Source organism: Rana temporaria, chromosome 8 (assembly GCF_905171775.1).
Source record: "Rana temporaria chromosome 8, aRanTem1.1, whole genome shotgun sequence".
Classification (NCBI taxonomy): Eukaryota; Metazoa; Chordata; class Amphibia; order Anura; family Ranidae; genus Rana; species Rana temporaria.
In genome coordinates, this window is record NC_053496.1 from 48,923,453 (window position 1) to 48,995,541 (window position 72,089).

The following is a 72,089-nucleotide window of genomic DNA, read 5'->3' on the forward strand; positions in this document are numbered from 1 at the left end:
CGACCTCATCAAATCAGTCTCCCATCCGATCCCTGACACAACCCCTGTCCCTAGGTCTAATCTCTTCCTCTGCCTCATATAGTCTGAGTTCTCCTCAGGAAAGCAAAATGGAGTCTCTCCTTTCCTGCCAACAGAGCATGCTGGGATTTGTAGTGTTTAAAACACAAGTTTTCCCTTCCATCCCAGTCCTTTTATTTACAAGGAAAAAACATGGGTTTATGGGTATACGATTTACCCATAATTCCATGTTTTTCTCACACAGTTAACAGGGAGAATGAGAATCTGCTGCTGCTGAAAAGGTACAAGCTAAATCATATATTATTATGCTATATGTTATAAGATAATAATTTATTATTTATCCATTTACTGTGAAATAACTGGTTGGAAGTTATAACTTCAAACATTAGTAATTTGTCCATTAACCACTTCAGCCCTGGAGGATTTGGGTTTTGGCACTGCGTCGTGCTACGTTGCACCGAAAAAAAATTTGCGTCCTTTTTTTCCCACAAATAGAGCTTTCCTTTGGTGGTATTTGATCACCTTTGCGTTTTTTATTTTTTTTGCGCTATAAACAAAAAAAGAGCGACAATTTTGAAAAAAAATATATATATATATTCTTTACTTTTTGCTATAATAAATATCCCCCAAAAAAATATATATTAAAAAAATGTCCTCAGTTTAGGCCGATATGTATTCTTCTACAATCATTCTTGGTAAAAAAAAAAAAAATCCCAATAAGCGTATATTGATTGGTTTGCGCAAAAGTTATAGGCCTGGATTCACGTAGAGCGGCGCATCTGTAGACCGGCGTAGCGCATCTCATATGCGCGACGCCGACGTAAATCAGTGAGGCTAGAACAGTATTCACAAAGCGCTCGCTCCCAAACTTGCGCCGGCGTAACGGAAATTGGCCGGCGCAAGCCCGCCTAATTCAAAGTAGGAAGGTAGTGGGCGTGATACATTTAAATTAACCGTGACCCCATGTAAATGAAGGGCCGAACGAACGGCGCATGCTCAGAATCACGTTGCATATACTCCCTAAGATACGACAGCTCAATGCCTACGACGTGAACGTAACCTTCGCCCAGCCCCATTCACGTACGACTTACGTAAACGACGTAAAATACGACGGCTGTTCCATGGTCCATACCCTAACATGACTTACCCCTGCTTTATGTGGAATAACTTTACGCCGGACGTATGCCTCACGTAAATGGCGTAGACTACTGCGACGGGCGTAAGTACGTTCGTGAATCGGCGTATCTGGCTCTGATACTAGCCAGTGCCTTACCAACCACTGACCTCATTGCAATGTCCCTGGTTTACACTGATCCTTACCTTAATCAGGGATCAAGAATAATTCTCTTAGAAACCATTGATTAATATTATTATCCACCTTTTATAAGATAGTCTCTTAGGGCCAGATCCACAAAAGGGATACGCAGGCGTATCTACTGATACGCCGTCGTATCCCTGTTTCTATCTATGCGACTGATTTATAGAATCAGTTACGCATAGATATCCCTAAGATCCGACATGTGTAATAGTTTTACACTGTCGGATCTTAGGATGCAGTACCGCGGCCGCCGCTGGGGGGAGTTTGCGTCGTAAACCAGCGTCGGGTATGCAAATTAGGAGTTACGGCGATCCACGAAGATTTTTCCCGTCGTTACGTCGCCGCAAGTGTTAGTTTGCTGTCGCAAAGATAGGGCACCTTTTACAAAGTGGAAAATTACTCCACCATGTAAAAGTATACCCGTCTTTCCCGCGTCGCTTTTGAATTTTTTTTTAATTTTTTCTTTTCCCCGGCGCAAGTCTTTTTTTCACGTCGCGATTCACAAAACGTCGGCGCGTCGTAATTTCGCACAAAGCACGTCGGGAAATTTGCGTCGGGAGCATGCGCAGTACGTCCGGCGCGGGAGCGCGCCTAATTTAAATGGTACCCGCCCCATTTGAATTGGCCCACCTTGCGCCGGACGGATTTACGATACACCGCCGCAAATTTCCAGGTAAGTGCTTTGTGGATCGGGCACTTAGACAGAAAATTTTCTGGCGGTGTAACGTAAATCGGTTACGCTGCGCCCGGGCTACGTGAATCTGGCCCTTAGTCCCTTAGTATAAGGAGAACAATGGACATAACTGATGACTTATACTCCATTTCAGTGTATCTATATACTGGTTTCCACTAAAGATGCCATTCCAAGAAGCACTATTTGGCAGTTTCTGCTGTAGAATGCCAACACATCAAGTGGGGCTATGGTACGGTACTTCCAAACCCTGCACCTTTGGCAATGGTCTATCTTCATCCTTGTGTTTTAAGCAACCTCCACAAGCCTGGCTAGTTAACACTGATCCTAACCATTATCTAGAATCCAGGATTCAAATATTTCTCTTGAAAACCACTAAAGAATAACAATTTCCACTTTATAAGACAGCCTCTTCATTAAGAACAACCATGGACATGGCTAATAACTGGTACTCCACTTCAGTGTATCTAGTTACTGTTTTCCACTAGATATGCCATTCAAAGAAGCACTCCTTGGCAGTTTCTACTGTAGGATGCCAACACATGGGGGGGGCTGTGATTCAGTACTTCCAATTACTGCACCTTTGGAAGGAGCCTATCTTTGTCCCTCTTGTGGTTCTGAGTAATCAGGGATCAAGGATATTTCTCTTGGAAACCACTGAAGAATAACAATTTGCACTTTTATAAGACAATCCCTTAGTTAAGGATATTATAAATAGTTTTCATATTATTATTATTATTATTATTATTATTATTAATATTATATAACTTTTGGGTTTAGTGACTTTAGTTAAAGAGGTTGTAAAGGTTATTTTTTTATTTTCTAAATTGGTTCCTTTAAGCTAGTGCATTGTTGGTTCACTTACCTTTTCCTTCGATTTCCCTTCTAAATGTTTTTTTTCTTTGTCTGAATTTCTCACTTCCTGTTCCTCCTCAGTAAGCTGTTCTGGCTGACTAACCCCCAGCCAGAACGGCTCGGATGATGGGGGCAAGCTTACTGAGGAGGAACAGGAAGTGGGAAATTCAGACAAAGAAAAAAAACATTTAGAAGGGAAATGGAAGGAAAGGTAAGTGAACCAACAATGCACTAGCTTAAAGGAACCTATTTAGAAAATAAAAAAGCAAACCTTTACAACCCCTTTAAGTTGGAAACATATACAATAGAGTAGAGAAGGATTACCCTGTAGACCAGCCTTTCTGAACCTTTTTAAAATGGAAGAACCCTTGAAATAACTTCTTGGCTTCAGGCAACCCTTGCTAAAAAATATTATATTTACAGCTCACAATATATTAGTCTGATTGTCAGTGTGAAAAATGCTCCTTACCTTACCCCCCCCCCCCCCCCTAAAGATAGCTGAAACGACTATTAGTGTCAGTCGTTACTCAACTGTGTAACAGGCGCTCCTCGTGCCGCCATTTTCCGTAGTGTGTTCTTAGCTGGAATGCATTACGGCGACTGCGCAATAACGTCACGCCCGGCGCCGCATGCGTTCCACCATGGGACGCGGAAGTGCGCCGCGAATCGGCGGTTTTCTTGAATTTAATGCTTATGCACTGCACCTGTCACCTGCCTATAAAGGCATTCACAGCCCATTGAAACTTTGTTCTATTATTGTCAGCCGTAGCTCGGCCACGCTACAAACAATGGTGCCATCGCTCCCCATGCTGCAACAACTGACCAGCCTGCAACTTCTGCATTAATGCTGCTACATTAACTGCAACAGACTGCCATTGCCGGGGACAACCTTTGAGACCTTCCTTGCTGACACCCTACACTATGGAATCCCTTGCTGCTACACTGAAGCCCTGCAAACGGATAAGTAGCAATTGTGTCACTTGCAGTTCTATAGAAAGATCTGCTTCATACTCTCCACCTAAAACAGTTGCTGTTATTTATTATGGCTTGTGGCTATTAACATACTACTTGGGATAGACTGTTGTGCCTATGACTGTTTGCTAAGGAATATCTTAATGGGACATCTACTCTCAAACTACCTGAGCTATATTTGCCTCTCATATGCAACTATTAATTTTCACTACAACTCCTATTTACTACGTGCTTGACATAAGTGTTATTTGCTTATGGGCCTTACCCTAACTTGCTGAACATGTTCGCTCTAACTTTTCTATGCTAAGGGTTGATGGTATTCCATACCATACCCTTAGTGGCCTAATGCATCTCTATATGTTAAAGTGATATGATGTAGAGAACCCCCAAACTCCTGTTTGCGTGGAGTGACGCCTGGGGTCCCGTACTGATAATCACTTGCATATAGAAGTGGAATCTTTAAGTGTTTGCTATAGTTTTAAACACTAAACTCTGGTCACATGCTGTAATGAGTCCATCCTTAGTAGCTCAATGCCTTTCTTTATGTGAGAGAGAGATGATGTAGAGAACCCCCAAACTCCTGTTTGCGTGGAGTGACGCCTGGGGTCCAATACTGAATTCTCACATTGAGAAGTGCATTGAAATCCTTGCTAACCGCAGTTGTGGTTCACTCCGTTCACTAGAGCTGTTACAAACTGAGAGGCAGAAATCGCTTACTGCCCAAGCAACCCCTCAGAACCAACCTGAGGGACCCTAGTTGAGAAACCCTGCTGAAGACTATGGGCCAGATTCTCAGTCAGCGGCGTATCTTTGCCCGGGCGTAACGTATCCGATTTACGTTACGCCTCCGCAAATTAGACGGGCAAGTGCTGTATTCTCAAAGCACTTGCTCCATAAGTTGCGGCGGCATAGCGTAAATCGGCCGGCGTAAGCCCGCCTAATTCAAATTTGGATCAGGGGGGCGTGTTTTATGTAAAACTACTGTGACCCGACGTGATTGACGTCTTTGCGGAACGGCGCATGCACCGTCCGTGGAATTTCCCAGTGTGCATTGCTCCAAAGTACGCCGCAAGGATGTCATTGGTTTCGACGTGAACGTAAATGACGTCCAGCCCCATTCACGGACGACTTACGCAAACGATGTAACTTTTTCAAATTTCGACGCGGGAACAACGGCCATACTTAACATTGGTACGCCGCACTTATGCCTCATATAGCAGGGGCAACTATACGCCGGGAAAAGCCTAACGTAAACGTTGTAACTTTACTGCGTCGGCCGCGCGTACGTTCGGGAATTCGCGTATCTAGCTAATTTGCATACTCAACGCGGAATTCGACGGAAGCGCCACCTAGCGGTCAACAAAAAATTGCAGTTAAGATCCGACGGCGTAAGAGACTTACGCCTGTCGGATCTAATGGATATCTATGTGTAACTGATTCTAAGAATCAGGCGCATAGATACGACGGGTCGGATTAGGACTTACGACGGAGTACATGGCGCGGCGCCGTCGTAAGTCCTTTCAGAATCTGGCCCTAAGCCTGTGAAGGTTCTCATTTATCCAATTCATGGTATATTATCTAGTAGTAGTTAGGCACAAATCCATCTGAATCCAGTAGAGTAGTTAAAAAATCTTACAAGTTAACTAGGAGTGCTGAAACAGTAGGAATGTAAGAGATGGTCGGTATTGCACGTCATCGGGTACCATGTTGGGGAGGGGTGGCTGGGTGAAGCTTCTGAAGTAAAAGCAGAGAACGTCTGGCAACCTTGCATGCAAAAATCCTCTCTGTGGATTGGTGGATTTCTATAAAACAGGTGGGGCATTAGATGTAAAAAAAACTCACATAACAGAATTCCCAGTATTAAGAAAAAAAAAAAGACAAACTACTGGCAACAATTTGATGTAAAGTAATTTTAGGTTTTGTGAAGTTGAAAAACAATTATTTTGCTAACATTTATCAAAAAGATCTTTTTGCATCCATTTAAATTGGGTCAGCTTAGCCCAGATGTCAGAGAGCAGCATGAACTGCCAAGGAATTTACAAGTTTGAAAGTATATTAATTCAAGAGCATCACTGTGTGTGGGTGAATCTGAGATGCAATAATACATCTGCATTAATGACCACATTCTATTACGCAGCCTCCACCGTCCTCATCCTCTGGTTCTATAATGCGCTAGATGACCACTGATATCCTGCAGGTGTCACGGCTCAATGTACACTAAGATATTGTTTCCCTATATATTGTGACATATCATAGTGAGCATGAGCAGACACTGTGTGAGGGCCAAACAGCTGCCCAGCTGCTCAAATATTTTACGTCTTTGGGTGCGGCCTTTAATCCAGAAAGACTGGATAAAAGACAAAAATGAGGGGGAGAAAAGGGGAGTAGAGAAGGGGACAGAGGAGAGAACCATACAGAGGGACCAGCAGAGACATAGGACCAGACCCAGAGACTCGGGCAGGAGAGAAGTAAGTGCCATTATTACCTGGAGGATACCCCATGGGAAGGGAGCTCGGGGGAGAGGAGGAAGGATGGAGGGGGAGACAGGGACTGGGTGGGGGGAGAACGAGAGAGAAAAAGAGAGTGACCATATGGGAAAGTAGAAGGTGAGAGATAGGGAGAGGAAAGTGACAGAGAGAGAGAGAGAGAGAGAGAGAGAGAGAGAGAGAGAGAGAGAAATTGGACTATAGTAGGAGAGAGAGACTATTTGACGTTAGCAGGAGAGAGTTAGGAGATAGGTAAGGGACACTTAGATTGGGTGGAAAGAAGCCGGAAAGAAAGACTGAGAAAACGAGAAATACACAGGACTCACCTCTTCTTATCCCTTACCCCTGATAATGTCCCCAAATGCATTCCCTATACTTTATATTATCCCTTACCCCCCCTTACCCCTGATAATGTCTCCAAACGTATCCCCCATCCTCTTTATATTATCACTTACCCCTGATAATGTCCCTGGGCTCAACCCTATGCTCCTTAATATTATCCCTTAACCCTGATAATGTCCCCAAATGCATTCCCTATACTTTATATTATCCCTTACCCCTCCCTTACCACTGATGATGTCTCCAAACTTATGCCACATCCTCTTTATATTATCCCTTACCCAGAGCTTTTGTTCTCAGAAAATAGGTGCAGGAACTCAACCACGACCCGTTCAGATTTCACAAACAGTAGAAGGGTCTTAAAGGGGCATTAAATACCAGGATTGCATTACATACAGTGTGTAGAGTTCAGGGGGTTACACACAGAGTGCAGAGCTGTCACTTGTAAACACAGAAACCAGACTTCTGTGTTTACAAGTGATTGTGGTGAGCAGGCACCAAAGAGTCTGAGCCAGAGGTGGTGGAACTCAGTTCCCCCAAGTTCCCCCTGAAAAAAAGCCCTGCCCTTACCCCTGATAATGTCTCTGGGCTCAACCCAACCCTCCTTAATATTACCCCTTAATCCTGATAATGTCCCCAAATGCATTCCCTATAATATATATTATCCCTTACCTCTGATAATGTCCCTGGGCTCAACCCTATCCTCCTTTATATTATCCCTTACCCCTGATAATGTTCCCAGAATCACCCCCATCCTGATTTATATTATACTATACCTATGATAATGTCCCCGGACCTACCCCCCATCCTCCTTTATATTATACTTTACCCCTGATAATGTCCCTGGCCTTACCCCCCCTCCACATCCTTCTTTATATTATACTTTACCCCTGATAATGTCCCTGGCCTCACCCCCCCCCCCCCTCCCCATCCTCCTTTATATTATCCCTTACCCCTGATAATGTTCCCAGAATCACCCCCATCCTCATTTATATTATACTATACCTATGATAATGTCCCTGGACCTACCCCCCATCCTCCTTTATATTATACTTTACCCCTGATAATGTCCCTGGCCTCACCCCCCCTCCCCATCCTCCTTTATATTATCCCTTACCCCTGATAATGTCCCTGGCCTCACCCCCCCTCCCCATCCTCCTTTATATTATACTTTACCCCTGATAATGTTCCCTGAATCACCCCCATTCTCCTTTATATTATACTTTACCTCTGATAATGTTTCCCAACTTATCCCCCATTCCCCTTTATATTATCCCTTACCCCAGAATCACCTCCATCCTCCTTTCTATTATACATTACCCCTGATAATGTCCCTGGGCTCAACCCCATTCTCCTTTAAATTATCCCTTACCCCTGATAATGTTCCCAGAATCACCCCCCCCCCCCCCAAAAAAAATACTCCTTTATATTATCCCTTACCCCTGAATGCCCCTGAACTTATCACATCCTTTAAATGATCCATTATACCTGATAATGTACCCAAGCCCACTCCTCAATCTTCTTTTATATTATCCATAAAAATGTCCCTGGACTCATCTCCCGTCCTTATTTATATTATCCCTTAGCCCTGATAATTCCCCTGGACTCACCCCCCCCCCATTCTTTAAATGACCCCTTACCCAGGGCTTTTTTTTCTCAGAGAATAGGTACAGGAACTCCCCTCTCCCAAGTCACCCCTTGTCTCCATCCTCTACCCACCTCCAAGCACGTCTCTTGTTTCCTCTCTTTACCCACCTCCCAGTACTACTTCTTTTAGAGAAAAAAGAACCAAGTATAATTTTGTGGTGCTAAGTAATCTGTACATTTATAATAAGAAAGGTTGTAAAGTGGCCCCATGCATGCAGCAACAATACCCCCCCCCCAAGCAAAAATAGCCCCCCCCCCCGCAATAGAAGACCCCCAACAATAAGAGTTACCCCCAACTAGAAAAGACTGCTTGCAACAAAATACCGCCTCACAACAACAGATCAACCTCAGGAACAATAGACCCCCCCCCCTCAACAATAGATCCCACAGCAACAATGGATTTCCCAGAAGCCAGCATTTATAGACCCTCCAGAAGTTGGCAACAATAGACCCCTTCCACAACAGTAGATCCTATACATCAACAATTGATTCACTTGCAACATAATGCCTTCCCCCAGAAACCATAGAGCCTTCCTCCCACAGCAACAATAGATCTCCCAGCAGCTGACATTATTGGACCCTTCAGTACACCACACTACCCCTTGCCACTCCATACATTCAGTGCTGGAGGAGCCTGAACTGCGTTCCCCTGTGTTCCTGCTGGGAAAAAAACCCTGCAATTACCCCTAATAATGTCCCTGGACTCACCCCTTATCCTCCTTCATATTATTCCTAGATAGGAAAAAAAATGGAATAGCTGTTGCTCCATCCAAAATGCATGCAAGTTCGTACTTTGCGAATAGAGCAAAACCAAATGTTCTCATGCTTTATACACTTCAATTTTAAAGTGTGAATGTGGAAAATACCACAATATGGCCACTAGCAGGCGCAAAAGAGCATACTTATTTCCAATGATCGTTAGCGCCATGTAGAACAAATTTGCATGCAGTGTTGATGGAGGGACGGCTATGCAAATGTTTTATAAACACCACTTAGGTTAAGTGGAAAGAAGAGGGAAATGGAGAAAGAGAGTAAGAGAGAGAGACTGGGAGAAAGAGGGTTTAGGAGAGAACGACAGAGAAAGAAAAAGAAGAATATAGAGAGAACGGAAAAGAAAGCGAGAGAAATGGGGAGATAAAAGGAGAGAGAAAGAAGACAGGAAAAGGAGAGAGGGAGAATAAGGGGAGGGGAGGAAAAAATGGGGGGCAGAGAAATAGAAAGGGGGGGGAAGGGAGAAATGGGGGACAGAGAAATAGAAAGAGAGGGGGAGAGGGAGAAATGGGGGGCAGAGAAATAGAAAGAGCGGGGGAGAGGGAGAAATGGGGGGCAGAGAAATAGAAAGAGAGGGGGCAGAGGGAGAAATGGGGGGACAGAGAAATAGAAAGAGAGGGGAGAGAGGGAGAAATGGGGGGGGGGGGGGAGAGAAATAGAAAGAGAGGGGGGAGAGGGAGAAATGGGGGGCAGAGAAATAGAAAGAGAGGGGGCAGAGGGAGAAATGGGGGGACAGAGAAATAGAAAGAGAGGGGGGAGAGGGAGAAATGGGGGGCAGAGAAATAGAAAGAGAGGGGGGAGAGGGAGAAATGGGGGTGCAGAGAAATAGAAAGAGAGGGGGGAAAGGGAGAAATGGGGGGCAGAGAAATAGAAAGAGAGGGGGGAGAGGGAGAAATGGGGGGCAGAGAAATAGAAAGAGAGGGGGAGAGGGAGAAATGGGGGGCAGAGAAATAGAAAGAGAGGGGGAGAGGGAGAAATGGGGGGCAGAGAAATAGAAAGAGAGGGGGGAGAGGGAGAAATGGGGGGGGGGGGAGAAATAGAAAGAGAGGGGGGAGAGGGAGAAATGGGGGGCAGAGAAATAGAAAGAGAGGGGGGAGAGGGAGAAATGGGGGGCAGAGAAATAGAAAGAGAGGTGGGAAAGGGAGAAATGGGGGGCAGAGAAATAGAAAGAGAGGGGGAGAGGGAGAAATGGGGGGCAAAGAAATAGAAAGAGAGGGAGAAATGGGGGGCAGAGAAATATAAAGAGAGGGGGGAGAGGGAGAAATAGGGGGGGGCAGAGAAATAGAAAGAGAGCGGGGAAAGGGAGAAATGGGGGGGGGGGCAGAGAAATAGAAAGAGAGGGGGAGAGGGAGAAATGGGGGGCAGAGAAATAGAAAGAGAGGGGGTAGAGGGAGAAATGGGGGGGGGGGAGAGAAATAGAAAGAGAGGGGGAGAGGGAGAAATGGGGGGCAGAGAAATAGAAAGAGAGGGGGGGAGAGGGAGAAATGGGGGGGGGGGGCAGAGAAATAGAAAGAGAGGGGGGAGAGGGAGAAATGGGGGGGGGAGAGAAATAGAAAGAGAGGGGGAGAGGGAGAAATGGCGGGGGAGAGAGATAGAGATGGGGAGAAAGAGAGAATGTAGAAGAAAGAGGTAGAGAGAGGGGCAGAGAAAGAAAGAGGTAGAAAAGGAAAGAGAGAGGGGGAAGAGAAGGAGAAATTGGGAGGGGTACAGAGAAAAATAGAGAGAGGGGAGAGAGAAAGGGGGGAGAAAAGGGGGGGGGAGAAAGAGATGGGGGGGGGGGAGGGAAAAAATCTGACTGTGATGATGTACATTGGATTATGCAGATATGAGGAATTTGACCTAATTGGAAAACTCTGTGATGATTCTTTCTGTCCATCTGGTATCTATTAATACAAAGAAAATGAAGCAGCAGTCAGGGAAATAAAGAGTGCATTAATGGAAGAAGTGAGCTCTCCGAATGTATTTGTCCTCTCACATCCTACTGAAAAAACACAAATCCTCCTGCGCTCTGGTGTTTCGCCAAACTGGGTACAGCAGTGTGGTCTAACGGCAAAATCAGAAGTCTTGCAGCCCTCCACAGAACAAAGGGTGTTCATATGGCTAAAACGAAAAGAAAAGAAAGGAGGGCGCACCGACCTTGTGCATTACCACTTAAAATTTTATTAAAAACAGAATAAAAAGCAATGGTCCTACCCACAAAACAATCAAGAATAAGCGCTTTTCAGACAGCTGGACTGGACCTCGCGGCACCTGCCAGTGGAACATCAGACATTTGAACGGCTGACGCGTTTCTGGGGCGTACCCCCTTCCTCAAAGCCTAGACAGTCCGTGATACCTACCACTGACCCCTGTACACTGCCCTACCTACTACTGACCTCTGTACACTGCTCTACCTACTACTGACCTCTGTTTACCACCCTACCTACTACTGACCTCTGTACACTGCCCTACATACTACTGACCTCTGTTTACTGCCCTACATATGCTTGACCTCTCTACACTGCTTTACCTACTACTGACCTCTCTACACTGCTTTACCTACTACTGACCTCTCTACACTGTTCTACCTACTACTGACCTCTGTACACTGCCCTACATACTATTGACATTAGTACACTGCCCTACATACCACTGACCTCTGTACACTACCCTACCTAGTACTGACCTCTGTAAACTGTCCTACATCCTACTGACCGCTGTAAACTGCCCTACATACTACTGACCTCTGTACACTACCCTACCTACCACTGACCTCTGTACACTACCCTACCTACTACTGACCTCTGTACACTGCCCTACCTACCACTGACCTCTGTACACTGCCCTACCTACTACTGACCTCTGTACACTGCCCTACCTACTACTGACCTCTGTACACTACCCTACCTACCACTGACCTCTGTACACTACCCTACCTACTACTGACCTCTGTACACTGCCCTACCTACTACTGACCTCTGTACACTGCCCTACCTACCACTGACCTATGTACACTGCCCTACCTACTATTGACCTCTGTACACTACTCTACCTACTACTGACCTCTGTTCACCACCCTACCTACTACTGACCTCTGTACGCTGCCCTACATACTACTGACCTCTGTTTACCACCCTACCTACTACTGACCTCTGCACACTGCCCTACATACTACTGACCTCTGTTTACTGCCCTACATATGCTTGACCTCTCTACACTGCTTTACCTACTACTGACCTCTCTACACTGCTTTACCTACTACTGACCTCTCTACACTGCCCTACATACTATTGACATCAGTACACTGCCCTACATACCACTGACCTCTGTACACTACCCTACCTAGTACTGACCTCTGTAAACTGTCCTACATCCTACTGACCTCTGTACACTGCCCTACATACTACTGACCTCTGTACACTACTCTACCTACCACTGACCTCTGTACACTGCCCTACATACTACTGACCTCTGTACACTGCCCTACCTACTACTGACCTCTGTACACTACTCTACCTACTACTGACCTCTGTTCACCACCCTACCTACCACTGACCTCTGTACACTACCCTACCTACCACTGACCTCTGTACACTGCCCTACCTACTACTGACCTCTGTACACTGCCCTACCTACTACTGACCTCTGTACACTGCCCTACATACTACTGACCTCTGTACACTGCCCTACCTACTACTGACCTCTGTACACTACCCTACCTACTACTGACCTCTGTACACTGCCCTACATACTACTGACCTCTGTACACTGCCCTACCTACTACTGACCTCTGTTCACCACCCTACCTACCACTGACCTCTGTACACTACCCTACCTACCACTGACCTCTGTACACTGCCCTACCTACTACTGACCTCTGTACACTGCCCTACCTACTACTGACCTCTGTACACTACCCTACCTACCACTGACCTCTGTACACTACCCTACCTACTACTGACCTCTGTACACTACCCTACCTACCACTGACCTCTGTACACTACCCTACCTACTACTGACCTCTGTACACTACCCTACCTACCACTGACCTCTGTACACTGCCCTACCTACTATTGACCTCTGTACACTACTCTACCTACTACTGACCTCTGTTCACCACCCTACCTACTACTGACCTCTGTACACAACCCTACCTACTACTGACCTCTGTACACTGCCCTACCTACTACTGACCTCTGTACACTGCCCTACATACTACTGACCTCTGTACACTACTCTACCTACCACTGACCTCTGTACACTACCCTACCTACTACTGACCTCTGTACACTGCCCTACCTACTACTGACCTCTGTACACTACTCTACCTACTACTGACCTCTGTTCACCACCCTACCAATTACTGACCTCTGTACACTGCCCTACACACTATTGACCATTTTTACAGTGATATTAGTTTTAGTAGATTTTTCTAGATTTTTATTGCTGTCTTTTTTTTATTGGGAGCTTGCTAGTTAATTTCCTTATTTGTTTCCAAACCTAGGTGCTTTTTGATGGCTTCTTTCACATCTTTATTTCTCAGGCAGTAAATGATAGGATTAAGAATAGGCGTTATCACTGTATAAAAAACCGCCACAACTCGATTAAGGGAAAAACTAAAACTGAGTTTTGGTCTCACATACATAAATGTAATAGTACTATAATAAATAAACACAACTATTAGATGGGCGAAACACGTTGAAAAGGCTTTTTTCCGACCGGTAGTTGTAGGTATTTTAATGATGGTGACAATAATATACACGTACGAAATCAAAGTCACCAGCAGAGAAGTCAGGATCGCTAGGGAAGCATTGAAAAACTCCATCATGTCTATGAGATAAGTGTTGGTACAGGACAACTGCAGAAGGGGAGGGGAGTCACAGTAGAAATGGTTAATATCACTTCCACAAAAGGGAAGTCGGGAGATTAAGATGTTTTGGGGGAAGGTGGTGATCAAGCCTCCAATGGCGGCACACAGGCTGCCTCCACGGCACATAGTACGATTCATCAGGGTTGTGTAGCGCAGCGGCTGGCAGATGGCTAGGTATCGGTCGTAGGCCATTAGGCTGAATAGGAAGCATTCGGTGGATCCCAACGCAAAGAAGAAAAACAGCTGCGTCATGCAGCCATACAATGAAATGGATCTCCCATGTGATGTGACGGTGCTCAGAATTTTGGGGACAGTCACAGAGACGTAACAGATTTCTAGAAAAGAGAGATTGCGGAGATAATAGTACATAGGAGTGTGCAGGCGTCTTTCTATCAGCGTAATAGTGATGATCGCAGAGTTACTCAGGAGAGTTATTAGATATGTTATCAGCAGGAGGGAAAAGAAAATGTATTGCAAACTCAGAGGTCCAGGAAATCCAAGAATTCTGAATTGAACCAGCTGACTACGATTAACATTCATCTGTATGGAGCAGGAAGATAAAAACACAGTTACGACAACACCACTGTGACATACAATTTGGCTTCATAAAATAGTACAGTGTACTGCCACCTAGGGTTGCCACCTGTACGGGATTCACCCGGACAGTTCGGGTTTTGAATCATGTGTCCAGGTTTCAGGCAGACTGAAACCCGGACACATTATTGAATTCAGACCAGGCTGTGGCTCCCCAAGTAACTAAGATAGTCACACACAAATATGTTGCTGTCCGAGAGCTTCAGCGGCAGTCTGGTGGCAGGTTTGGCATCACTGGAGGGCAGGATGATGATGTCGGGAAGAGTAATCTGGCCACACCCACCATTCGCTGCGGCACGCTATGCGCACCTCATTACTACTCTCCTTGGGGCACCCAAAGGTGTCCCAGACAGCTAAAGTGTTCGGGTTTGGCTTGAAGAAAAGGTGGCAATCCTACTGCCACCACCAGTCAGACTGTACAAATCAATGGCAGGCGTCGTCAGCCGTATATGCATGTATACCGAATGTCCATATATCAGTCGATTTATGCGTATAATCGCCACTTGCCTTTGATTTGGCCAGACAGCAAAACCAGGTCTTTCAACTGTGTCCTGCAGTGCCCCCCTAGTCCATACAGTGCCCTCCAGTCTTGCACAGTGCCCCTGTAAAGTCCCCAGTCATCTGGAGAAACCTCCAGCCCCCTCCAAAGAACCCATGCCTCACATTTACCCCCAACAAGCTTCAAAACCTATAGGGCCACCAAGTATGCTTCAGAGTCCCCAACCCCCCTCTAGAACCCCCATCCAGAGCCTTCTAGAAGCTCAATACATATCTGGCATTACCATACTTCTATTGTGTGAGTATAAACATTGGGCCAGATCCACAAACGAATTACGCCGACGTATCTATGGATACGCCGCGTAATTTCAAAGTTCCCCACGTAATTTCAAAGTATCCACAAAACAAGATACGACTGAATGAGGGATCGATCCGACAGGCGTACGTCTTAGTACGCCGTCGGATCGTACGTGCATATTCACGCTGGCCGTTAGGTGGCGTTTCCGTCGAATTCCGCGTTGATTATGCAAATTAGCTAGATACGGCGATCCACGAAGTACGTCCGGCCGGCGCATTTTTTTTACGTCATTTCCGTAAGGCTTTTTTCGGCGTATAGTTACCCCTGCTATATGAGGCATATCCTATGTTAAGTATGGCCGTCGTTCCCGCGTCGAATTTTGAAAATGTTACGTTGTTTGCGTAAGTCGTTTGCGAATAGGGCTTTGCGTAGAATGACGTCACCGTCGTAAGCATTGGCTTGTTCCGGTTTAATTTTGAGCACTGGGATACCCCCACGGACGGCGCATGCGCAGTTAAAAAAAAAACTTCATTTACGTCGCCTCCACGCCCCTATCCCATCCATTTGAATTGCGCGCCCTTACGCCGCCTAAGTTACGCTACGCCGCCGTAACTTACAGTGGAAATTCTTTCAGGATACAAGAAAAAAAATGTAAGTTATGGCGGCGTAGCGTATCAGAGATACGCTACGCCGGACGGAGGAATGCGCCACGCTACGAGGATCTGCCCCATTGTTTTTATTTTACTGTTGGGGCTTTGAAGGTCTAGGATGAATTTATCAGGCCCCGGTCTCAAAAAGGTTGAAAACCACTGATCTACGCAACGTGTTTCAAGGTGAGATCCCCTTTGACAAGCCTCAAGTAGGCAAAATGGCTTGTTTAGAAACGATAAAAAACAAAAACATACTGCAAATAAATAAATAAATATATATATATTTTAGTAAAAGTAAAGTTTACCTTTAAGGCCCCGTACACACGACCAAACATGTATGCTGAAACTGGTCTGCGGGCCAGTTTCAGCATACATGTTTGGTCGTATGTAGGCGCGAGCGGGCCGAATTCCAGCAAACATTTGCCCGCCGGGCCTTTTCCCAGCGGGCAAATATTCCTGGACGTGTTTTAAAACCGTCCGCTGGAATCCTGCCCGCTCGGACATGTTCGGTCGTCTGTACAGACCTACCGTACATGTCCGAGCGCCCGCCGTCCCTCGCATGCGTCGAATGACTTTGACGCATGCGTGGAAGCCTTTAAATGGCAGGCCCGCCCACGTCTCCGCGTCATCGTCGCGGCGACGACGTGGACACGCCCCGCGTATTGTTTACGCGCGGACTTCTGTACGATGGTTAGTACAACCATCGTACAGAAGCCCTCTGGCAGGCATGTACGGTGAAAACGGTCCGACGGACCGCTTTCATCGTACATGTTTGCTCGTGTGTACCGGGCCTAAGGGTTAAGTTTAGGGCTTTGATGGCTTAAAGCAGTGGTTCTCAACCTTCCTAGTGCCGTGACCCCTTGATAACATTTCCCAAGTTGTGGGCACCCCTGGGTGGCCACAGGCTTCAGGGACAGCCCTGCTGGGCATCCGCAAAAAGCCTGGGAGAGCAGGGCAGGCTTCAGGAACAGCCCAGGATTCAGTGACCCCTGGAAAATTATCATTCGAACCCCCGAGGGGGTCCCGACCCCCAGGTTGAGAACCACTGGCTTAAAGGCTTGGTTCAGACATCTAACACCACTGCTTCAATCTGTGTTCAGATCACTTTTTAAAGGCAACTGGCAACTGTCTTAACCCTATTTTTGCCATTTGTGGTATTTCAATCTACCAATGGACTTCTGTACAACCAGCTTGTCAGATTTTACCCGTTTGATCAGCAACCCAGGCTATAGCCGGCACTGCTGATCAATGTATTCTGATGGTGGGGAAACCTCCACACTGTCAGAATACAATAGCTCAGCGGGAGGATTCCACCATCCACATTGAGTGTGTGAGTGGGGGAATCAAGTTAGTTTTTCTCGTTCAACCCACTGGTTTAATAAAAAAAAAACTGACTTAAATATGGGCTGCCTTACCCTGACCAATATGGAATAAGATAAATCACAAACACACGCATTCCATTATTACTGAGATCTTTGTGTTTGTTTTTTAGTTTGCATTAAAGTACAAACTATGAAATAATCTTAAGGGAACCCTGCATCAAATGTGTAGTAGTATTTATTTAGTCCTTTATTTTTATCATAAAAAAAAAAATCTGTGTTAGCAAAATAATTATGTGGCCAAATGCCGCGTACAGACGATAGGACATTCCGACATCAAAACCATGGATTTTTTTTCAATGGATTGTTCGCTCAAACTTGTCTTGCATACACACGGTCACACAAATGTTGTTGGAAATTCCGAATGTCAAGAACGCGCTCACGTACAACACTACGATGAGCCGAGAAAAATTAAGTTCAATGATTCCGAGCATAAGTAGGATTTCTTTGCGTCGGAATTACATACAAGGGCCCAGATTCACGTAGAATCGCCTATCTTTAGGCAGGCGTAGCGCATCTCAGATACACTACGCCGCCGTATCTTAGAGCGACATGTCCCGTATTCTCAAAGAACTTGCGCTTTAAGTTACGCCGGCGCAGTGTAACTGGGCCGGCGTAAGCCCGCCTAATTCAAATGTGGAAGTGTTGGGCGTGTTTTATGGAAATTAATCGTGACCCCACGCAATTGACGCTTTTTTCGAACGGCGCATGCGTGCACATGCTCAGTATCAAATTCCGACAGCAAATGTCCGATGGAGCATACACACGGTCGGACTTTTCCGCCAACAAGCTCACATTTTTTGTCGGAAATTCCGACCGTGTGTACGCGGCATAAGAGTTGAAATCACAGAATCCTGTATTGCGATACCTTAATAAGCTCTGACATGCTGATACCCAACAAAATACTGTTCCAGAATACTGCAATGCTTTATCTTCCTGGGGATAGAAGTTTCTTCCTAGTGCAGGTGATATTTTCATATACTGTACTCTATGTTGATTTCTGTGATCATTTTATGAAATCCTATACCCAACATTGCTGCTGTCTGTTATATAAGGAAATTGCATGTCCTGTGGCTTTCAGAAAAGCATTGCATGGATCCTCTGAGAAAAAGTTAATTGAGGTAAAATTATTCTAAAGCGTGAATTGGTCCACGAGGAAATGTATTTTTACCATATCTCCTGGGACAAAATTGTTATTTCACTGTTATTGCTAAAAAATAAATTAAAAAACTGTTTTCCAGAACACCTACTGTGACTAACTAATCATATTCAATAGAGGAATATACTTCCAGGTAATGTCATAGCAGATCCATAAGTGATCAGAGATGAACAAACAATAGAAAATTGACTCTTTTGATGATTCAGTGGAGGAGACCCCATTATTAGTTTCACCTTTCCCAGTATAATAGTGAGCTAGTAAAAAGCATTGGCCCGGATTCAGATAGGAGTTGCGACAGCGTATCTCCGGATACGCCGTCGTAACTCTGAGTGGCGGGGTCGTATCTATGCGCCTGATTCTTAGAATCAGTTACGCATAGATTTCCCTAAGATCCGACCACCGCAAGTCTCTTACACCGTCGTATCTTAGGCTGCATATTTACGCTGGCCGCTAGGTGGCGCTTCCGTACATTTAAGCAAGGAATATGCAAATTAGGTAGATACGCCGATTCAGAAACGTACGTCCGCCCGGCGCATTTTTTTACGTCGTTTACTTTAGGCTTTTTCCGGCGTAAAGTTACCCCTGCTATATGAGGCGTATCCTATGTTAAATATGGACGTCAGGCCAGTGTAGAATTTTCCGTCGATTACGTTGTTTGCGTAAGTCGTTCGTAAATAGGGCTGGGCGTAATTTACGTTCACGTCGAAAGCATTGGCTTTTTGCGGGTTAATTTGGAGCATGCGCACTGGGATACGTTCACGGACGGCGCATGCCGTTAGCCAAAAATGTAATTTACGTGGGGTCAGCCTTCATTACAATACAACACGCCCACTGCATGGAGAATTTGAATTCCGCGGGCTTACGCCGGACCACATACGCTACGCCGCCTTAACTTAGGGCGCAAGTTCTTTCTGAATACGGAACTTGCGCCCTAAGTTACGGCGGCGTAATGTAACTGAGATACGTTATGCCCGCCGATAGATACCCAATTGTATCTTAATCCGGGCCTGTGTGTTGATGCTTATTTGTTCACTGAGATGCTGAGAACAGCAGTTGGCCTCAAAATTCCACTTTCAGAAGCACTTGAGTTTCTGGCCAAAATCTCCACCCCATGTAATATCAATTGTACCTTTAGCAATGCAAATCGAAGGATTACCACCTATGAAGCCTTCCTGACACAAAGAATGGGTCTGTTTAACTAGAACATGTTGGTTCCATTACTCTAATGCCTTGTACACATGATCGGAATTTCCAATGAAAAAAGTCAGACGGGATTTTTTCATCGGATATTCCGACCGCGTGTGGGCCCCATCGGACTTTTTTTCCGTCAGAGTATAGAAATAGATTTATTTTTGATTTTTTCCAATCGGAAATTCTGATCGTCTGTGTGGAACTCCGACGGAGAAAAAAAACACGCATGCTCAGAATGAAGTCAACGCTCGGAGGCATTGGAATTAATTTTTCTTGGCTCGTCGTGTTTTACATCACCGTTTTTTTTTACGGTCGGAATTTGGTCTGCCAATGTGTATGCAAGACAGCTTCAACGGAATTCCAATGGATCGTGTGTACAGGGCATTACACACATCCCATCCTGTTCTTGGATAATCAAAATCTGCTTTTCCATGGTGATTGGATCAGGGTGTCGGCACTACCTATGTTTGATAAATATAAATGTTCGGGTATGTTCTTGAAACTTATTACTGAAAGCGGAGCTCCACCCTAAAGTGGAACTCCTGCTGATCGGAACCCTCCCCCCTCCAGTGTCACATTTGACACCTTTCAGGGGGAGGGGGGTGCAGATACCTGTCTAAAGACAGGTATTTTCACCCACTTCCGGCCACACAGTTTCGGGCAGACGTCACCTCCCGTCCCCCCCCCCGTCCCCTGTTGTGTGCTGGGAACACTCGGCTCCCACAGCGGGAGCCAATCAGCAGGCGCAGCGCAACTCGCGCATGCGCCGTAGGGAACCGGGCAGTGAAGCCGGAGCACTTCACTTCCTGGTTCCCACCCCGAGGATGGCGGAGGGAGCAGCAGAGTGACGAGCGATCGCTGCGGACGGCGCTGGACTCCAGGACAGGTAAGTGTCCTAATATTAAAAGTCAGCAGCTGCAGTATTTGTACCTGCTGGCTTTTAATATTTTTTTTTCAGCGGACATCCTCTTGAAGAAGTGGTTTGTTTAAATTACGAAACATCTTCAGCATCAAAGAACAAGTCCAGTTGATTGAGACAAACTACTATTAGTTCAGAGGCGTACTAAGCATGGGGCGGAGGGGGCGGACCGCACCGGGTGCCACACCCTGGAGGGGTGTCAGGCCGACGCCCCCCCCCCCTCCGCGAATGAAGAGGACTGTAGCGTGCGGCATGATGGTAGCGCGGTAACAGGGAGGCAGCGCTAGCGGCAGTCTAGGTAAGACACAGCTGAAGCGTGGCTTTTCAGGGGGGGGGTTGACTCGTGCGAGCCGCCCGTATCCATACCCGGGACTGCAATTATCCCCTTCTCTGTGGCAGCGCAGCGCCCGCGGCTCTGATAGATACGGCTGTGACTGTCTGACACTGACAGTCACACAGCCTAGGAGCGTGAAGCTGCAGCCGCCTCCCCCTGTGCTGTGCTGCCTGTGTGTGTAGTGTAACACGCGGCGCGCTGATGATCATGGGTCTGAAGGCAAGGGGGGTGTGTGCACTATTGTAAGGGGGGGTGTTCTGTATATGAGGGGGGTTCTGTATTGTGGGGGGGTGTTCTGTATTGTGGGGGGGGGGTGTTCTGTATTGTGGGGGGGGGGTGTTCTGTATTGTGGGGGTGTTCTGTATTGTGGGGGGGTGTTCTGTATATGAGGGGGGTTCTGTATTGTGGGGGGGTGTTCTGTATTGTGGGGGGGGGGTGTTCTGTATTGTGGGGGGGGGGTGTTCTGTATTGTGGGGGTGTTCTGTATTGTGGGGGGGGGGGTGTTCTGTATTGTGGGGGGGGTGTTCTGTATTGTGGGGGGGTTCTGTATTGTGGGGGGGGGTGTTCTGTATTGTGGGGGTGTTCTGTATTGTGGGGGGGTGTTCTGTATTGTGGGGGGGTTCTGTATTGTGGGGGGGTGTTCTGTATTGTGGGGGGGTTCTGTATTGTGGGGGGAGGGGGGGGTTCTGTATTGTGGGGGGTTCTGTATTGTGGGGGGGGGGTGTTCTGTATTGTGGGGGGGTTCTGTATTGTGGGGGGGTTCTGTATTGTGGGGGTGTTCTGTATTGTGGGGGTGTTCTGTATTGTAGGGGGGTCTGAACTGTAGGGGTGGGTCTGTATTGTAGGGAGGGGTCTGCACTGTCCAGAGGTGCAGTCTAATGTAAAAGGGTCCAGTGATGCAGGGTGCTGTGTAATGTAAAGGGGTCCAGTGATGCAGGGTGCTGTGTAATGTAAAGGGGTCCAGTGATGCAGGGTGCTGTGTAATGTAAAGGGGACCCGTGGTGCAGGGTGCTGTGTAACGTAAAGGGGTCCAGAGATGCAGGGTGCTGTGTAATGTAAAGGGGACCAGTGGTGCAGGGTGCTGTGTAATGTAAAGGGGTCCAAAGGTGTTGTGTAATGTAAAGGGATCCAGAGGTGCAGGGTGGTGTGTAATGTAAAGGGGTCCAGAGATGCAGGGTGCTGTGTAATGTAATGGGGTCCAGAGATGCAGGGTGCTGTGTAATTTAAAGGGGTCCAGAGGTGTAGGGTGCTGTGTAATCTAAAGGGATCCAGAGGTGCAGGGTGGTGTGTAATGTAAGGGGTCCAGAGGTGCGGGGGCTGTGTAATGTAAAGGGGTGCAGTGATGCAGGGTGCTGTGTAATGTAAAGGGGTCCAGTGATGCAGGGTGCTGTGTAATGTAAGGGGTCCAGAGATGCAGGGTGCTGTGTAATGTAAAGGGGTCCAGAAGTGCAGTGTAATGTAAAGGGGTCCAGAGGTGCATGGTGCTGTGTAATGTAAAGGGGTGCAGGGTGCTGTGTAATGTAAAGGGGTCCAGAGATGCAGGGTGCTGTGTAATGTAAAGGGGTCCAGAGGTGCAGGGTGCTGTGTAATGTAAGGGGTCCAGAGATGCAGGGTGCTGTTTAATGTAAAGGGGTCCAGAGATGCAGGGTGCTGTTTAATGTAAAGGGGTCCAGAAGTGCAGTGTAATGTAAAGGGGTCCAGAGGTGCATGGTGCTGTGTAATGTAAAGGGGTGCAGGGTGCTGTGTAATGTAAAGGGGTCCAGAGGTGCAGGGTGCTGTGTAATGTAAAGGGGTCCAGAGGTGCAGGGTGCTGTGTAATGTAAGGGGTCCAGAGATGCAGGGTGCTGTTTAATGTAAAGGGGTCCAGAGATGCAGGGTGCTGTTTAATGTAAAGGGGTCCAGAGGTGCAGGGTGCTGTGTAATGTAAAGGGGTCCAGAGGTGCAGGGTTCTGTGTAATGTAAGGGGTCCAGAGATGCAGGGTGCTGTGTAATTTACAGGGGTCCAGAGATGCAGTGTGCTGTGTAATGTAAAGGGGTCCAGAAGTGCAGTGTAATGTAAAGGGGTCCAGAGGTGCATGGTGCTGTGTAATGTAAAGGGGTGCAGGGGGCTGTGTAATGTAAAGGGGTGCAGGGGGCTGTGTAATGTAAAGGGGTCCAGAGGTGCAGGGTGCTGTGTAATGTAAGGGGTCCAGAGGTGCTGTGTAATGTAAGGGGTCCAGAGGTGCAGGGGGCTGTGTAATGTAAAGGGGTCCAGAGGTGCAGGGTGCTGTGTAATGTAAGGGGTCCAGAGGTGCAGGGGGCTGTTTAATGTAAAGGGGTCCAGAGATGCAGGGTGCTGTGTAATGTAAAGGGGTCCAGAGATGCAGGGTGCTGTTTAATGTAAAGGGGTCCAGAGATGCAGGGTGCTGTTTAATGTAAAGGGGTCCAGAAGTGCAGTGTAATGTAAAGGGGTCCAGAGGTGCATGGTGCTGTGTAATGTAAAGGGGTGCAGGGTGCTGTGTAATGTAAAGGGGTCCAGAGATGCAGGGTGCTGTGTAATGTAAAGGGGTCTAGAGGTGCAGGGTGCTGTGTAATGTAAGGGGTCCAGAGATGCAGGGTGCTGTGTAATGTAAAGGGGTCCAGAGATGCAGGGTGCTGTGTAATGTAAAGGGGTCCAGTGATGCAGGGTGCTGTTTAATGTAAAGGGGTCCAGAGGTGCAGGGTGCTGTGTAATGTAAAGGGGTCCAGAGGTGCAGGGTTCTGTGTAATGTAAGGGGTCCAGAGATGCAGGGTGCTGTGTAATTTACAGGGGTCCAGGGATGCAGGGTGCTGTGTAATGTAAAGGGGTTCAGAAGTGCAGTGTAATGTAAAGGGGTCCAGAGGTGCATGGTGCTGTGTAATGTAAAGGGGTGCAGGGTGCTGTGTAATGTAAAGGGGTCCAGGGATGCAGGGTGCTGTGTAATGTAAAGGGGTCCAGAAGTGCATGGTGCTGTGTAATGTAAAGGGGTGCAGGGTGCTGTGTAATGTAAAGGGGTCCAGAGATGCAGGGTGCTGTGTAATGTAAAGGGGTCCAGAGGTGCAGGGTGCTGTGTAATGTAAAGGGGTCCAGAGGTGCAGGGTGCTGTGTAATGTAAGGGGTCCAGAGGTGCAGGGGGCTGTTTAATGTAAAGGGGTCCAGAGATGCAGGGTGCTATGTAATGTAAAGGGGTCCAGTGATACAGTTGTGGAGAGGGGGTACACAGTAGTGTCAAAGAGATATTGAAGGATGCAGGGGGCACAGTGGGGTGTTTTTACATTTTACCATGGGGGGGGTGCCAGATATTGGATCCGCCCCGGGTGCCAAATGTTCTAGGTACGCCCCTGGTTACACTCCCATCAAGTGTTGGTTTCCCAGTGGCATTTAGGGAAGGATTTCTCTTCCCTTACTTCTGTATAGATACAAATTGTTTAGGAAATAGTCGTTTGGTGACAGGGTAACTTTAAAAAAAGTGAAGGTACACTATATCTGACAGGTTTATGGCTCTGCCAGAGCATACACTGATGCCCCATACACACGATCGGAAATTCCGACAGCAAAAGTCTGATGTGAGCTTTTGAACGGAAATTCCGACCGTGTGTATGCTCCATCAGACTTTTGCTGTCGGAATTTCTGCCAACAAAAGATTGAGAGCTGGTTCTCAAATTTTCAGACGAAAAAAATTTGGGAAATCCGATCATCTGTAGCAATTCCAACACGCAAAATTCAGACGTATGCTCGGAAACAATTTGACGCATGCTCGGAAGCATTGAACGTAATTTTCTCGGCTCGTCGTAGTGTTGTACGTCACCGTGTTCTTGACGGTCGAAATTTCAGAGAACGTTTTTGTGACCGTGTGTATGCAAGCCTAGCTTGAGCTAAATTCCATCGGAAAAAACATCCAAGGTTTTTCTGATGGAAAATCCGATCGTGTGTATAGTGATATAATCTATAGTGGTCCGTTTGATAATTGATTATGTTCCAGCAGCAACCCAAGTTCTCCAGAGAGTGCAATTTATTTGACTTCCAACACAGAACAAAGTCCAAAGTCCACAGATGATACAAATCCACAGAGTAAATATGACAACGAATAGTAGTTTTAGAGTCCCATCTTTTCCTAGACCTTTTCCTGTGCCTTCATATCCATAGAGAATATCCTGAGAGTCTCCTAGATCAATTCTAGACCTGTGCCTTAGGGCTGTCTTAATGAGAGGGCACACCTGGGCACTGCCCAGGGCCCCCAGCTGCATGGGGAGCCTTTGCACTTTTCTCAAAGTAGCTGGTCCTTGAGCCCACGCTGCCCCCAAATTGGGGGCCCCATGATGGCACTGAGAGTGATGGATACAAAGGGGAGGCAGGCTGGAAGTGATGCGCCGTGTTGTGCAGAACGATACCTATTATTTCAAAGCCAGCAGGGAGGGGTGGGGCAGGGCCGGAGCGCCAGTGATGCTCTAACCCCACCCCATGCAGCATGAATGCTCGGGACTCGAAGGCTGCAGGGGCTGCCGAGTTGGAGCCGGAGTGGAGGCTGCTGAGTCGACAGCACTGACTGCGGAAGTAGCATTGTGGATGTGGATGGTGTCATGGTGAGGTGTAGAGGGGTCAGAGTGCTGGGGGGATATCTAAGGTGTAGAGGGGCCATACTGCTGGGGAGGCTTCAATCTAGCAGGTATATTATATGCACAGGACAGTATGTATGTAATATTTTCCCACTGTTTCTTTGCTGTACAGAATGATTGTTCATGTAGTTAATGCAGAGCTCCACCTAAAAGGGGATGCTCCGTTTGTCTGACTCCTACCTATTTGATGTCTCCATTGTAGGGGCCACAGAGCATTATTTTTCCCAGGGGCCCATGATGCTATTAAGGCGGCCCTGCTGTGCTTTCATATTTATAGAGAATATTCTGAGAGTCTCCTAGATCAATTCTAGACCTGTGCCTTCATATTCATAGAGAATATGACTAGACAAGATTGAATGCCAGCTTATATTGCCTATCCGCTGAATGGCTGAGCAATTCAATTGGCCATCTTTGATCTATATTGTGTCTCTTAGGCCCCGTACAGACGACCGAACATGTCTGCTGAAACTGGTCCGCGGACCAGTTTCAGCAGACATGTTCGGTCGTGTGTAGGCCCGAGCGGGCAGGATTCCAGCAAACATTTGCTGCCGGGCCTTTTCCCAGCGGGCAAATATTTCCGGACTTGTTTTAAAACAGCCCGCTGGAATCCTGTCCCCTCGGACATGTTCGGTCGTCTGTACAGACCTACCGTACATGTCCGAGCGCCCGCCATCCCTCGCATGCGTCGAATGACTTTGACGCATGCGTGGAAGCATTTAACTGGCAGGGCCGCGCACGTCGCCGCGTCATCGTCGCGGCGACGGTGCGGACACGCCCTGCGTATTGTTTACGTGCGGATTTCTGTATGATGGTGAGTACAGCCACCATACAGAAATCCCCGGGCATACATGTACGGTGAAAACGGTCCGGCGGACCGGTTTCATCGTACATGTATGCTCGTCTGTACAAGGCCTTAGAGTGACAGATAACGACCCCTAACCCGGAGACAGCTGCAGTTATCACATGCCCTAATTTGCATTCTTGCATAATAACATCAACAAGTCTCTTTTGATATAAGCTATTAGATTACAGATACCAAAGGTGGCCTGAACACAGTTTTGATGTGTAAAATAGACGTCTCTTGGATTCCTGCATATTGACATCAACAAGCCCCTTTTGATATGTGCAATTATATTAACAGGTACCAAATGTCAACTGAAATCTGGCCAGGTCAATTTTGGACTTATACATATATATAATAATATAATATCCCACATAAATCGGCCAACATATTACACATTACATCACATATTACAACAGTGTGTACGCAGCATGGCACTGTAAGAGAGGAGATAGAGGCACACAGAGTAGCAATGCCTGCTTCTTCCCTCTGCTGCCCATTCAGAGAAGCCTTTGTATTTTGTAAATGAGTCCAAGGACCATGGCTATGGAACGCTCTACCTACAGACATCCGCATGGAAGAAAACCATTGGGCCTTCAGAAAAAAAATGAAGACCCATCTATTCTGAAGCGTGGCTGGACGACGACATTGGATACAGCGCCTTGAGGTGATTTAGTTCGCATTTGCAGCACTATACAAGTTACTCACTCACTCATACAAAGGCTTCTGTGAATAGACAGGAAGAGGGTTAGGCATAACAGTCATCAGTCAGCGCTGGGCTCCAGGAAATACAGCGACAGCTATCTTCTGGGAGTGGAATAAAACATAAGATGTAAATGATAGAGATAAGTTCAGGATATGTCATGCACCTTGCTGGACTTAACTTATAGTGTGCCTTCGCTTTTTACAAAGGAGTAGAATTCCTGGAATTCAGCGTTAATATGGGAATGTTACTTGGCACGTATTTTGTTCCTCTTTGAGAAAGTTGAAGGGTAAGACAAGGCAACAGGCTCTCTTCATAGACATCAATCATGTTCCTGCTTCTAACTTCCAAGACTCGCTGTCACACTTGATATATGATGTTGCCCTCCTCTTTGTTCTTATATTCTAACATTTTATTTTTTCACCATAGACATATCAAGAATGAACAGCAATTATCTGTGTTTGCTGCTCCTCGCTGTTTTGACAACCGGTGAGTGTTTGGATGTGAACTTTATGTTTTGACCCCCAAGACTACAAAATCATCGATTTTTCTATGTTGCTTGGGCATTTAAAGGAAAAGTACAGTGTGTGTTCAGTGAGTGCAAATGATAAAGCAGAACTAAACTCTTTTCATCAACATGAACTTTTTTTAATTCTTATGCCGCTAGCCTTAGTAAATACATAGGAAGGTAGTAAATACATAGGATTGTAGTAAATACATAGGAAGGTAGTAAATACATAGGAAGGTGTATTATATTTACTAATCTTTTACATTTCTTCAGTTGCTTCCTGGTTTTATGCCTAGGCCAAAATGATGTCATACCTCCCAGGAGTCTTCATGGGAGGAGGGGCTTTATCAGCTAAGCACGTCCTCCTGTCTGCATGCCTAAGCTAAGGGCAGATGGATTTTAGGAAGTAAATGCTACACGAATCATCTGCCCTTACTAAAGATGGCCGCAGCTGGAAATGCTAGGGGGAGGGGTTAAAAAGTGATTTATCAGCAAAATGAAGACATGGATGGATGGGGGAGTTTGCTTTGAATATTAAAAATGTATTAAACACCATTTTCGGTTTGTTGTGCTCAGATGCAGGTTAGTTCCACTTTAAGTTATTACTGTACTGTTTACCAGTTGTTTATTTGGAGTTTCTTTACAAACCTTATCCACAGAGGTGATTAAAGCTTAAAGTGTTGCTAAACCAACAACAGTAAAATCAGTATGCAGTAAGACATGCCTCTACATTGTGTAAAAAGGCTGTTTGATCCTGTCTTCTCTGATCCTTCCCTTTTCCCACTGTCCCCAATCCATCTCCTGATAGTACAGAGCATTGGAGTCATTCTGCACATGCTCAGTTTGGTGTGTATTGCTAGAGTTCTTTTTTTTTTTGTGGAGAGTATGCATGTGATCAACACAGGGCCAATCAGTACTGTCCAGACAGAGGGTCAGGGGTCCTGCAGCCTCAGGGCTGTCTTAATGAGAGGGCACACATGGGCACTGCCCAGGGGCCCCAGTTGCATGGGGGCCCTGCACTTTACCCAAAGCAGCTGGTCCTTGAGCTCACACTGCCCTGAAATTGGGAGCCCCATGATGGCACTGAGAGTGATAGATGCAAAGGGGAGGTAGTCTGCCTCCTACCTACTTAATGTCTGTTTACCTGCACTGTCATCATTGTAGGGGCCCCAGAGCATTACTTTGCCCAGGGGCCCATGATGCTATTAAGACGGCCCTGTGCAGCCTCATTGGATAGTCAGAGGAGAATGAAGACTCCTCCTACAAGCTTTAACCAGCGCTTGCCCAGACACTGATAGAAGTCACACGACTGCTATATACTGCTGATGAGAAAAGGTATTTAGCAGTCTATATTTATTAAAATAATTGCATGTCCATGTTCTGTGTACTGTGGGAAACCGGATATAGTGAATGCAGGGTCCTGGGTTTAGTAACACTTTAAGTTCAGTTAAAAATGTAAAAAAAATAATCTGAATAAAGAACAGTACTTACATTTAAATCATACGTATTAACCCCTGCAGCACTGAAAGACTACCGCTATGGGGGTAAGGGAAGAGGAGAATAGAGGATTTCAGCTAGGACAGCAAGCACCAGCACAATTGGAAGAACCATCCCTTGTGCTGATTCATTTTTCTTTCATCTTTCCCTAAACTTAGGCTTTAAAGGGGGTTGTAAAGGAAACATTTTTTTTTATAATAAGGATCCTTTACCTGCAGACATTCCTCTTTTCACTTCCGTATTGTTCGTTTTTGCTCAAAAGTTGCTCTATTTCTTCTCTGTTCTGTTCACTTCCTGCTTGTCTGATTGTTGCTCACCACTGTGAAGGGAGGGATTACTGCGGTGGTCAGTAACGTGCTCGCCCCCGTCTGGGAACTACATTTGCGCGGCAGGACGTTCTCTACGTGTTAGAGACTTCAAGGAGGTGTGAATTACTGGGCGTGCCGCAATGCATTCTGGGAAATGTAGTTCTTACATGAACGAGCGATGCAAACCAGGAAGTGAATGAGAGAACAGAAACTAGAATGCCGGAGGTTATATAGGTGAAGGAATTTAATAGGTATTTACTCGTTTTTTAACAGAATCATTACACTATTCTGTCTGTCTACCTTGCAGACATTAATTCATGAGCGTCTCATCGGAAGAAATGCGCGTGATAAACTTTCCTCTTGATATACAGTATTTATATCTCTTGTATGTTTTGCAGTGCTGCCGGTGCGGGGGACTGTCATTAACCGTAGGGACGTTGGTAAGTCTGAATACCCTGAATGTAAGATTACACCATGCTGGAGGGTCAAACCAGGAAAAATAATGATGCCCATGATGCAATAAGGGAATCCTTGCTCTGCTGTCTGTATTATATTTGCATAGGAAGATAGAAGAGTGACGGCAGAAAAAAATCGAGTCTGCCCATTTTTTGATGCTTTTAACATTTTTGTTTAATGTGGTTGTAAACCCACTTTTTTTACTTTTACCTACAGGTAAGCCTATAACAAGGCTTACCTGTAGGTAAGGAGAATATCTCCTAAACCTGCACGGTTTAGGAGATATTCCCCTCGCAATGTGCCGCGGCGCATGCGCAGGGCGGATCTACGGCGAAAGGATTGGCAGCCGCCGGACCTTGCCGAGTTTTAAATCTCGCGCGCGCACGCGCGGGAGTGACGTCATCGCCGCTCCAGCCAATCACAGCGCTGGAGCGGCGATACCCGGAAGACACGCCGAGGCAAGATGAAATCTCGCTTGGCGTGGACCAAGTAAGTGCTACACACCTCGTTCCGAGGTAAGTAGCTCATTATGACTTTTGCCTTACAGGAGAAAAAAAAAATGTCATGTGGGTTTACAACCGCTTTAAGTCTATAGTTTCAGGGAAATAAGATGAAAGTGATATACAGTATATATACACTCAATGGCCACTTTATTAGGTACACCTGTTCAATTGCTTGGTAACACAAATTGCTAATCAGCCAATCACATTGCAGCAACTCAAGACATGATGAAGACGACTTTCTGAAGTTCAAACTGAGCATCAGAATGGGGATAAAAGGGGATTTAAGTGACTTTGAACGTGGCATGGTTGTTGGTATGCAAATATCATCTCTGAACACACAACACATCAAACATGGAAGCAGATGGGCTACAGAAGCAGAATACCACACCGGGTGCCACTCCTGTCAGCTAAAAACAGGAAACTGAGGCTACAATTCGCACAGGCTCATCAAAAAGCCCCCAAACCTCCCCACTTGGAAAGTGCAAGCAGGACAGTGCTAGTGGCCCCCTACTGTGCATCCAGAAAACATACAAGACAACAGGAACATGAGCAGCCAGGAAGACCCCAATGACAGGCTGGAGCCCAAGGCACCCTTCAGGCAAAAACATCACACTGCAACAGGGGCGGACTGACCATTCGGGCACTAGGGCACTGCCCGAGGGCCCCATGCCACTAGGGGGCCCCATCAGGGTTGCCAGCCTCAGTAAAACCAGGGACAGTATATAAAAATCTGTTAAAAGATGGGAGTTGCGCTAAAAATTATATATGAGTGAACATATGAAATAAAAGTAAAAAGGAGCTGTGCCAGAGACAGCTCGTGGGGGTGACCAAAAAATCAACAAATTATAAGTCCCAATAGGTGTGCATGTACAAATTGGAAGAAAACTTGGTTGGAAAATTCCTAATAATAGTCCATAAACTAAGAAGTGAATCCAATTCTGTGGTTAAAGTTGGGACAATATCCGAGTGAGAACGTTCAGGCTTAACCCTTACCAGAAGTATAGATCCCCAAGGATCAAAAAGAGCCATCCATAATGTAGCCACAAATAGATCCAACATGGAGCGGTGCAGGAGTTCTTACTTCCGTGGACTCAGCCCAGTGAAAAAAGAACAAAAGAGAAAAATAGTGCAAAAACGTATGATGAGCAGACACAGACTAACTCCCGGTGACTAATGTTGACAAACACTGTGCAGTAAGGCTGGGGTCCCACCACCAAAAAGACACACTGACCCTTACCAGAACTAGGCGACCCTCAAAGGATCAATATTGCATGTCAGTGTGTTACGGTCTACAGCAAGGAGGCGTTTGTCAGGCAAGTCCTGCACCAAGGTAAGCGCCTAGTTACACTCGAGTCCTCTCTCGGCATCTATTCTCTTCTTCCGGGAAGCCAAGACTCTCACGCCTCTCCACACATCACCTGACCAATCCAACAGCCATGGATTGGTCAGGTGATGTGTGGAGAGGCGTGAGAGTCTTGGCTTCCCGGAAGAAGAGAATAGATGCCGAGAGAGGACTCGAGTGTAACTAGGCGCTTACCTTGGTGCAGGACTTGCCTGACAAACGCCTCCTTGCTGTAGACCGTAACACACTGACATGCAATATTGATCCTTTGAGGGTCGCCTAGTTCTGGTAAGGGTCAGTGTGTCTTTTTGGTGGTGGGACCCCAGCCTTACTGCACAGTGTTTGTCAACATTAGTCACCGGGAGTTAGTCTGTGTCTGCTCATCATACGTTTTTGCACTATTTTTCTCTTTTGTTCTTTTTTCACTGGGCTGAGTCCACGGAAGTAAGAACTCCTGCACCGCTCCATGTTGGATCTATTTGTGGCTACATTATGGATGGCTCTTTTTGATCCTTGGGGATCTATACTTCTGGTAAGGGTTAAGCCTGAACGTTCTCACTCGGATATTGTCCCAACTTTAACCACAGAATTGGATTCACTTCTTAGTTTATGGACTATTATTAGGAATTTTCCAACCAAGTTTTCTACCAATTTGTACATGCACACCTATTGGGACTTATAATTTGTTGATTTTTTGGTCACCCCCACGAGCTGTCTCTGGCACAGCTCCTTTTTACTTTTATTTCATATGTTCACTCATATATAATTTTTAGCGCAACTCCCATCTTTTAACATCCGTCTTTTATGTTGTATAACAATTTGAGTTTGCTGCTTTTTTAGGTTTTTTTTTTTGGTATGCGCATTTTTTCACTTCTTATATAAAAATCTGTGTTTGTTTGTTTTTTTAAATCCCAAGATTATGGCTGCCCCCCCTCTCCAGTACATTTTCAGTGTGTGTATGTGTATTCTGTGTGTCTATACTGTGTATGTATACTGTATGTGTATGTGTGTGTGTGTACTGTGTGGCCCCAAAACCTCCTATTGCCCAGGGGCCCCATAGTCTCCTATTGCCCGGGGGCCCCATAGTCTCCTATTGCCCGGGGGCCCCATAGTCTCCTATTGCCCGGGGGCCCCATGAGTTGTCAGTCCGCCCCTGCACTGCAACTTTTAGAGGCTGGTAAAGCTGGAACGGCTGCACAAAACAAGGGACAGGGGGCAGCAGGGTACAAAGATATGCAACTATATTCTTTCTTAGTTTTTTTAGGAGGTAGGTTTAATATCACTTTAAAATACATTTCACATATCTTATATTAAATTATTGACACTGATAATCCTTACAGAACTATTCACACAATTCAACTAGAACTCACATTCTTTCCTATGTTGTAGTTCAGTGTGTTTTTAGTTTAGTGCATTTTTAAGTTAAACTATTAGGTCCCTATGATATCTGCATATGTGCACCATTACACGGGTTCTACGCACTTACATACTGTAGTTGTAAATGTGCTGTATGGTACTGTTTAGCTTACTGACTAATAATAAAACAAGTGCATTGCTAAATGTCCACTAGATGGCAGTACACAGCTAGTGAATTACAAGATACACAGACTAATAATACAGAATTGGGTGCATTGCATGCATTTAAACATAGCTCCCAACTGTCCCTGATTTCGAGGGACTGTCCCGGAATTTGAGCAAAGTCCCTCTTCCACCTCATTTGTCCCTCATTTTGGTCTGATCTATATAGTTGTATAGAAAATGCACTATTTATGTTTCCAAAATTTTTTCCCAGTGCTAAACCTTTCATCCAATTTTCCAATTGCTGGATTTGTACATTTCAAAAGCCAATATAAAGGAATAGTGGGCCAGATTCACAAAAGAGATATGACGGCGTATCTCCTGATACGCCGTCGTATCTCTGTTTTAGGGCCGTTCTAACTATGCGACTGATTCATAGAATCAGTTACGCATAGCTAGCCCTAAGATCCGACAGGTGTAATTGAATTACACCGTCGGATCCTAGGATGCGATACTTCGGCCGCCGCTGGGGGGAGTTTGCGTCGTAAACCAGCTTCGGGTATGCAAATTAGCAGTTACGGCGATCCACGAAGGTTTTTCCCGTCGTTACGTCGGTGCAAGTCTTAGTTTCCCGTCGCAAAGCTAGGGGTACTTTAACATGGTGTAAAATTACTCCACCATGTTAAAGTATGCCCGTCTTTCCCGCATCGCTTTTGAATTTTTTTTTTTCCCGGCGTAAGTACGTTACGCACGTCGCGATTCTCAACACATTGGCGCGTCATAATTTTGCGCAAAGCACTTCGGGAAATTTGCAAACGGAGCATGCACGGGAGTGCGCCTAATTTAAATGGTACCCGCTCCATTTGAATTGGGCCGCCTTGCGCCGGACGTGTTTACGATACACCGCCGCAAGTTTACAGGTAAGTGCTTTGTGGATCCGGCACTTAGACTAAAAACTTGTGGCGGTGTAACGTAAACGGGTTACGTTACGCTGCGCCGCAGGTACGAGAATCTGGCCCAGTAGTGGTAAAAAAAAAGCACTTGTGGGTTTAACTATTCATTTATTTTTGTATAATTCTCCATTAAGGGGGTGTGGCAAGGGGTGTGTCCTATGCCTACATACTTTTACCAATAGGTGTCCCTCATTCCCATCTCAAAAAGTTGGGAGGTATGATTTAAAGGGAATATATAGTCACAGCATACTCTTTAATTTTATAACATCAGCATTGTAACAACAATACAAACAATAGTTATTATTGACAATCCAAGATAAGCTTACTTAAAAAATATCCTTTCATGTTGTGACTGCTTCCTGTCTGCTGACCGTCTCTTTCCACATATTCCTGGATTACCAGCATGCTTTGCAGCTTCTCCATTTCTCAGGACTACATATCCCATGGTACCTTGCTGCCTACAAGCAGTTATTTATGTACTAACTCCACCTCCTAAAACTCCTCCTCTCAGAGGGCAGGCTCTGTAAAATATGTGACACAGCAGCGCCTACTCACAGGGCATAAAATCTATGACCCCCCCCCCCCCCAAGCCTTTTCTGGCACTTTTTTTTAGATATAACAATCACTATTTTAGATTTTTGTTTGCTAGAAAATGTCTTAGAACCCCCAAACTTTATATATTTTTTAAATCAGAGGCCCTATAGAATTACCTGGTTGGGTCTTCAATTTTTTATGTCACACGGTATTTGCGCAACGTTTTTTCAAATGCAATGTATTTAAATGAATTTTAATGCAAAAAAAATAACACATAACCTAATTTTGTTAAAATATAAAAGATGATATTATGCCGAGTAAATAGATACCAAACATGTCATGCTTTAAAATTGCTCATGCTCGTGCAACGGGGACAAATGTAAATTTTACTATCTATAGGTGACACTTTAAAAGTCTTTACAGGTTATGACATTAGATTTACACAGAAGGTCTGGTGCTAGAATTATTTTTCATGATCTGACAGTGACACTGATACCTCACATGTGTGGGATGATTACTGTTTGCATGCATGCAAAACACGCGTGCATTAACTTTTGTGTGCAAACATTGGGGGATGGGGGCACTTTAACCACTTCCTTACTGGGCACTTAAACCCCCTTCCTGACCAGAGGACTTTTTGCGATTCGTCACTGCGTCGCTTTAACTGAAAAATGCGCGGTCGTGCGACGTGGCTCCCAAACAAAATTGACGTCCTTTTTTCCCCACAAATAGAGCTTTCTTTTGGTGGTATTTGATCACCTCTGCAGTTTAGAGAAAAATAGAGCGACAATTTTGAAAAAAAAAATAATATTTTTTACTTGTTGCTAAAAAATAAATAGCTCAATTTTTTTTTCTCAGTCTAGGCTGATACGTATTTTACATATTTTTGGTAAAAAACAAAAAACAAAAATCGCAATAAGCGAATGGTTTGCGCAAAAGTTATAGCGCCTACAAAATAGGGGACAGAATTATTATTATTTTTTTTACTAGTAATGGCAGCGATCTGTGATTTTTATCGGTACTGCGACATTATGGCGGACACATCGGACACTTTTGACACATTTTTGGCACCATTCACATTTATACTGCGATCAGTGCTATAAATATGCACTAATTGCTGTATAAATGTGACTGGCATAACTGTGACACTAGGGGGTGAGGGAGGGGTTAAATGTGTACCTTAGTGAGTGTTACTAACTGTAGGGGGAGGGGGGTGACTGGGGGAGGTGACCAATCTGTGTCCCTATGTACAAGAGACACAGATCGGTCTCCTCTCTCCCTGACAGGACGTGGATCTGTGTGTTTACACACACAGATCCACATCCTTGTCTCTGTAACCGCCGATCGCGGGAGCCTGGCGACTCATACGAGGAGCCTGGCGGGAGCCTGGCGACTCATACGAGAAGCCTGGCGGGAGCCTGGCGACTCATACGAGGAGCCTGGCGGGAGCCTGGCGACCCAAACGACTCATGGGACATGTCCGCTGGCCCGAGAACCCGCGCATCGCGTCCAAGTGATTTGACGCATGCGTGGAAGCATTGAACTTCCAGGTTCGCGCACGTCGCCGGGTCATTGTCACGTCGCCGCGCCGTCACCGCGTCGTCACCACGTATTCTGTCCGTGCGGAATTTGGTCTGATGGTGTGTACAGCCATCCGACCAAATGATCCCAGCGGACATGTCTGATGAAAACGGTCCGCGGACTGTTTTCATCGGACATGTTTGGTCGTCTGTACGAGGCCTTAGGCTTCATAATACACACAGCTGTACAGTGTGCAGAGCCTGCATTATGACATTCCTGGGGCTAGACATGTACGGCTCATTTAGTTCTGAATCGAAATTCTGAAACATTACAATAGTAACAAAATTAAATGAATCCGAAATAATGAAACAAATGTTTCGGCCGAAATTTGAATTCAAATTGTTTTCAAAACGTTTTCGAATCAAATTTGAATACTTTTTGAATTTTGGAAGAGAATAAAAAATTGAATATAAAATAAAGGAATAGAATAGAAAATAATAGAATAACAAATAAAATAATAGAATATAATAAAGTAAAACAAAACAGAATGGAGAATTAAGAACGGAACAAAATATAATAGAAAATAAAGGGATAGGAAAAAAGGAATAGAATAGAACAGAATAAAACAGAATGAAATATAATAGAAAATAAAAGAACAAACTAAAATAGAAGAGAAAAAATAAATGCAATACAATACAATAAAAAAGAGAATACAATAGAATAAAAATAGAAAGGATATAACTATCTTTTAAAATTTGAATTTCAAATAGAATGAATTTGAATTCAAATAGAAAAAAAAGGAATAGAATAGAAATAAACAATGGGATAAAATAGAAAGAATGAAATCTTCTTCTGAGATTTGAGAAATAAAAATCGCTGAGATGGACTTTTAAGGCACAGTTTGTAAAGCTAGGGGTATTAAAGTAAGTATTTAGATTCTCTAAATACTTACTTTAAAGGGTTTGTAAAGGATTTTTTTTTTATCTTAATAGCTTCCTTTTCCTTAATGCAGTGCTGTTTTCATGTCCTCATTGTTGGTTTTTGCTCTCAAGTTGCTGTAATTCTTCTTTGCTCTCCACACTTCCTGGTTGTCTGTTTCCTGATAACCACAGTGCTGGGAGCTTTCTTTCTGTGGTCACTAATCAAGGAGGTGTGATTACTGTGTGTCTAAAACCCCACAGCACCAATCAGTTTCGTTTTCCAAACCATCACTGCCCTGTATTGGCTCTGTGGCTCTGTACAGCAGAGGCAGGAAACAACATGCACACACGAAACTAGAAACTACAGGTACATTATATGATTGATTTTTATCTATTTTTAATCGTTTTTAAAAGGAATCAGTTAACTATTATGTCTCTATACCCTGTAAACAGTCATTTCAGCAAAAAAATAATTTTCATTTACAACTCCTTTAATACTCCTAACTTCACAAACTGTGCCTTAAAAGTCCATCTCAGGGGTTTTTATTTCTTGGTTCATATACTGGAGGGGGCACTAAAATGCATAATATTACAGTTTCCCATTGTTTGCCATTTGAATTAGAATTTCAATAGAATAGAAAAGAATAGAATAGAATAGAATAGAATAGAATAGAAAATAAAAGAATAGAATAGAATTAAATAGAAAAAATATAACTATCTTCCAGATTTTCAAATTTCAAAGAGAAGACATTTGAATTCTAATAGAATAAATAGAAACAACATCAGAATAGAATAAAAAGAATATAACTATCTTCCAAAATCCGAATTTAGATAGAATAAATTACAATAGGATGGAAAAGAATAAAATAAAAAAATAGAATAGAAAATAATAGAATAGAATAGAAAATAATAGAATTAAAAATGAAATAATAGAATAGAAAAACAATAGAATAGAATAGAAAGAATATAACAATATAACTATCTTCCAATATTCGAATTTCGAATAGAATACAATTACATTCAAATAGAATAGAAAAGAATAGAATATAATAGGAAAAACAATAGAATAAAATGGAATTTAAAGAATATAACTATTTTCCAAAATTCAAACCTCGAATAGAATAAATTTGATTTTAAATCGAATTGAACTCTAATTCCCAAAACAAATTAAACAAATTTATGTAAATAACGAAACGAAAAACAATTTTTTTTCCGTTCTGCACATGTCTACCTGGAACCCGCGTTGTGCAGCCACCCATTGAGATGCATTACAAGAAGTCATGCGCACCCGCATGTATGATGTATGCTCAGATCGTCCACTATCAGTATCAGTGCGCATGCGCATGCTTTATACAACCCCTGGTACATGACTGCGTACAGCCGCCTCTTCCAATGCAGGGTTCTGGGGATGTCTCTGGGCAGGCTTGGCGCACTGTACGGCTGAAAAGTGTATAAAGAGAGTACAGAAAAAAAGTTATATCTTTTTACTACTTCCTGGAATAATTGATTTCCTTTGTATTAGGTGTTGGGAAATGACTCCGTTACAAATATAACAGTTCTATTTTTTGTTGTAGATGAAGGCGATACAGCTACTCCAGCCCCTGACGCAGGTAAGCAGACCGTTATATATCTGTTCCCAAATGTATTTGCCGGATCCATTTCCTGATGTAGCCAGACAGCTGTGCCCCCCCCCCCCCGTACTTCGGGGCTCTACAGCAGTGACGTGGTGCTGATAGAGACCCCCTCGGCTGTACAACAAGCAGAAGTAAGGGGCGCACACTGAAGATACCCCATTCTAAAGGCCAGTAAAATCAGGCAAAAATTTCCGGAAGAGGAACAATTGGTCGATTTATCTGTTCGTTACTATAGCTCTTTAGGCAGCCGATTCCGATGAATAAAATAGGAAGGTGCAAGCTATAATTTTTTTCCCGTAAGTTAAAGGCGTTGTAAAGTCAGTCACAAAATTGTATTTATTAAGATAATAAAAACTGTGTGCAGAAATCAGGGTGCCTTGACGGGGGCCTGTAGCTTACGCATATATTTGCAAACATGTGCAAACTAAACCACTGTTCTTATAGTGGAGTTCCACCCATAAATATAACATTACATCAGTAGTTTTAAAAAAACATTTTTTTTTAGATGCCTTCAAAGTGTTTTTGCTAGGCAGAATAGTTAATCTTCCCACTTCCTGCACCTAGGTGCTTAATGCTTCCTAACCTACACCGCACAGACTCCTGGGAATGTAGTGGGTGTAACTTTCCAGGAGTCTGTGCACTCCCCAGTCTCAAAGAATCATGTGACTTGGACAGCACAGGTGCTGAAACCTGATCTGACACTGCTTGTGCAGCACTGAGCATGTGCGAGATCTGCAAGGCTGAAATCCAGGAAGTCATACAGTCTGGCTTCATGATGCCCAAACTTAAGATGGCCCCAGTCAATTTCTATTTTATAAAGTGTCTAAATGCTGTAACAACCTAACAAAACGGACCTTAGTTTACGGACGAACTTTACTAGAATACATTAAGCTTGTGTATTACAGGGGTATTTATATTTAAAAAGTGAAATTGTGGCCGGAACTCCGCTTTAACACATATTGTTAGACAGGTCAATTTGGTTGGTCACTGGTTGGTTGGTAAGTTTGAGCTTGGAAATATCTTTGTATTTGTTTGACATATGTCCCCCTTCCAGTGCTCCTTGCAGATATAGGTGGGGGTAGTGGCCACTTGTTTGTATGGTCAGTCATAAACTTGATGGGTTGGTTGGTCATAATCTTGGTTGGTCGATCATAACCTTGATTGGTTGACCAGTAATAATATTGGTAAGTTGGTTGGTCATAATCTTGGTTGGTTGGTCATAATCTTGGTGTATTGGCTGGTCGGTAATATTATTGGTGCGTTGGTTGGTCAGAATCTTGGTTGGTTGGTCAGTAATAATAATCATGGTGGGTTGGTTGATCATAATTTTGGTTGTTTGGTCGGTAATAATCTTGGCGGGTTGGTTGGTCATAATCTTGGTGGGTTGGTCAGTAATAATAATCTTGGTGGGTTGGTCAGTAATAATAATCTTGGTGGGTTGGTTGGTCATAATCTTGGTGGGTTGGTCAGTAATAATAATCTTGGTGGGTTGGTCAGTAATAATAATCTTGGTGGGTTGGTTGATCATAATTTTGGTTGGTTGGTTGGTCGGTAATAATAATCTTGGTGGGTTGGTTGGTCATAATCTTGGCGGGTTGGTTGGTCATAATCTTGGTGGGTTGGTTGGTTATAATCTTGGTGGGTTGGTCAGTAATAATAATCTTGGCGGGTTGGTTGGTCATAATCTTGGTGGGTTGGTCAGTAATAATAATCTTGGTGAGTTGGTTGGTCATAATCTTGGTGTATTGGCTGGTCGGTAATATTATTGGTGGGTTGGTTGGTCATAATCTTGGTTGGTTGGTCAGTAATAATAATCTTGGTGTGTTGGTTGATCATAATTTTGGTTGGTTGGTTGGTCGGTAATAATAATCTTGGTGGGTTGGTCGGTAATAATAATCTTGGTGGGTTGGATGGTCATAATCTTGGCGGGTTGGTTGGTCATAATCTTGGTGGGTTGGTTGGTTGGTTAAAATTGTTTGGAGTTGTTTAGAAGGTGTAATATAACCTGTCTGTGTTCCAGATGACTCTGCGGACAAAGTTACACCAACCACTGGAGGTAAGCAAATATAACAAATATATAGAATGTAGAAAGAACATCCGCATAATGATGCAGATCACATAAATTGGCGCAAACCTCAGAAATGATGTTCAAAGAACTGTAAATGGTAGCCAATCGGAAACCCTCTCTAGGGCTTGTTCACCCATCCAGCCTACCTGAACTGGGGCATGCGGCTGCCCGAGGATGTACACACGCTTTGGGGATGCATTGTGGCTGTGACAAAAATCAAATGGTAGGTCACATTTGGCGGGCTGATCACGGCCTATTCAAGTAAATGATCTGCACTGCAACCACATAGATGTGACGCAGGGGGTTGGCTTTTTCAGGTTACAATAGGAGGTGAAATATCACTTCCTTATCGCCTGTCAAATGCCTCTAAAAAGCGTTCTATTGCAGATTACATTTACAAATGGATGGCGAGGTCTGCCACATGTTGACATGAGCCATTTGAGGGTTTTTAAAATATAAAAAATACGGTAATAAAAAAAATATACATAGCGGCCTGCTCCTGTTGGGCTGGCGCTGCTTTAAATTTAGAAGGGAGTCTGAGTGTTAGTCGACACATATCATTTTGGCTAAATTTGGCCTCTGTTCCAGCCGTGGCTGTGCTGGGAGTGACCACCGTTGTTCTTCTGGGGTGTTGTTACCACCCCAGGCCAAGGGTGGCAGCAGCTAAGTCAGGGTGATATTGGGTGTCTCCCCTCGGCAGCCAATCAGTGGGGGTTGGTTGTCCCGCTGTGCATGCTGGGGAGGGGTACTTAAGAGACGGACGCCACTGGACTGAGATCGTCGATCCTTGGTCTGTCGTCCCACCACCTTGTGGCCCTCTTGGCCGGGGGTGCGTGCTCCTGCAATCCTGGCTCCAGGTCCGGGGTTGTGATCTGTTTAACCACTTCCATACCAGGCATTTACGCACCTTCCTGCCCAAGCCAATTTTTAGCTTTCAGCGCTGTCGCACTTTGAATGACAATTGCGCGGTCATGCTACACTGTACCCAAACAATTTTTTTATCATTTTGTTCCCACAAATAGAGATTTCTTTTGGTGGTATTTGATCACCTCTGCGATTTTTTATTTTTTGCACAACAACTAAAAAAAGACTGGAAATTTTGGAAAAAAAATACTTTTTATTTTTTTCTGTAATTTTTTTTATAAATAAGTACGTTTTCTTTTTCAATTATGGGCACCGCTGAGGTCGCACTGATGGGCACCGATGAGGTGGCACCGGTGGGCACTGATAGGCGGCACTGATGGACACTGATAGGCGGCACTGATGGGCACTGATAGGTGGCGCTGGTATGCGGCACTGATGGGCACTTATAGGCGGCACTGATGGGCACTCATAGGCGGCACTGATGGGCACTCATAGGCGGCACTGATGGACACTCATAGGCGGCACTGATGGGCACTTATAGGTGGCACTGATGGGTACTTATGAGTGGCACTGATGGGTACATATGGGTGGCACTGATGGGTTCATATGGGTGGCACTGATTGGTGGCACAGATGGGCACTGATAGGTGGGCACTGGGCATGAATGGGCACTGAGAGGTGGCACTGATGGACACTGAGGGGTGCACTGATGGACACTGAGGGGTGGCACTTGTTTATTTACTATTTTGCCAATCAGTGCCCATGTTGCCAGTCAGTGCCCATTTGTGGGCACTGATTGGCATCTATTGTGCCTATTTTTTTACATGTGGATGGCCATAGGGGATGTACCTGGCCATCCACATGTTGCCCCCTTCCCTGGTGGTCCTGGCGGCTTCCCTGTGGTCTAGTGTGGGCATCAGCGCGAACCCCCCCTGTCAGGAGAGTCCCCGATCGGCTCTCCTCTACTCGCCTCTATCAAACGCGAGTGAGGAAGAGCCGATCAACGGCTCTTCCTGTTTACATCGTGATCAGCCGTGATTGGACACGGCTGATCACGTGGTAAAGAGCCCCCGCCGGAGGCTCTTTACCGAGATCGGAGATGCAGGGTGTCAGACTGACACCCTGCATCACCGATCGCCATGCTGCACGCCCCCACGGGCACGTGCCGGCATGCTATCCTGCTGGACATCAATAGACGTCCAGTCAGGATTACACAACCACTTCCCGGACGTCAATTTTCTAGTATTGACCGGGCGGGAAGTGGTTAAGTAGGCCCAGTAGTCAGACTGAGTCTACGTTTTCAAGGTGATCCTGTGCTGTCTGTCCTGGAGGGAGAAAGCCGCTTGATGAAGGACCTATCTTGGAGAGGACCAAGAAAGAGGCTGGTGCGCACAGTCCGGCTGCTAGGCCAGTGAGAGAGACCTATCCGGGTGAGCAAAACCCACTCTGGCTAGAGTGGCGACGAGAGCTGTGTTGCTGGAAGCGGGAGTGTTTCCTGATTGAAATTATGCACCTGAACCTCTCTAGAAGATAGAGGTAACATGCCGCCCGAAAATATTCAGCAGCTTCGGGGGTAGTGCCACTGCTACATATACAATAGAGATTAGCATATGACTTAATTATGGTTTTTACTTTCTGCCATAAGATGGCGCTCTATGCAAGCTCAAACCCTTTTGTGACAGTTGAATTGCAGTCGTACAAAACAGACAGTCTTTCATTTTACCTGAAACAGTTGCATGTATTGCAATAGGTTGACGCATGTTGCATTAGAGTACCACCATTTTTGTTGAGAAAAGAACATTCCCCTCTGGGCAATCTATGGACAATGGGATTTTTATCAAACTTTGTTGCAGATTCCTACCGTGTTGTGAGGAACATGTGGTGGCTGTCTTAGTTTTCTTTTCTTTTTTTATCCTTTTTCCCCTCTGTTTTCCCCTGGTAATCCGAATTGTAACACTCCTCTTGTATTAGAGCCCCCCCCCCCCCACACTTTGGATTAAGAACCACAGGGGTCACATTTGGACAGCAGAATTGTCAGTCTGGGGGAATGGGGTGTTAGATACAGTAACAAATTTAAACCAAACTCCAGCAAATACTTTATAATCATTTGCTGCAAACAAGTTTTTTTCTTTCCTTTTGGGATAAAGATTTTACATAATAAAAAAGCTGATTAATGTTTCGGGAGGTGCGAGTAACAACACTGTAGAAGGTGTCATGCAAGGGGACATACAAGGTGTCATGTAAGGTGTAATGCAATGTGTCATGCATGGTGACATAGAAGATGCCATGCAAGGTGACAGAAGGTGTCATGCAAGGTGGCATGCAGAGTGTTGTGTTAGGTGTGAGGTAAGGTGTCATGCAAGGTGACCAATAAGGTGTCATGCAAGGTGACCAATAAGGTGTCATGCAAGGTGACCAATAAGGTATCATGCAAGGTGACCAATAAGGTGTCATGCAAGGTGACCAATAAGGTATCATGCAAGGTGTAATGTGATATGTCATGCAATGTGTCATGCAAGGTGACAGAAGATATCATGCAAGTTGACATAAAAGGTGTCATGCAAGATGTAATGGAATGTGTCATGTAAGGTGACGTACAGGGTGACATGCAAGGTGTCATCTAAGATGTCATGCAAAGTGGCATGTGAGGTGGCATGTAAGGTTTGATGTAAGAGGTTATTCAAGGAGTCATGTAAGGTGTCATGCAAAGTGACACAGAAGGTGTCATGCAAGCAGTCATGTTAGGTGTTGTACAAAGTGGCATGTGAGGTGACATGCAAGGTGTCATGTAAGGTGTGATGTAAGGGGTCATGCAAGGTGACCAATAAGGTATACGGCAATGTGTCATGTAAGGTGTCATGTAAGGTGTCATGTAACGTGTCATACAAGATGTCATGTAACGTGTCATGCAATGTGTCATGTAACGTGTCATGCAAGGTGTCATGTAAGGAGTCATGTAAGGTGTCATGTAAGGTGTCATGCAATGTGTCATGTAAGGTGTCATGCAAGGTGTCATGCAAGGTGTCATGTAAGGTGTCATGTAAGGTGTCATGCAAGGTGTCATGCAATGTGTCATGCGAGTTGCCATGTAAGGTGTCATGCAAGGTGTCATGCAATGTGTCATGCAATGTGTCATGCAATGTGTCATGCAAGGTGTCATGCAAGGTGTCATGCAATGTACCATGTAAGGTGTCATGCAAGGTGTCATGCAAGGTGTCATGCAATGTGTCATGCAAGGTGTCATGTAAGGTGTCATGCAATGTGCCATGTAAGTTGTCATGCAATGTGCCATGTAAGGTGTCATGCAAGGTGTCATGTAAGGTGTCATGCAATGTGCCATGTAAGGTGTCATGCAATGATTGACACAGATGTGAAGGGTCCCTGAAGGTTTTCAGCAATTTTTTGGCATTTATATAAATTAATCTGTATTGTCCCAAGAGGGAAATAAGATGATTATTTGCTGATATAACTCATGCAGACCTCAAGCAGCAGCTCACAAGCCACAGGTGGCCCCCGGATTCCTTTATGTGGCTCCACTTTCTGCAGGTGCTCAGTGATTGTCTATCTGAAACCTGCTGCATCCCACATCTCCTGCCACTGTGACACCAGGCAGGTCACGCTTGATCTTCAGATCATCTCATGGAGGGGGCTGCTTCACACCGTCCAGCTTTCATTTATTTATTCATGTAAAACCTCTATCCCAAAAGGAAAATAACTGTTTTCTGTAACTGGTTATAACATATTAGATGGAGTTTGGCTTAAATTTTTTAGTGTATCTAAATCTGCTAGTACATTTAACACCCCCAGCCCCCTTGTCCAAGGGTCCAAAGGTGCCCCCTGTGCTCCTTCATCCAGAGTAAATGCACTCTAACACAGGAGGTGTGTTACTGGCCAGATCACCAGGTGGAGACTAATGCAGCCACCACATCTAATGTTTGGTAAGCTTCAATATATTACATTTTGGGTTTTGGGTTTAATACGGCTTTCATTTTCTGTGTGAAGAGATTTTTTAATTCGCCACTAGAGGGAGCTCTGTACTTGCCTCTTTAATACTTTTACAACAGCAATGCATATATACTGTATGTGGCGGCAGGGATAGTGGGCCCTAATGCCCAACCACCACATTCACTATATTATCAAAAGTATTGGGACAAATGCCTTTACACACACATATCAAGAAAGTTGACCATCACTGCTCTACAATGCTTGCTGCTGACTCTGGCAGTTGTGGGGTTAGGCCACCAGATGGAGCCACCCCCTTAGTTATTTTTTTTCTAGTGCCCTCCGCCTGCAGATGGCACTATAACCCTCTTGTTCTAATCAAAATGGTGTCCCTTGAGAAAAGAATATTACAGAGAGTACAGAAATTTTATTTTTTTACTGGGAGAATAGCAATGGCAGCCAATATATTAATTGTAGGGTTTTGCATTGTTTGAAAACATTTTCAAGTACTATTTGTTTATTTATTTTCTTGCTGCCATGTTTGAATGGGACTCACAAGTTGAGGGGGGTCTGTACTATCCGTCAGGTTCCGCCCCCCAGTCTTCATCCTCTTTTTTTTTTCTGGCAGACTGTAAGGAGGTGGAGTATCCCTGCACTCGGGTGTACTCCGTACAGAAGCCGGTCAAGCAATGCATCAGCTACTTGTGTGTCACCAGGTACGACCAAACCCTTTAAATTCCGCTCTGCTAGGAGAACAAACAATTGTTTCTAGATTTGTAAAGCCCCCCTGGACTTTAAAATTAAAATCTGGCCAGCTAATAAAAACCCCCTTTTGGTGGTTTATTCCCCTCCCCCATATAGCAAGTAGACCCAACCCGTTTCGCGGGACTTGCCTTCCCCTTCTTCAGGGCCTCTGCTCCACAACACGCCGGCATTCTGTAGATCCGCTGATCAAATTTATTTTACCCTCTCAGAGCCTAAGTGCTCTCCCTGAAATACAGCCCTGAAGAAGTGGGATGCAGTTACCCCGAAACACGTTGGTTCTACTTGTATTATTTTATTATTATCTTAAATAAACAGTTATAATAAATCACCAAGTGAGGCGTTTTTCTGGATACCGGGAACTTGTGTTTAATCACCCAATTGTTCCCAGCAGCAACAACCACATTGCCGTTATCAAAAAGGTAGCTGCCCTAGACCCCAATGGAGTCGATCACCTACCACCTACAGTTAGGGGTACAACCCATTGGAAGCAATTGCCTCTATACCCTTCACATAGAATCCTGGCAGCCTTCAGCCGTACAAGTCCAGCGCTGTCTCCCCCCCCAACTTGTTCGCACATAAGCACTCTATTAAGAGATCTATTAATAAATTCTTAACTGCCATAATTTGTATTTTTAGTAGGAGTGGAGTTCATTTTTAATTTATTATGAAGATTAGGGACCAATTATCAATGACTGTATCAACACTGACTTTTCTATTCACTTTTGGCAGTGTACGTCGTGTATACATGGTGAACAAAGAGATCTGTAAGCGGCTTATGTGTAAGGAGCACGAAGTTATGGAAGGTAAGTGCTGTTTGTTACGACCAATAGGTTATGGTCTATTTTACTCTGTTTGTTTAAAGAAGAAGTCTCCTGGGCTTTGAAAAATTAAATACTGGTTTAAAAATGTATTTAGAATTACCTGTGTTTGCTTTTCACAAAAATTGCTGAATGTTTGTGCAGAAACTCCCTTTCTTTCTTGCATTCCTGGCTGTCAGCTCCTCCCCTGCCAAAAGCCCAATTTGTGGACATTCCTATTGATGAGCTCAGTTGCCACTGTCACCTGTGAAGTGAGTGCGCCTGTCAGGCATTCCTGATGGGTGTGCTGACACCATTCAAGTGTGTCGGTCTAAGGCCCCGTACACACGTCCGAGGAACTCAACGTGCCAAACACATCGAGTTCCTCGTCGAGTTCAGTGTTGAAGCCGCTGAGGATCTCGGCAGGCCGACTTTCCTCATTGAACAACGAGGAAATAGAGAACATGTTCTCTATTTGTAAAAAATGTTGGGATAGTGGCGCTGCAAATTGGATCAGCCTAGGGTGTTCACAGTCCCTGTATAATCACAGGTGTTGGGTAATCTGTTTGTAGGAAAAAGTCCAATCCAATAGACCTCCCTATTAGGAAACACAATCCTTCAGATACCCTATTTAATGGTGCCAATAGTATAGCTACCTCAGAGAGGGTTATTGTGGGAGTGTCCTCTGAGGTAGCTATACTATTGGCACCATTAAATAGGGTATCTGAAGGATTGTGTTTCCTAATAGGGAGGTCTATTGGATTGGACTTTTTCCTACAAACAGATTACCCAACACCTGTGATTATACAGGGACTGTGAACACCCTAGGCTAGGGTGACCAGACATCCCCAGTTTCAGGGGACAGTCCCCTGATTGAGGACACTGTCCCCGGACCAAGTCTGTCCCTGGTTTTGTCCCCAGATTGGATTTAATAGGGGGCAGGGGCAATTTCAAAGACAGTCAGTGCAGAATTAAAATAAAATAAAATTAGAATTACACCCCCGCTCCGCCGTGCCTACTAGCATAGGGGGGTTGTATTTTTCCCATTATCTGTGCCCCTTTCTGATGATCATTTGCTGGTCGGAGTGGAGGGAATATTTCTTTCGTTTCGGGTGCATGCCCATTCAGCTTTGCTCGCATGTTCTTCTGCTTTGGCTTAAATCCTGGCCAGCCACCTGCCTATCTCCTTGCCTTCCTCCGCTCCCCATCCAGTAGTAGCCGGGGCCCGAAGAGTAAGACTTGAGAGGCTGTGAGGCGGGCGGCGACGGGCAGAGAGACGCTGATTGTTGCCATTACTAGTAAAGAAAAAATATGTCCCCGGATTTCATTTAAAAAATCTGGTCACCTTACCCTAGGCTGATCCAATTTGCAGCGCCACTATCCCAACATTTTTTACATTTTCACTGATCTCACCATTGAGGTTCCTTAGGGAGGCAGCAGCACTAATTCACATCCTAAGCACGGACTCCCCCCTATTTTTAGGTTCTCTATTTGGCCCGACGAGTTCATTCGTCGGCTTCCTCGCTGAAAAGTGTACACACGACTGAGTTTCTCGGCAGAATCCAGCTCCGATCGAGTTTCTGGCTGAATTCTGCCGAGAAACTCGGTCGTGTGTACGGGGCCTTACAGATGAGTCCCAGAGGCTGCCCTTTGCTGTGAACAGTCCTCTGCATATGTGTCCTAATGGAAAACAGAGGCAGAGCGCTGAAATGCCTCCTCGTCCTGCATGACTATTGACTACACATTGTTATTGCTTCCACCAGCTCTGCTATGAGCACGCCGCTGGATCTTTTCCAGGCAGCCACTGTGACACACCCCCACTCTCTGCATGCATTGTGACGGCATTGGTTTTGGGGACGAGAGCTTGGTGCTGAAGGCAAGTGCTGTCATTGAGTGCTAATTAATTATCTGCTACAGAGCAGCATGGTTGGAAAGCAGTAGTTGGGGGTGGGAGGGAGAGCGCACAGTTGACAGCACAAGCTCTGGATCCACTGCACCTTTCAAAACAAGAGAAAATGCTACATGCACACATACATGTCAGGACTTCCTCTTTAGTAGGGACTTTTTACATGTCAAAGGATATGTATTTCTGTCCAACCAGTCCTGGCATTTTCACAGCTCTATCAACATGGTGACCTGATTATTCTCTGCTGTAGTTATGTAACACAGATAGGTCACCCTCATGCCATGGGCGTCCGCTGAAATTTTTTCAGAGGGGGGGCGCTTCGACATCGGTGATACAGAGTCACACTTAACCCTTTCTTAAAACGCTAATGGGGGTTAAAAGCACCCTGCTAGTGGCCGAATAGCACAGCTAAAACGATGGTAAAACGCCGCTTTTTAGTGGCGCTTTACCAATAACGCGGTCAGCTGGCAGTGTGAAATAGCTCTTGAGATAATTCAGCTTCACTCCATGCCCATATAAATATAGCCTCGAGAATGTACAGACCCCCCTTCAGCACAGACCCCTCCATTCAGCACAGATGGACCCCCCTTCAGCACAGACCCCCCATTCTGCACAGACGAACCCCCTCCCCCATCCCATTCAGTACCTCAAATCAGCCATCAGCGCAGCACAGCAGGTTCCCTCCCCCTGTGTACACATAAAGGGGGAGGGGGAGGCAGCTTCACTCGGCTCGCTGTGCCTGTTTGACATCCGGGCCGAGACCGCTCAGACAGCCCGCGGCCGCTAGACTCTTCCACACATTCTCGGTTTTCCAGGGGGGGTCAATTGACCCCCCTTGCCCTATGGAGCGGATGCCCATGCCTCATGCCCCCCCTTCCATCCTGTGACTGGGCAGTGAAGGCACAGCAACAGGCTAATTAAGTCATGTTTCTGTTATCTCCTCCTGTCAGCATGTTCCCTGTCAGTAAATGTAAATGCAGGCACCTTATTGGCTCCTAGTGCTGCCCCTCCCAGTTTGAGTGCTGTTGTACAACAATAAGTCAAATTCAGGTACTCAATATTTCATTCTTGTGCTGGAAGCGAGGAAGGTGAACTCTATGATGATTTTGAGTTTCCATTAGGTGGAATAACTGCTTATACTGGACCTGGATGAAGTTCTTATATTTTGATATTGGTAAATGTTTTTCTGTGGCTGGGATATTAGTAGAAATGCACACACCTGGGAAGGAGCATGTACAGCCCATGAGGAGATGCGTGCATTACCATGAATGGGCTGCTGGTTTGCATGGCACCTGTAGTTTTGCCCCACTTGGAGAAAGCAAAGGGTCCTTCTACACAGAGGTATAGATGATGGAGAAAGCCTCTTTTGTCTTTGGCCATCAACTCCTTCCTCTCTGTGTTCCCCTCTAATAGGGCCCCAAGAGCTCAGGTTTGGTTGGTAACAATTTAGTGTGTGTATTAATTTGTTCTCAAGCACCTCCTGTAGCCTGAATAACTGCTTATACTGTACCTGGATGAAGTTCTTATATGTTAACATTGATAAAATGTAGAAACATGTTTTTCAATGTGTGAGATATGACTAGCTATGCATTTGACTGGGGAAGAGCATGTACGGCCCATGAGGAGCAGTCTGCATTACCATGAATGGTCTGCTGGTGGGGTTGGCATTTAAAGTGGAGGTTCACCCTAAAAACAATTTTTTTACAATAAAAAGTACAATAGTAAGTACATTTCATTTCGACAGGTTTTTTTTTTTTTTTTTTTGCTCTGTACTTACCTTTTATACCCGGATTTTGTCCAGGGCTTCCGCGTTCTCACGACTCTGGGACTGGGCATTCCTATTCCAGCCTCAGGGTTCCGATGACTGCGGGACAGGGCGTTCCTATTCTTCCATTCGATGATTGACGGCTTGTGAAACAGGTGACCTGTCGCACAACACGCGTCACCAGATTTCTGGAAATACCCGAGCTAAGAGTCTGCACTATACGGCGCCTGCGCCCGCCGTGTAGAGCTGACTGCGCAGTCGCCGCATAGTGCCGACTCGCAGCTCCGCTCTTTCCCGACGTCTGGTGACGCGCGTTATGCGACAGGTCACCTGTTTCACAAGACGTCAATCATCGTACGGAAGGATAGGAACGCCCAGTCAAGCAGTCATCGGAACCGGGAAGCCCTGGACAACATCAGGATATAAAAGGTATGTACCAAGAAAAAAAAAATGCCGAAATGTATTGTCCTTAATATGCTGTATCTGCTAAATGCAATTTACATTTTTTTTTTTTTGGGTGAACCCCCGCTTTAAGTGCACCTGTTGTTTTGTCCCACTTGAAGGAAGCGTGAGGAACAGTCTGCATTACCACCAGTTTTAATCAGCACCTCACTGCCTGTCTTTTTTGTTTTTTTCCCCAACATAGATGAAAAGTGTCGCCAGCTAGCCGGACTTCCGCCACGGCGCCTCCCGCCACCAGAGGAAGAGACTGTGGATGGAAATTAAGCAAACTAAAACTGCAATGAACCTCAATTATAACCCAACCCAGTATTATAAAGCCAAACCCTGTGCCCCAGTTTAAAGAGCACTGACTTTAGATTAAAGAATGCCACTTTTATATCCTTACACTCCCTTGTTCCTAGTAGTAGTATTAAGCCGATGTTGTGGATTATTTACTGTGCCTGGCATTGAGTGACAACCAGTGGCACTATGGGGTTGACAATGGAGCAGACCATTATCCTGCAACTCCTTTCATCAAAAGCCTTCTTTATGGAGTCATGTTCAGTCATGACCAATAGTACCAACAGTACTGCTGACTGGTGCTTGATCATTCACACACAGTGGGAACATATAATGAGAGGCCTATGGGTTTTTTTTGATTGCAGGGTATGCCCACCTTCTAAAATGTGTAGGCTTCCATTGCTGACCTCCTTCTTAAAATTCTAGTTCCCTTGCTGTCGCGCTGATCAGTGTTACAAAGTTACCTTGTACAGTCTGAATGATCACTGAGGAGTGGAGACTGAGGACATTTTTTCACCTATCTGCAACAGACTGATGGCATGATTCCCTGAGGTTTTTATGCTCTGCTTGAACACTGTGGGTTGGGGCTCAAAAGTGTTTTTTTTTTGTAAAAATAACAGTAAGTACCGGTTCACACAGGGGCAACCCGACTTACAGCGCGACTTTGCAGGCGACTTCAGAGCGACTTGGAGCTGCCTTTGGCTGTGGCCAATCACAGAATAGTCAGCTCTGTAGGAGGGAGGGGTTTGCCTGAGTAAACGTTTTTATTTTCCTGTAAAGTTGCTTCAGTTAAGACATAGATCCGACTTTGGAGGCAACTTCCATTGAAATCAATGGGTACAAGTTGCCTAGAAGTCGCCTTGAAGTAGTACAGGAACCTTTTCTGAAGTCGGAGCAACTTCAATAGTGTACATTAAGACGGCTCTCATTCACTTCAACGGAATTTCTCATGTCGCGGGACTTGGGGCGACACAAGTCGGATCCCAAGTCGCTGTAGTGTGAACCGGCACTAAAGCTTTTTATATATGTATTATACTATTGACGTATATTGTAACAAGTCATAGATGTATTCATCCAGACTCTTTAGGTTTCTAATGCAAGGCAAAGCAACAAGTTTAATTAAGTTTAATTAAGGCCCCCTTTCCCACCAGTACATACACAATATGGCCAAAAGCTTGTGGTCACCTGACCTTCACATATGAGCTTGTTGGACATCCTATTCCAAAACCATGGTCATTAATATGGAGTTGGTGCCTCCTATGTGGCCATAACTGACTCCACGCCTCTGGAAAGGCACAAAATGTTGAAGTGTGTCTATGGGAATGTGTGTCCATTTTGCCAGAAGAATATTTGTGAGGTCAGGTATTGATGTTGGGTGAGAAGACCTGGCTCAACATCAATGTACCAATTCAACCCATATGTGCTCAGTAGAGTTGAGGTTAGCCATTCTTCCACACCAAAGTCTACAAACCATGTCTTTTTGGAGATGGCTCTATACATGAAGGCCTAGTCATCATGGAGAGGAAAATAATCTTCACCCAACTGTTACCACAAGGTTGGGATGTGTGTCTGTTTTGCAAGAAAAACATTTGTGAGGTCAAGTGATGATGTTGGGTAAGAAGACTTGGCTCAAAATTGGTGTACCAATACATCTGAGGCCTTGTACACATGGTCGGACCAAACCGATGTGACTGGTCCGTCGGACCGTTTTCATCGGTTCACCTCTGAAGTGGCCGTACGGCCTGATATGCGTACACACTGTCAGTCCAAAATCCGATCGGGTCAGAATGCGGTGACGTCAAACACACGACTTGCTGAATAAAACAAAGTTCAATGCTTCCAAGCATGTGTCGACTTGATTCTGAGCATGCGCAGGTTTTGAACCGATGCTTTCTGTACTAACCATCGGTTTTGTCCGATGGGGCAGCGGTCCATCGGTTCGGTTAAAATTTTGGACCGAAGGAAAACAGACCGATGGCCTATACACACGGTCGGTTTGGTCCGATGAAACTGAACTTCGGTTCATTCTCATCGGTTCGGTCCGACCGTGTGTACAAGGCCTTAAAGATGCTCGGCTAGTGTTCAGGTCAGCCGTTCTTCCACCAAACACAACAAACCTTTTTGGAGCTGACTCTGTACACAAAGGCGGTCTTTATTGAGTAGAAAATGGCCTTCATCCAACTGGTACAACAACCTTGGAATGTTTGTGTTAACGATACCCTTTATTAAATACAACTAAATTTAATCATTTGGGAGGGGTGTACCCAAACATTTATCCATATAGGTAGGTGTGAGGGTTACATGTCTACAAATATGTTGCCATATAGTGTATCTACCATTCTTTCCCTAGTTGCCCAGCTGGAGCCAAAAAAGGAATCCTTCTGTAAGCTCTAGATAAGGCTTAAACAGGGCTAACTGTCTAACAACCCCTATGTGGCATCACTGAGCCAATCAATAAGTACCAACAATGTCACATGCTCCTTCATGCCTAGAAGTAGTTTCTTCACTCCCTGCGTATATAGGGAGTAGTAGAAGAGTGAAAGGGGACCTTCACCCAATAAAACGACTGTTGACCCCCTTGTTCCTCCCAACCCCATACTTGTTTTTTTTTTTAAAGGTTTCTAGATGATGTAGCCACCCCCAACCCCCCTTTCACATGTGCATACATGGCACAGGTCCTCGGGATCTAACAGAGACTGCGCAGTTGTAATGGTTTCCCATGCATGTGCGCAGATGCCGTGAGGATAAAGGTTCCAGATACCAGTGTTGTGCAGGAAATCAAACATTTTGGAGGTTAATGGGAATTTTTGGCTGTTCCACTAGACGAACATTTGTGAGGTCAGTTACTAATGTTGAGCAAGAATTCCTCGCTCAAAATTGTTCCAAATTCATTCTAAAGGTGCTTAGTAGGGTTGAGGTCAACCACTGTTCTTCATGAATCTGCAAGACCTGACACAAGAAAAAAAAAATGGCGGCATGGAAAAGGAGGGGCAGGGTGAGCATATTGGGGGACCAAAGTTCCTCTTAGGCCCCTTCACATGGAAATCTGATTTTTCTCAGCAGGGGATACGCCCACCATTTTCCTGTTGAACTGAGCAGAGCAGCCAGTTGACAGCTCAGCTTAGAGCAGACACAGACACAGCCCACTATGCTCTATGGGTAGCCAGATGAAAACAGATCACTTGTCTGTTTACACCCGAACGCCCTCCGATACAATCCAGCCAGATGGAGAGGAACCAATCCCTTTCTGTTTTTTTTTTTGCTGGATTGGACCCAGAGGTAGCCAGGTGTAAACGGTCACAAGTCCGTTTACATCCAGTGCTCCATAGAGGAGAATAGAGGGTCCGAAAGGAAAGCGGCATTATAAAGAAAAGGTGAGTATGTGATGCTTGGAAGGGGAAGGGGCATTAAAGAGAACCTGTTTCTTTGCCTTTCATGAGTAAAGCACATGTTTGCTTTAGATGTTGGAGGTAATTAGGGAAATGTTCACTATTTTGGAGTTCAGGTTGTGTCAAAGGTTCAGGCAACTACCGATAAATAAAGTACCGCACCCACAAAATATCCTCCACTGTGTATGTATGACAGGTACCCTTTAAGCAATGGCTGAGTTGCAGTACATAGAACTTGATATTTCCCTGTCGCTGTATTTGTTCCTCTGTATCCCAATATACGTAATAATGCTACAGTTATCACATAAAGAAAATTAATAAAACCAACGCTGTCATAAGTCTCTTTATGTGCCTGGGAATGTATTCTATACAACATGCCATTATCTGAAAGCAAACAGCTTCTATATTTTACTTGTTTCTGCTGCAACTCTGACTAATATCCACCATTACAGTATTATCAACTGCAATCATTTCTTTTGCAGAGAGCCTTATGGCACAATGTAACAACTACATTCAATGACCCTTGACCATCATAGGAGCTTGTCGGACTTCTCATTCTCACATCATGGCCATTGGTTGAAGTTGACTCCCCTTTCTGACTATAAGGCCCCGTACACACCATAGAATCCATCCGCGGATAAATCCGAGCAAATGGGTTTCTGCGGATAGATCCTATGGTGTGTACACGCCAGCGGATCTGTTTCCGCGGATATTTCTCCCCTGGGATGGATTCCAGCAGATCGAATATTCGCTGACATGCAGAACAAATCCATCTGCTGGAGTCCATCCCAACGGATGGATCCGCTGGTCTGTATAGACTCACCGGATCCATCCGTCCGAAGGGATCCCCCGCATGCGTCGCAATGATTAGACGCATGCGTGGAATTCCTTGCGTCATAATCGCGGCGACGGCGCGACACGTCATCGCCAGAGGATTTCGGCGCGGATTTCAATGCGATGGTGTGTACACTCCATCGCATGAAAATCCGCCGAAATCCTTGAGAGGATTTATCCGCGGAAACGGTCCGCTGGACCGTATTCGCGGATAAATTCTATCGTGTGTATGGGGCCTCACACCCCTCCACAATTTTGATGCCGCGTACACACTACCGTTTTTCATGACGAGAAAAATGCAATTTTTTAAATTGGTCGTGAAAAACGGTCATGTGTAGGCTCCAGAGCTTTTTTCGCAACAAGAAAAATGTCTGTTAAAAATTTAGAACCTGCTCTATTTTTTCTCGGCATTTTTCACGTCGTCGTTATGAGAAGGGAAATTTGCATAATCAGACCAAAGGGTGGCGCCATTCGAATGGAACTTCCCCTTTATAGCGCCATTGTACGTGTTGTACGTCACTGTGCTTTGCTCGAGCATTTTTTATCACGATCGTGTGTATGCAAGGCAGGCTTGAGAGGAATCACATAGAGAAAAACGTCATTTTTTTCCATGACATGAATAACGGTCGTGTGTACACGGTATTAGAAGTCTTTCCACCAGATTTTGGAGGGTGTCTGTAGGAATTTGTACCTTTTCAGGCAAAAGAGCATTTGGAAGGTCAAGTATTGTTAAAGGGTCAATCCACCTGTAACGGTCACCACCGTTTACGACCTTCCATCACATCCAAGACAGCTTATCGACACTCCAACAAACAGGACCCGATCCATCCCATTTCCCAAGAATCAAGACGAGACACGCAGCTCTGTACTTGTTCGAAAATGAAGACAACTTTAATGGTTCACTCTCAGCTTTTATACAGTTTTCAAGGCACATGAACAATCAAACTCTCCACCCACACCCTGGAGGGGCTTCAATACACCTTCAGATGGCTAATTGCTAAACATTCTAGACATCTCGGCGCCGGGCTATAATTATCATGACCTAATCACTGCACATTCCTTCATTAACAGAACTCAAACAAAACACCATCACACAATGATCTCTTCTCAATCCACATCCCTAGACAGACGTTCTGTCTCTGCATACAGCTTGGCAAGTTCCATTACACATCTTATATCAATAGAATTCACACAAAGCAGCATCACACAATGAGAGGTCTTTCAGAAGCAGACTCAATTAGCATGTCACTAGCCAGGGCTAATCATAGAAATGAGTCACTATTGACTGGTTGGGTCACAATTAACCAACAACTTGCAATATCTCAAGATCCTGCAATATGAACTATCAGTGATGTCCCCTGTCCTGTAATTTAGGATATAATTTCTCAGTCACCCTATGGCCCTATCGGACATAAGGTGACCCTAGACATAAGACTCCTTGGTGACGCCGGTACAGGAGTACCCCTCATCCTTACAAAGTCTCTGTTTGTCCCGGGTCATTCCGTTACACCACCCACTGTTTGGTAGATGCTAGAGAGGTATACCCCCTGAAAGTGTATTTTGTTGCTTAGGGACTTTATTGGTGAGAACTCTAGGGTGAGTTCCTGGGTCTGTACATCTGCTGTGCCCATTATGAGGGATTCTTGCCATCTCCATGTTGGATTCCTGGGTCTGCTATGCCCATTATGATGGTCTTCCACCATTCCTGTGTTGAGTTCCTGGGTCTGTAAACCTGATGTGGCCACTATGAGGGGCTCCCAGCATCCCTGCACTGAGTTTCCTGGTCTGTACACCTGCTGTGCCCATTATAAGGGTTCCCACCATCCCTGTGCTGAGTTCCTAGCTCTGCACACCTGCTGTACCCATTATGAATGAATCCCAGCAGCATCCCTTTTCTGAGTTCCCAGATATGCACTCCTGCTGTTTTTTGTTTGTTTTGGCAGAAGAATAGGTAGAGGATCCTTGAAAGCAGCTTTCATAACAATTGAGAGTAAGTTAACTGCTTGCCGACCAGCGCACGCAGATATACGTCGGCAGAATGGCATGGACAGGCGAAGGACGTATATATACGTCCCCTTTAAGAAGCCGGAATTGTGGGCCCACGCGCGGCCGCCGGGAGCTCCGTGACTCCAACCACGGGTCCTGTGAACTCGATGTCCACGGGCATACCCACGATCGTGTCTCGGTGAGGAAGAACGGGGAAATGCTGATGTAAATAAGCATTTCTTCAGTCTTCCTAGTGACGGGACAGTGTACACGGCTTCCTGTAATCGGAAGCGGTGATCACTGTCGTGTCCCACAGCCCATCCCCCTACAGTTAGAACACATCCCTAGGCACACTTAACCCCTTCAGCGCCACCTAGTGGTAAACCCCTTCACTGCCAGTGTCATTTTCACAGTAATCAGTGCATTTTTATAGCACTGATCGCTGTAAAAATTACAATGGTCCCAAAAATGTGTCAGAGGTGTCCGATGTGTCTGCCATAAAGTCGCAGTCACAATAAAAATTTCAGATCGCCGCCATTACTAGTAAAAACAAAGAATAATAATAAAAATGTCATAATTATATCCCCTATTTTGTAGACGCTATTAGGTGGATTCAAATAGACCGCCGCATCTTTGCGGCGGCGTAGCGTATCGTATTTACACTACGCCGCCGTAAGTTAGCTAGGCAAGTACTGTATTCACAAAGTACTTGCCTGCTAAGTTACGGCAGCGTAGCGTAAATGCGGCCAGGCGTAAGAGCGCCTAATTCAAATTAGGCTGAGGGGGCGTGATTTATGGTAATGGGGGGTGACCTGACGTGATTGACGTTTTTTGCGAACGCCGCATGCGCCGTCCGTGTAAATATCCCAGTGTGCATTGCGGCAAAGTACGCCGCAAAGACGTATTGGTTTCGACTTGGACATAAATTACGTCCAGCCCTATTCACGAACGACTTACGCAAACGACGTAAAATTTTCAAATTTCGACGTTGGAACGGCGGCCATACTTAACATTACTAGTCCAGCTATTTGATGGAATAACTTTACGCCTGAAAATGCCTTACGTAAACGGCGTATCTATACTACGACGGGCGCGCGTACGTTCGTGAATAGGCGTATCTAGTGATTTACATATTCTACGCCAAGCGCAATGGAAGCGCCACCTAGCGGCCAGCCTAAATATTGCACCCTAAGATACGACGGCGCAAGCCGTCGTATCTTAGATAGGTTTAAGTGTATCTCTGTTTGAGAATACACCTAAACTTAGGACGGCGCAGATTCCGAGTTAGGTTGGCGTATCTACTGATACGCCGGCCTAACTCTATGTGAATCTAGCTATATAACTTTTGCGCAAACCAATCAATATACGCTTACTGCGTTTTTTTTTTTTACCAAAACTATGTAGAAGAATATGTATCGGCCTAAACTGAGGAAAATGTATTTTATATATTTTTTGGGGATATTTATTATAGCAAAAAGTAAAAAATATTGATTTATTTTCAAAATTGTCACTCTATTTTTGTTTATTGGCTTTTTCTGATGCCCTGCCAACGCACCGCTCCAGTGTGAAAGCCCACGGACTTTCACACTGGGAGGTGAGGAGAAGTTGTGTAAGGGCGGATTGCGGGCGCTATTTTTAACACTATAGCGCCTGCAAAACACCCTCAGTGTGAAAGGGGTCTAAGGCTACCCTGTCTACAGGGTGACAACGCTGCTGGCCAAACTGCAGAATGAGCTGCATTCTCACCCTATTACAGGAAATAGGAAAATAAACAATCTACTTCCAGGACCAGCTGGTAATAAAACTGTATTTCTGGGGAAACGCTGAACAACCAAAAACGTCTATCTTTGGGGTCTTTTTATTAAATAAAAACATTCTCTGGACAAATGTCACAAGCATAGCAGGTGCACGATTTGTCAGCTCCATCTAGTGGTCATAAAGTGGCATTTTCCTGAAATATCTCAATCAGGAAAATACCACATAATGACCACTAGGTGGAGCTGAAAATAATCATATTAGACAAAAAAAAACGGCCAAAATTCCTTACGGCTGGGCGAATGCTTGTAATATTTTTTAAATAACCCCTGTAATGTTAGTGACAGATTGCACCTTTTATATTATTTTTTTATTTTGCCAATAGTTACATTCAGAAAGCCATTAATGATTAATTTGTCTTGTGGTAAAAAGAATTCCTTTACTAATTCGCCAGTGAAATCCCTCTTTGTGAATGAAATTGAACAATGACTAAGTACGATCTCTCTTACTGAGAATCTGATGAAAGTGCAAAACAGCCCACCCCAGCCTACTTTCACATCCCCCAGACAAGGTCTGTGCACACAACAAACAATGTCAACACCGTGCACACATCCGTGCACCTGCTATGTGTTTGTGACTGCAGCTTGAACCATCCGCCCCCACACACAGCTGCCTGAACACCCCATCACATAGAGAGGTACAGGTATAAGAGGCACCACATCTCTTATTATTAACCCGTTCTTGCTGGTGTAACATATACAGCGGGTATAGAAAAGAATCACCCTACTTTAACCACTACAATACCTGCCACTTTTACCCTCTTCCTGCCCAGGCCAATTTGCAGCTTTCAGCACTGTTGCACTTTAAATGACAATTGCGTGGTCATGCAACGCTGTATACAACTTTAAATTCTTTATTATTTTGTTCACACAAATAGAGCTTTCTTTTGGTGGTATTTAATCACCACTGTTTTTTTTTTTTTTATGTTTTTGCTAAAAAAACGAAAAACATGTTTTTCTTTGTATCTGTTATATAAAATTTTGCAAATAAATAAATTCATAAATTTAGCCCATGATGGATTCAGCTACATTTCTTTGGTGAAAATAACCCAAACAATCTGGGGCAGATCCACAAAGAAATTACGCCGGCGTATCTATCGATACGCCGGCGTAATTTCAAAATTCCTGCGTCGTATCTTTGTTTTGAATCCTCAAAACAAGATACGACGGCATCTCGGCTTGATCTGACAGGCTTACTTCTTCGTACGCCTTCAGATCTTAGATGCAATTTTTCGGCGGCCGCTATGTGGCGTTTCCGTCGAAATCCGCGTTGAGTATGCAAATTAGCTATTTACGGCGATCTACAAATGTACGTCGGCCCGACACATTTTTTTCCGTCGTTTGCGTTCGTTTTTTTTCCGGCGTATAGTTAAAGCTGCTGTTCTGAGGTGTACTCAATGTTAAGTATGGCCGTCCTTCCCGCGTACAATTTTGAATTTTTTGCGTCGTTTGCGTAAGTCGTTCGCGAATAGGAATTTGCGTAGAATGACGTCACCGTCTAAAGCATTGGCTGGTTCCGGTTTAATTTCGAGCATGCGCACTGGGATACCCCCAGGGACGGCGCATGCGCAGTTAAAAAAAAACGTTGTTTACGTCGGGTCACGACGTATTAACATAAAACACGCCCCCATCACTTCCATTTGAATTCTGCGCCCTTACGCCGCAACAGATACACTACGCCACCATAACTTACGGAACAAATTTGTTGAGGATTCAAACCAAACAAAAGTAAGTTACAGCGGGGTAGCGTATCTTAGATACGCTGCGCCCGGCGCAGATGTATGTGGATCTGCCCCATAGAGTCCACAAACAATGGGATATATGTGAAAGATGATCAATCCAGATGTACTGACAGCTTATCTAATTTCTTGAGGCCCTAAAATGTCAGGACAGTACAAATACCCCCCAAATGACCCCTTTTTGGAAAGTGGACAGTCCAAGGTATTTAGTAAGAGGCACAACAGCTTTGTGCAGTACAGCGTCATCTTATAACTGGTGTGTTGGTTATCCGAGAAGGAGACAGTAACAAAAAGAAAAAAATATATAAATATTTTTTTATTATTACATTTTAGTTAGTTTTTTTTCTATGAACACACTGTGACCAGAGCAATATAATGTTACCATAGTAATATTGTATTGCTCTGGGGAAGTAATCTGTATTTTTTTTTACACGTTTGCTTATAGCAGTGTATTACATTGCTATAAGCAAGCATTTTACTGAATGAAACTGAATCATTCAGTCTGTTTTGTTGTGATTAGATGTCATTGGTCAAAGCTAATCACATGGTACTGCTGTTAGGCCCAAAAGCCAGTTTTGAGGTCTAACGTGCGCTAAAGTGGTCCTGAAGCTGTCTTGCCTGGTCTGGAGGAAGCTGTGCTAAGGAGGAGTCCCAGTGGAGGCCCCTTGCTGGAGAGAGCCAGGAAGAAGGCTAGTCTTTTAGAAGGGCCTGGTGACGCACTTGGATGATGCAGTGAAAATTGGGAACGTGCTTACGGTTCTGCCAATCGGCTTAAAGATCCTAACACTGTGAAGATGGACATTGATCTGAATCTGGAGAGTCTGTAAGTGATATGCTATGGTATCTGGGACCCCTAACCCTCATCTTCTTAACTGCTCTGCAATAAAACTCTTAAAAGACAAAAGTGACTGGCGCCCAATATCCTTTCTCAGTCTTCCAATTTTAGCCATGGACTCAACTCTGGGGTGAAATGCTTGCCCGCCCCTTGCCTCTGGAGGTGCTATCCTGCCTTTGGGCTCTTTCACATGGGCATCCACCAATGGACTCTGCTTTGCTCAGTGAGGAGATCGATCCAATGATCCCTGCTGAGCAGGCGGATGACAGGTCCGTCTCCGCTCACTGTACTGAGACTAGGGTTGCCACCTCATCCCTTTAAAACAGAACACATATGAATTACACAGGTTCTGAGGCTAATTTAATGCAGGTAAGGTACCAAATGAGTCTAATTACCACCTTAATTAGCCTCAGAACCTGTGTAATTCATATGTGTTCTGTTTTAAAGGGATGAGGTGGCAACCCTAACTGAGACGGATCTGTCTATGGGGAGATCTGACCGCCTGTCCGTTTTCATCCAAACCGATCCTCCAGAGGGATGAAACATAGGACCTCCACCTGTCTGGATTTCACAGACAGGATTAGATCGGATAGCAGCGGGTGTCAGCGGACATGTCACCGCTGACATCCGCTGCTCCATAGAGACAGACATCCCGTATCTCCCGCAAGGTGCGGAAGTCTCCCGCATTTCTGTGGCGGCTCCTGCACACCCGCAAGCACCTCCCCATATCCCGGGAATGATCGGTGCGGCGGGAACAGCTGTGAACTCTGATCTCCCTGTATAGATTTTGATCAGGTAAAAATCTATACTGGGAGATAGGTGTTTACAGCTGTTCCCCCCACACCAACCATTCCCTGCTGTTCCATGTGTGCTGCTCCCCTGCTCCTGTGGTTCCCTGTCCTCCTCCAGCTCCTACCGTGTTTTCCTCCAGCCCCCGTGTGTTCCTCCTCCCCCCTTTTCCTCATCATCCACAGCCAACTTCCCTCCTCTCCTCCCCCACCGGTTGTGAGGGGGGGATGTGTCAGGCTGGATAGCGGACGAAGGGGCTGGGTAAATATGTCATTTACCGGTCCCTTCCTTTTTTGAATTGGACACAGTGAGCGAGATCGCTCCTGCGTCCTGTGATAACTGAGCAAAGAGTGTTTACAATCCATGGACAGCCTCTGTCTCCTATTCATTCATCTTCAGTGTTGAGAAAAGGACTGGGGAATCTGTGTCCTCAGTCCTTTTTCTGTCTCAAAGGGGAGATGTCAGGGGTATGTTTAGACCCTGATATCTCACCAAAGCCCCCCAAAAAATATAAAAATTTGTTTTAAATGTCCGAAAAATTCAAGTGTAAAAAAACACTGACACCACTCCCCCTGCCCTACCAACAGTATTTACTGAATAAATCCACTGTGAAAACAAAAACAATTATTTAAAAAAAATGTATACGTAAAAATAAAAAACTACTGACACTGTCCACTGCCACATGCTCCCCACCCTTCCCCAGAAGCACTGTGAAAAAATATCGAAAAAGTGATTTAAAAAAATTGCTGGTGCAGAGCGCCACCTCCCTGAAATTAGTTTTTGCACGTTGGGATGTCTGTAGAGGTGAATGGAGCATCCGATAAGGTCTGCCTGAGAAACTGACTGGTAGACCTGATCAGAAAGCCTGTGTGAAAGGGTCCTGTTATGCCCCTCACTACACGTGACTGAGGTGTATTCGGACACACTGTTAACTCCTCTCATACCAATGCATTCCAGTAGACGCAGAATCCTTTTGGACTTTTATTAGTACAAGATAGAGTAAAACTGAAACAGATACAAACAAGTACAATTAGTAAATAATCACACAATTAGAGCATCCCTAACTACCTAGCTAGAGACACAAAGATAAACGTACCGGAGATGGATCGGTATGGCTGACGTGGGATAGAACTCAGCAGACATGTGCTTGCTTCCAAGGATAAAATGGAAAAGAAAGGCCTGGAGATGCTGCAAAGCCTCATGGGATAGAAATACGGAGGCTTGCATGGACCAAACTAATAAACTATTCTAACTGACTGTATTAAGATAGAACAGGTGCAGTTAAACAGAATGTCCATTAGATAGCAGCATTGATTTAATTCAAACAAACTAAAGTCAATGAAGACTATGAGGACGATGAGCCTTATAAATGAAGGCATGACAGGTCCACAGGGGTGTCAGAGGGGTGTTACTGGCACGATCACCCAGAAAAAAAGAACCTGAACAAAGAAATCTAATGCAACCATCACATCTAAGGACTGGTAAGCTGCAACATATGACATTTTTGTTCTTAGGCCTGGTTCAGACCTATGCATTTTTTTGTGCGTTTTCAGTTTTTGCAGAAACACACTACAGTCCAATTAACATGATTTCCTATAGGTCACGTTCTCACCAGCATTTTATGTAAAGGGCCAGGGACTTTTTTCTGGTTTTTGGTTCCATAGACTTTAATGGATAAAAAGCGTGTATTGAAGAAAGCAAAAAGCACCTGCAATATGCAAACTGCAACCTCCATAGGTGTGAACCAGGCCCCAGGTTGCGATACACTTATAAAGCGATTCTTTCTTTCACATGTGACCACTGCTTTTCAATAAATAGCAGCAAAAATAAAGAAAAAGCAAAAAATGACAGAAGGATGATAAAAATCGAAACTGACATGCAAAAAAAGAAAGAGAGATTTTACTGTGCAACCGGTCAGATCTGAAAGGGACATCTTTCTCTTAGAAAAGTTTTTCTTTAAAAGAGGAAATTCAATGAAGAGAAAGAACTCTCAGTGTCAGAGTCAGTCAGGGTGGGTTTATGTTTGGATTGGATCACATAGTTTGCATTGGATAGCATGGACCTGTGAGTACCCAGACACCTTTGGGACAAAAACAGGCCATTGAATCTACAGCAGGTCCCATACACACTGTTGCCTTCACTTCACCCTAGGGTTGCCATCTGTCCAGGATTCACCCGAACAGTTTGGGTTTGGAATTGTGTGTCCGGGTTTTAGACTGTCTGAGACCCGGACACATTAATTAGACTGGACTATGGCTTCCCAACATGATTACTCGCTGCAGTTGTCTAAGCTGAGAGTGCCTGTTACACTCTTTAACACTGCCCAAAGCCAGCACTAACAAACCCACCCCCCAAACACACACACACAGACGGGAGAGGAGAGAGGGCTCGATCTGCACCTCTCCCCCCCCCCCCCTCACCCCTCTGTGTCTGCCACACTCCAATCCCCAGAAATTTGAAGTCCAGCAGCCTCAGATACATCTGGATGAGAGGTGCTGACTGCCAAGAATTGAGTGAGCTCACCATTCATCCCTGTCTGTGACTGAAGTCTCCCCCTTCTCTCTCCTGCCTCTGAGTAAGTATACTAAGGGGTCTCTAAGCTTTCTAAACAAAGGGCCAGTTTACGTTCCTTCAGATTTTAAGGGGGCCGGATCAAGGGCATCAATGGGAGTAAATAGTACCTATCATTGGTATTAGAGGGGAGAATATTGCCCCGTTGTTGGTATCATGGGTAGGAATAGTGCCCCATCATTGGTGTCAGTGGGAGGAATGGTGCCACATTGTTGGTGTCAGTGGGTGGAATAGTGCCCATCATTGGTATTAGAGGGAGGGGGATATTGCCCCATTGTTGGTATCATAGGAAGTAATAGCTCCATCATTGGTGTCACTGAGAGAAATAGTGTCCCATTGTTGGCATCAATGGAAGCATTTGTGCCCCCATCATTGGTGTCAGTGGGAGCAATAGTGCCCCATCACTGGTATTAGAGGGGGAATTGTGCCCCATCATTAGTGTCAGAGGGAGGAATAGTGCTCCATCATTGGTGTCAGAGGGAGGAATAGTGCTCCATCATTGTTATTAGTAGACATGCAGAACGAAAAAAAATTTTTTTGTTTAGATTAGATTTATTATGTTACTAATTTTGTTTCGTTATGCAATTTTGTTTAGTTTGGTTTCAGAATTTGTTTTTGTTTTGTTTTGTTTTCATTACATTTATTTATGTTTTAGTGTAGCACCCTCTACCATAGGTAGGTGCTAGAAGTGTAGTCTTTTGTAGGTTCTGCCAGTGCAGGTTAATTTAAGCAGGCTTATGCTGCGAGCTAGGCCTGTTTGTTTTTGATCTGTGGGCAGGGAGTGGTTAGTGTAGCAGTGGGTGTGACTGACATGTACTTCAGCTTTGGGGTTTATTTACTGCAGTTGCTCCAGTGCAGGGGTCGTCAACCCCCAAGCCGCGGCCCACTACCGGGCCATGGCCTTTCTCCAGCCGGGCATGGAAGAAGTGAGCGGGCGGGCAAGCAGAGATGATATACCCTGATCATACCCGTGTCGGAGGTGCGGCCATCTCTCATTGCCCGCCTCACATCACTGCTCTACTGCGGCTTCTCACTGTGCGGCTCTCCTTGTTCAAAGGCGCAGCTCCCCCCCTCCAGACAGCTAATCAGAAATGGCCGAGGGCGGAGCCAGAGAGTGACAGCCGAATGAGTCCCGGTACCTCCCTCTGCCAGGTAAGACCGGCTGCAGCATGAGGTGGGAGACACCCTGCTACATCCAGAGGGGCGATCCCACAAAGATGTGATGTCATCACATCAGTGACAGGTGAGCTGTGTGTGGGAGTACAGGTGGGGTGTGCTGGGACTTGTAGTTCAACCCCTTTAGCTGTCTGCCAGACATACCACAAGGGGCGCTCCACTCACAGTGCTTGCTGGATGTCTATCAGCGATCATCCTGAAAATGCTGAGTGCCTGTCTGTCTGGCTGTCCTTGGGGTCCGATCCTTCGTGCCTGGGAGCAGCGTGTAGCCAGTGACGGCACAGCTTCAGATCTACATGGCATTTTCAGAATGAGCAATGACAAACTCTGCTGCTGCTATTCTGAATGAGGTGAGGCGAAGGCGCATTCGGAACCCACCACTGCACAGAGGCCTGCCTCTGTGCTAAATGGACCAGTGCTGCCACCAATGCAGTGATGCATGGCAAGTGACATTCCACTTCTGGTGACAGGCAACGTGGTAGGTGACACACTCGAGGTTCCCATTGATTCTGCATTATGGTGAGTTGATCTATTTGATTTATTACTACAATGTAATAATAGAAATAATGCGCTGAAAAATTGCCCACCGGGCCTTGGCACAATTTTCTTCCACACAGCGGGTCCCCGGTGCCAAAAAGGTCAGGGACCACTGCTCCACCAGAGCTTAGTAAATGAGCAGATGCGCTGCTGCCTTCCATCATCGAATCAGGTTCAAGCTAGTGTTGCCACTTTTTCTTCAATGCATTTGGTTGGCAAATATACAAATGCAATCTATACAATAGGGGGAGAACCTCTGGGGGAATCTAGGATGGAAAAGGACCTTGCGGTCCTAGAAGATGACAGGCTCAGCAGTGGCATGCTAACAAATCAAACAGAATATTGGCATGCATTAAAAAGGGGATTATCTCCAGAGATAAAACGATAATTCTTCCGCTCTACAAGACTCTGGTCCGGCCACACCTGGAGTATGCCGTCCAGTTCTGGGCACCAGTCCTCAGGAAGGATGTACTGGAAATGGAGCGAGGGCAAAGAAGGGCAACAAAGCTAATAAAGGGTCTGGAGGATAATGGTTATGAGGAAAGGTTGTGAGCACGGAACTTATTCTCTCTAGAGAAGAGACGCTTGAGAGGGGATATGACTTCAATTTAAAAATGTCATACTGGTGACTCCACAATAGGGATAAAACTTTTTCGGGGAAGGGAGTTTAACAAGATACATGGCCACTCATTAAAATTAGAAGAAAATAGGTTTAACCTTAAACTACGTAGAGGGTTCTTAACTGTAAGAGAGGCAAGGATGTGGAATTCCCTTCCACAGGCGGTGGTCTCAGTGGGGAGCATCGATAGTTCCAAAAAACTATTAGATAAGCACCTGAACAACCACAACATACAGGGATATACAATGTAATAGTGACATATAATCACACACATAGGTTGGGCTTGATGGACTTGTATCTTTTTTCAATCTCGCCTACTATGTAACTAAGTAACTTTAACGGCACACAGTAATTTTTCTTAGTTTTTTTTTGCATACACTAGAGGATTGTAATTTGTAACAGACCTGTGGCACCTTTGGGCACTCCAAAGAGAATAGTAATGTGCGCATAATGTCCCCTCACCCTCCTGTTCCAAGTCACATGCCTGTCTGAATAATGTCGGAAAGTCTGGGTTTTGAATCATGTGTTCGGGTTTCAGTCCAGCCGAAAAACACATGATTCAAAACCTGGACTGTCCGGTGAATCCTGAACAGGTGGCAACCCTAGTTCAAGCACAAATGCTGTTTTTTTTTTTTTATTATCCTTGCATGTGATTGGTTATTCTTTGCAAAGTGAAGCTTTGTCTCATTTACTTTGCAAAGTGCACAGTCTATTTGCCTTTAGTAAATCACCCCCATAGTGTACTTTGCTATAGAGGTTCATTCATTAGAACAAAAAGAGGGACAACTGATGAAGGAAGAGGGAGCGATAGAAAGTCTCTCTATAGGGAGGAGAGTTGGGAGCCATACTCTCCTCCCCGTCGCTGTACTCAGCACTCGGCTGTTGTTTGTGGCTTCCTATTTTTAGTTCAGAGAGAAAGTGAGCAGGTTTCTGCGGAAAGAAGGGGGTAATGGAGGGGGGGGGTTGTTTTCCACCAATGAGAGCACCAGGCGCGATATACAAACTTTCTGTGACGGGAAACCAGACCCACAAACCATGAGCTCTGTATTCTGCACCCCACCGACAACGGGCTTCTGTGTATACACCGTGGCTTGCCACATTTAAATGAATACAGACACCCCATACTTCTTATCTGAAGGAAGTACGTTCAGGCTTATTTACAAATTAACACAGGGACCAATGATAGCATTTCAATTGCAGTAGGTCTTAGCAACCAATCAGATAGATTTGTTTTTTTAGCTTGGGTAATTTGGACCATGTATGATGATTTAGGTTAGTGCTTTTTATGCATTGCTCTTTAGATGCACAAAGTCTTTTAACCACTTTCTAACCAATGTACATATAAAAATATCCTGTTAGCAAGGTGGTTATTCCAAGATTTGCTGCAGCCATGATCTTCGTACCATTTTTTTTAGCCAGTGATTACCTGTTTTGCAGGGTTGTGAAGGGCTATCCCCGTTCCCACAGGCGCCCTTCTCTTCCTCCGGGAAGCCAAGGACCGTGGTAAGTAGGGATGAGCTTCAAATGTTCGATCGTTTGTCGAAATACGAACAAAACGGGTCGTTCGCGCCAAATTCGAGTTACGTTTCACAAACCATAATTCACTGCGGCATTGCTGGCTGATGATTGGCCAAGCATGCACTATGACCCGCATGCTTGGCCAATCACAGCTTGCAAAAAACGGAGAGCCATAATTGGCCAAAGCCAGGGTGGCTTTGGTTAATTATGGCTCAGGGGGTCTAGTACACGCCCCACACTATAAAAGGCCGCCTGCAGGTCGGCCTTGTGTAGTGTGTTGCGGTGGTTAAGAGAGGACAGAGAGAGAGAGAGAGTGTAATTTTTTGCAGGTAGATAGAGCAGGCAGGCAGGCAGGCAGGCTAGTCAGTTAATGTTACAGCGTGTAGAGGATATATATACATCCCAGGTGTTGTACATATATTTATACACTGTATAGTTTAGCTAGATCAGTTCTTCCTAGTTTACTGGCAGGCAGGTGATTGTGCTAGCTGCAGTATTCTTATGTGGTTTATTGCCTGTGTCCTGTTTGCACCTAAAGCTACTTGGTGTGTACTGGCCGTGTGCTCTGTAGTTTGCACCTAAAGCTACTTGGTGTGTACTGGCCGTGTGCTCTGTAGTTTGCACCTAAAGATTCAGGAGCAGTGATTTTAATGATGCTTTCAGGAGTCCTGAAAAAAACGACCGTTTTTAAAACTTTTTTTCCATTGATACATGTTCCCTGGGGCAAGACCCGGGTTCTCAAAGACGTTTTCACAGGCATACTATAGACACCCAGCAGGTACAATATTTAAAGGAATTTTTATTTTTATTTTTTTATTTAAGCATCATTAAAATCATTGCTCCTGAAAAAACAACCGTTTTTAAAACTTTTTTTCCATTGATACATGTTCCCTGGGGCAAGACCCGGGTTCTCAAAGACGTTTTACAACAATAACTTGCATATTAGGCTTTAAAATGAGCACTTTTGAATTCGAACGTTCGAGTCCCATAGACGTCAATGGGGTTCTAAATGTTTGCGCGAACGTTCGGTCCGTTCAAAGGTTCTGGTGCGAACCGAACGGGGGAGTGTTCGGCTCATCCCTAGTGGTAAGCAGCCAAGACAGCTTCCCATAGGAAAGAGATGTAGGAACATCCATTCTAGGGTGATCAGGTGTTTCCCGAATTGCCCGGGACAGTCCCGCATTTTGCAGGTCTGTCCCAGGTACCTTTATTCCAGGACAATACAGTGTCCCGGAATTAAACTGACACAGCCACCACCCGGGCCCATCTGATGCCCCCAAAAGGGTCGCCACATTACCGCTTTACTCACTGACACCACTTGTCCTGACTGGGAATGCCTGGAGGAGCACAATCCCCGCGCCCTGCTTGTGATTGGAGAAATCATAAATCCCGCCTCTTGTGTCCAATCACTGTGCTGTGATTCGTTACAGCACAAGCTGATTTTTGGGAAGGAGGATGTCCCTGAATGGTAGTTTGGAAATGTGGTCACCCTACTGGAAGGACCAGTGTATGTGTTACAAAGACAGGGCAGAGATATTCTATCTGTCAAATGGATTTAGATATACACTAAGCAGCTGTAGGTAAACTATGAGATCATAGGAATATTTGTATAATAGTCCCTTCTGATTTGGAGTTTAGCAGCATGGACAGTACATGTGGCTGAGACATTCTCTCTCCAATTCCTCCTTCCAGGATTTCAAAGTCAACAACCCAGGGACAGGAAGTGCATACATAATATATTTACAGGTATTTACACATTCTGACAGTAGTGGGCAACAGATTCCTACATGTTTTAACATACAATGCAATAATGCACAAAAGTGTGATTTGGCGCTGAAAGCGGAACTTTATCCAAAAAGGCAAGTTCTGTTTTTCCCCCAAATATCACTTTTAACTTTTTTGCTGCCAGAGCCGTTTTTTCACACGTTTAGCCCTGAAGATTATGTAAAACCCCCAAACATTATACATTTTCTGAAAGCAAACACCCTAGAAAAAAAAATAGCAGAAGTTCCAATTTTTTTATTAAATACAATATTACCACAAGGGTATAGGAAATGCAACATTTCAGTAAGAAACACACTAAAGTGAATTTTAGGACAAATAAACGCAATAAACTGCCCACATTTTTGGTAAAATATAAAAGAGGAGGTTGCATTGAACATGTGAACCAACATGTCAAACCTTAAATTTGTGTGCGCCCCAGTTAAATAATGACACTTCAGTACCCTATATTTCTATAGGTGACGCTTTAAAAGCCCCCTATAGGTAATCAATTTGGAAGTCTGGTGCTCAAATTATTGTTATAACTCCAGGGATATGTAACGTCTATCGCAATCAATGTTTTCATGCATGCATTTATGTTTTTAAGTGCGTATATGTGGAGGTCAGGGGTGTAACTTTATTTTTTGCAAAAAAAAAAACATTTTTTTTTTTACTTTTTACTTTTTTTTACTTAAGACACACCTAAAAAATACTGGCCTCCAACCTCCCCTTATAGCCAGTCCAACACATGCCTAAATAAAAGTACCAGCCAGCAACCGCCCCATATAGCTGATACAAGACATGCCTAAAAAATACTGGCCTCCAACCTCCCCTTATAGCCAGTCCAACACATG

At 45.0% G+C, this 72,089-nt stretch overlaps 2 protein-coding genes across 2 annotated transcripts; one reads left to right on the top strand and one right to left on the bottom strand.

Moving 5' to 3' along the window:
- The first annotated feature begins 6,220 nt into the window (after positions 1-6,220).
- On the top strand, positions 6,221-52,269 carry LOC120946911 (microfibrillar-associated protein 5-like). The gene is made up of 8 exons (XM_040361736.1): positions 6,221-6,322; positions 27,556-27,615; positions 29,838-29,879; positions 38,761-38,796; positions 40,841-40,876; positions 46,322-46,409; positions 47,188-47,261; positions 51,573-52,269. The coding sequence occupies exons 2-8, from the start codon at positions 27,567-27,569 to the stop codon at positions 51,650-51,652; spliced, it is 405 nt and encodes a 134-aa protein (XP_040217670.1). The 5' UTR covers positions 6,221-6,322; positions 27,556-27,566; the 3' UTR covers positions 51,653-52,269.
- LOC120910397 (olfactory receptor 11L1-like) lies at positions 13,503-14,486 on the bottom strand. The gene has a single exon (XM_040322153.1). The coding sequence runs from the start codon at positions 14,484-14,486 to the stop codon at positions 13,548-13,550; it is 939 nt and encodes a 312-aa protein (XP_040178087.1). The 3' UTR covers positions 13,503-13,547.
- Positions 52,270-72,089: the final 19,820 nt, after the last annotated feature.

Coding starts and splice junctions, on each gene's coding strand:
- LOC120910397 (XM_040322153.1), bottom strand. CDS start 14,486: ATGAATGTTAATCGTAGTCAGCTGGTTCAATTCAGAATTCTTGGATTT.
- LOC120946911 (XM_040361736.1), top strand. CDS start 27,567: ATGAACAGCAATTATCTGTGTTTGCTGCTCCTCGCTGTTTTGACAACC. Junction 27,616..29,837: donor CCTCGCTGTTTTGACAACCG/GTGAGTGTTTGG, acceptor TATGTTTTGCAG/TGCTGCCGGTGCGGGGGACT. Junction 46,410..47,187: donor AGCTACTTGTGTGTCACCAG/GTACGACCAAAC, acceptor CACTTTTGGCAG/TGTACGTCGTGTATACATGG.